The sequence below is a fragment of the Natrix helvetica genome (genome assembly GCF_964273705.1).
Source record: "Natrix helvetica genome assembly, chromosome: 4".
Lineage (NCBI taxonomy): Eukaryota > Metazoa > Chordata > Lepidosauria > Squamata > Natricidae > Natrix > Natrix helvetica.
The window spans coordinates 18,415,055-18,476,002 of NC_138550.1; the positions used below are offsets into that span (position 1 = coordinate 18,415,055).

At 40.7% G+C, this 60,948-nt stretch overlaps 5 protein-coding genes across 5 annotated transcripts; all 5 read right to left on the reverse strand.

Moving 5' to 3' along the window:
• Positions 1-11,546: 11,546 nt before the first annotated feature.
• LOC309391712 (vitelline membrane outer layer protein 1-like) lies at positions 11,547-21,885 on the reverse strand (the record flags this gene model as incomplete). The annotated part of the gene is made up of 5 exons (XM_081952376.1): positions 11,547-11,757; positions 13,786-14,178; positions 15,244-15,338; positions 15,630-15,851; positions 21,859-21,885. The coding sequence occupies 4 exons, from the start codon at positions 21,883-21,885 to the stop codon at positions 13,884-13,886; spliced, it is 639 nt and encodes a 212-aa protein (XP_081808502.1). The 3' UTR covers positions 11,547-11,757; positions 13,786-13,883.
• A 604-nt stretch (positions 21,886-22,489) lies between these two features.
• On the reverse strand, positions 22,490-27,017 carry LOC309391500 (vitelline membrane outer layer protein 1-like). Its single transcript, XM_081952018.1, has 4 exons — positions 26,982-27,017; positions 24,697-24,918; positions 24,311-24,405; positions 22,490-22,868 (listed from the first exon to the last, which is right to left on the reverse strand). The coding sequence occupies exons 1-4, from the start codon at positions 26,997-26,999 to the stop codon at positions 22,574-22,576; spliced, it is 630 nt and encodes a 209-aa protein (XP_081808144.1). The 5' UTR covers positions 27,000-27,017; the 3' UTR covers positions 22,490-22,573.
• A 3,319-nt stretch (positions 27,018-30,336) lies between these two features.
• LOC309391713 (vitelline membrane outer layer protein 1-like) lies at positions 30,337-33,827 on the reverse strand (the record flags this gene model as incomplete). Its single annotated transcript, XM_081952377.1, has 3 exons — positions 33,613-33,827; positions 33,245-33,339; positions 30,337-30,637 (listed from the first exon to the last, which is right to left on the reverse strand). The coding sequence occupies exons 1-3, from the start codon at positions 33,790-33,792 to the stop codon at positions 30,337-30,339; spliced, it is 576 nt and encodes a 191-aa protein (XP_081808503.1). The 5' UTR covers positions 33,793-33,827.
• A 5,826-nt stretch (positions 33,828-39,653) lies between these two features.
• LOC309391506 (vitelline membrane outer layer protein 1-like) lies at positions 39,654-48,082 on the reverse strand. Its single transcript, XM_081952025.1, has 4 exons — positions 47,967-48,082; positions 42,108-42,341; positions 41,734-41,828; positions 39,654-40,052 (listed from the first exon to the last, which is right to left on the reverse strand). Exons 2-4 carry the CDS (start codon positions 42,288-42,290, stop codon positions 39,758-39,760), a joined length of 573 nt encoding a protein of 190 aa, XP_081808151.1. The 5' UTR covers positions 42,291-42,341; positions 47,967-48,082; the 3' UTR covers positions 39,654-39,757.
• A 767-nt stretch (positions 48,083-48,849) lies between these two features.
• Positions 48,850-56,275, reverse strand: LOC309391503 (vitelline membrane outer layer protein 1-like). Its single transcript, XM_081952022.1, has 4 exons — positions 56,220-56,275; positions 51,407-51,634; positions 51,002-51,096; positions 48,850-49,458 (listed from the first exon to the last, which is right to left on the reverse strand). Exons 2-4 carry the CDS (start codon positions 51,575-51,577, stop codon positions 49,167-49,169), a joined length of 558 nt encoding a protein of 185 aa, XP_081808148.1. The 5' UTR covers positions 51,578-51,634; positions 56,220-56,275; the 3' UTR covers positions 48,850-49,166.
• Between the last annotated feature and the right edge of the window lie 4,673 nt (positions 56,276-60,948).

Here is a 60,948-nt window from a genome sequence, read left to right on the forward strand (position 1 = left end):
ACTTGACAAAAAAGTAAGGGCCACAATCTTCCAGCACCCAAGATAACCAGATCATTTGTGTTTCAGGACCATGACCCTTGTCAGTGAATAATATTACCTTTTTAAAAAAGATTTAGAATATTTCAGTATTTCAAGTTCATCCTATAGCCCAGTGATGGCTAAACTTTTTCGGCTCAGGTGATGAAAGAGCGAACATGTGTGCGATAGGGTGCACATGCGTGCCCACACCCATAATTCAATCCCCTCCTCGCGCCCCTGTGCATGCACACATGACCCCCCCCTGCCCCATTTTGGGCCTAGCAGGCCTCACTGAAGCTTCCAGAGACTGGAAATGGGCCGTAGATAGGTCCAGTAGTCCTGTTTTTTGCCCTCCCCTCCTGAAGCCTGGGGAGGGCAAAAGCAATCTCCCCCGGCCCTCTGAAGGCCCTTCAAAGGCCAAAAATCAGTTGGCCAGTGCACACATGTGCACTGCAGCTGAACTGGGGCAACAGCTCCCATGCCCTCAGTGATGGCTCCATGTGCCACCTGTGGCATGCATGCCATAGGTTTGCCATCACCGCTATAACCCATTTTCAGGACTCTTGACCCCAGTGGCAAAATCTGTTCTTATTGTCAAGTCATTTGTGTAGCAACGTCAATCAAAATGTCATCATTATCCCCATCTTGCTCAAAAAGACCATTAACTTAACTGGTGGGTAGACAATAGAATTTTTACTCCAGTCATCAATTTCCTATTACTTGATATAACCCGAGAAGAGCATTTCCTATGATGAAACCAAAGCATGATGCTTCCGGTTCTTTTTGAGACAGAATATCTTATCCATGAGGACTTTACATTGAAAAAGAAAGGTTTTTGAATAAGCTATAAACATATATGAGAGAAAGAGGAATCAAGTGGATGTTTCAGTTGAGGGGGAAAAATAACATTAATAAGATAGACGAGATTGCACTAGATTGAATCTCTTTAAAATCTCTTCAAAATGTTTGTTTGACATTCCACAGACATAAATATACAGTATTTCTGATCATTTTCTAAACCAATCAAAATTATTTTCTCCCTTGTGTTTTGCCATTGGAGTCAATGGCCCAATTAGGTATTTGAGGGGAAATATTTGGGTTTATATTTCAATGGTTGATTTTAATACCTTGAACGAAAATACCAATCCACTTGAACTTTATCCTAGATCAGGGGCATCAAACAGAGGTGGTGTTCAGCAGGTTCTCACCAGTTCTGGAAAACCAGTAGCAGAAATTTTGAGTAGTTCAGAGAAACGGTAAATACCACCTCTGACTGGCCCCGCCCCCATCTATTCTCTGCCTCCAGAGTCCCAGCTGATTGGGAGGAAATGGGGATTTTGCAGTTACCTTCCCCTGGAGTGAGATGGGAATGGAGATTTTATAGTATCCTTCCCCTGCCACGCCCACCAAGCCACATCCACCAAGCCATGCCATGCCCACTAGAACCGCTAGTAAAAAAAATTGAATTCCACCAGAGGCCTCAAACTCAAGGGCCAGAGGCCAGATCCAGCCCACAAAGTGCTTAGTTCTGGCCCACAAGACCACCCTGGAAATAGTGAAGGACCGGCCCACAGTGCCTCTGCCAGTGAAAACAGGGAGGTCTGGGTGTGGCTTTCCTGAAGTCTGTTTTCACTGGCAGAGGTTGCAGGAGGCCGTTGCAGCCAAAAACGGAGCTCAGGAACACCACAGATGTCCCCAACTTGAGTGACCTTGAACTGGCCATGCCCACCCCAGGCCCCCAAGATCAAACACAACCCTGATGTGGCCCTCAATGAAATTGAGTTTGACACCCCTGCCCTAGATGTTAGGGAAAAAGCTATCAAAATAATTATTTACCAGATTCTAGATTCTGCCTATCAGAGTCTCTTTGCAGATTAGTCATGAGGTGTCAATCTTTCAAAGGATGCTAGATCATGATACAGGCCTCACCAGAATTCAATATAGTTTGCAGATATTCATTATAGATAGAAGTTTCTTTCTCATGCTTTCTTGTTTTCCCTGACTGTACTCACATTTTGCTAAAGGACATCATGTGTTTACTCTAAGATCATCTTGGAGGAGGGTTTGGGTCAGGGCTGACCTTCAAAAATTGCAGCACCAGGTTCACTGCCTCATTGCTGGGTGGGTGTGGCCATGGTGGGTATGGCCTAATCAGCTTCCTGAACCACAGAGGGGGCATTTTTCCTCCTCCCCAGGCTCCGGAGGCTTTCCTCAAGCCTCTAGAAGAGCAAAAGCTGCTTCCCCCAGACTCCGGAGGCTGGAAACGGGTCCATTTCCACCCTCCCCAAGCCTGCTTGTGAACCCTCCACTTACCTGGCATGATGAATGGGCCACATGGAGACTCCTGGGAGGGAAGGGGCCATGTGGGCATTGCCAGGCAGGGGTTGCATTTGGGGGTTCGCCGAACTGGACAAAATCCTAGCTAGAGGATCACCCAAACCTGTGCGAACCCCTAGCAGCCCACCCTAGGGTTAGGGTTAATGTCTCTCCGTTGGACAATTCCCCTGGGGCTGTGGTCTCCACCTGACATAACTTTATAGCCATGGTAAGAAAATAATCTGAATAGGGATTTAATACTGCTTGTATATACTGCTTGTATGAGAGAATTTTAATGGGAGGGTCTACAGTCTGTTAGTCACAAAGCTCACTTTGGACCAGCATTGGGAGTATTCACAGATGCTATTTAGCCATGGCTTCATTCAGTTTGTCAATTAAAGAAAGTTGGCTAAGTTAATTTTCATTAAGTCTTAAAACATTTTAAAATACAGTGGCTGCTTCACATATTACTCCAGGGCTTAAGACAGAATGCATAATGGGAGAAAAAGGCAGAATGCCTAATGGGAGAAATTAAATCTATGCAATGCACAAAAGCAGACCAAACTCTCCAGGGTCTTGTCCTTGGAGGTTCAAGATTATCGAATCCAATTACATCAGGAAAAGTAATGACAACATTGGAATATCTTGCTTTCCAATCTGATATATTTTAAATGAGCCGTTGCTCTGTCTGTTCCCTTTGTTTTCCTGAGTCTGGAATTGGAAATAGGAAGTAGCTATACAAAATTATTATGAACTAAGTTGTACAAACAATTAGTGTTGCTGTCCTGTTGAATACTGACATTTCAGGATGCCAATTTAATCTCATCCTTCACCTTGACAAAATCAAAACCAAAATGGAAGAGAAGTCAAGATCCTATCGGTACTTTAAATGAAGATACGGATAGACTATGATTGCTAGGTAAGAATCAATGCTAGTTCGAAATGTGCTCTATCATAGAACAAAACCATGGTTTTAATATCTCCAATGAAGAATTGAGAACCAGTTTGGTCTAAAGCCTTGATGGCGAACCTATGGCATGGGTGCCAGAGGTGGCACGCAGAGCCCTCTCTGTGGGCATGCACACCAGCTGCTCTTCTAATTTCCAGTGCGCGCATGCATGCATGCTAGCCAGCTGGTCTTCGCAGGCGCTGGAGCACCAGAAAACAGCCTGAAAATGCCCCAAAAATGGCCAAAAGTCAGGTTTGGGCTGTTTCCAGGCTGTTTTTCAGACCTTTTCAGGCTGTTTTCCTAACCCAAAAAACAGCCTGAAAACAGCCAAAAAATGGACTGAAAACGGCCCCAAAAACGACCTGAAAATGGGCCTGAAAACGGCCACAAAACCAAGCATGCACACACTGACCAGCTGGTCTTCAGGTTTCTGGTGTTCCAGCATGCACACATGCATGCAGATTCCAGTTTGGGCACTCGGTGCTGAAAAGGTTCATTATCACTCGTCTAAAGTCTACAAAACAAAAGTAAACAATCCAGCACAGGACGTGATACTCCTAATTAAAATGCATGCTTTTGGTACAAATGATCAAGGCTAAATTATTGAGGGAACGAACATCTACAGTCATGTTACTGGGAACCCAAGTGACCTCCACTGTAAGAGGAGTACATATTGCTAATTTTAGTTGGGTCAATGATGCCCTCTCATGGACAGGAAAGCTAATTATAATTATTCATACAAATTTAGATTAGTGTAATACCGTATAGTCTGTGTGAGGGTATCAATGTCAGGTTTCCAAAAGATGTCCTATTTAATTCATGAGCCTCGAGCCAAGTTTCAAAAGACATCCAGTCATTTATTAGGAGCACCATTTTGGCAATACCCCATTGCAGTCAGATCTGACCTCATTTAAATTATGGCTGAACTTTGCCCCTGTTTCTTCCCTCCCCTCCGTCTGTGTCATAAATCACATTTTCCAATGAACCGCATGCCTCACAAGCCTGCTGTAGTACCCTGAGATCCGACTCTAGCCGAATGTATACGTGGAATGCACTCCCCTGCCTTTCCTCACCATGGCAACTTGATAACAGATATGCAAATGCTTTATCAGTTGACAATCAACATGCTTCTTCTGAAATTTGCTCCAATATAAGATGCGGTGTATAAAAAAGGTAATGGTTTCCTCTATCCAGTCATGTCTGACTCTAGGAGTGGTGTTCATTTCCATTTCTTAGCCGAGGGAGCCAACGTGACCATATTTATGTGGTCATGTGACCAGCATGGCTATATGCCAAGGCACACAGAATACTGTTACCTCCCCATGAAGTGGTGCCTATTTATTTGCAAAGTTAAAACTTCAAAGCCCCCTTTTAATAATCTGTTATTGTATTTAACGTAAAACATCTGCAAAGACTTCTTATCAGCCACAAATCATTACAACAATTACCACTGATTCATCCAGGCTCAAATATATCTCATTTGGTTCTTAGTAATAAACCTTAAAATTTTATTGGGAATTTTCCCCAGCAATTTTATCTTATCTTCCAATATCCTAAACCTCTGCTGTAAATATCTCCACTCTATCCATTGTTAAGACCTTGTCTTTGTAAACCAAAACACAAATCTCTTATCTTACCAGAAATATCTGATTAGATATAATAAATCCATTTTTGAAAATCGATCCATCTTTCTTCCAAATTGTTTTCCCATTGGGCATAATTGTCCATTCTCCCATCTCTATCAATCTTCTTAAGAGAATCCAGTTCATCACTCATCCAGTCTTTCAATTCTAAGTCTGCAAAATCCACATCTCCTTCAGCCTTCTGTTACAGGTACAACAATCAAACAGGACAGATACAAATTCCAATGGATAATTAAGACTGTAAGAGATGACCAAGCAAGAGTCCAAGGGAGGTGTCAAACATCAGCCTCGAGTCCCTTTGTGCCCACAAGAAATCTAAGTCCAGCCCACCTTGAATTCCACTGACTCTTATCTACTGCTCTCTAAATTTGAGCATTAGTAGTTTAGATCCTTGTAGTTTTATTAAAGTTTTACTCTTGCAATAAAACTTTATATTCATTTAACCTGCCTGGATTTCCAAGCACTTGACATTAATTGAAGTTAATCTGAACTATTCCTCTTCATCAAAATTCTCATGGACTCTAGAGCACCCAAGCCATGGCTTCAGAACCAAGAGCTGCTGCAACAGCAGATGAGCCAAATTAGATGCTCAGGACATGCCAAGACAGCATAGAAAATGAAATGAAGAATGTTGCAGTCAGTCTTCAACAAATGATACAGCAAGTACCGATCCTGACTTAACTACTGCAACCTCAACCACCTGCTCCACCTGCCAAGCCACAGCTGCCAGTTCCCGCTGCACTCATTCCCAAGATTCCCAGCTGCCTTTCACAGAGATGTAAAACAGAGACGTAAAAAGTAAAACTATTCAACACCACTGACAATACTGCTGCCCTACAAAGCAATCTTGACTATGTGTCTGAATGGTCGAACAATTGGCAACTCCAAATCTCAACCAACAAATGTTCTGCCTTACACATTGCCAACAAAAATCAGAACACCAAATACAAGTTGGGTAGATACAACCTCGTAGACGACCCTCACTCTGTCAAGGACATAAGAGTATTCATCTCAAATGATCTAAGCCCCAGAGTTCACTGTAATAGCATTGCCAAAAAGACATTAAGAGCTGTTAACCTATTTTGCGAAGCTTTTTCTCCGATAACATTGTACTGCAAACTAGGGCATATAAAACCTTTGCCAAACCAATTCTCGCATACAGCTTGTCTATCTGGAATCCACACTGTATATTGGACATTAACACAATTGAACAAGTCCAGAGGTGTTTCACGAGACGAGTACGCCGTTCCTCTGCTCACAATAGAATACCTTATGCCACTAGGCTTTAAATTTTGGACTTGGACAACCTAGAACTACGCCACCTAGGGTATGATCAGTGGTGGGTTCCGGATGCCGTTGCAACCGATACGGTTGCAACGGGGCCCGGCGTCCTCCACATGAACACGCGCGGAGAGGTTTCCCTGCAAAGTCTGCAGGGAAAGAAAAAGGGAGAGTGGATTTCCCCACCCCACTTGCAGTGACTTGCCCACTTGCCTGCTTTGCTCTCTCCCTCTCTTTGTAACCACTGTGCAACCACTATGGTGTGGTTGGCTGGTAAGCCATTCTTCTCCTGCCTCCTCTCTTTTCCTTTGTTATGCTGTCTCCCATTCCTTCCTGGCTCCATTCCCCCCCTCTCCCTCTCCCTCCCTCTCTCTCTCCCTCCCCCCCTCTCTCTCCCTCCCTCATGTGAATGCTTTATTTGATGGTGTAATTTCCGTAAAGTGTGTTCATACACCCTGGATTAATTTCTAACAATATCATCTAAACTTTGTTAAACATTTCAAAGATCATGGATTAGATTCAGAGTTCATCATGCTTAGAGGAATGGTATTGAAAGCCATGACTGTAATGAACTTACCGCCTTTCATAAAATATTATCCATCACATTGATTACAGTATCTTCTTAAAAGCCTCCAGTGATGAAGCTCCCACAACTTCCGAAGGCAACTTCTGTTCCATTGGTTGATTATTCTCACTATCAGAAAATTTCTCCCTTATTTCTAGGTTGAATCTCTCCTTGATCAGTTTCCATCCATTATGTTATCCCCCCTCCTGCTATGAGAGTCATTGTGATGATTTAATTCAAAATTGTTTATATGCAGCTTATTGAAGAAGTTTCAGACTGGATTGTGATAAGGTTTTCTTTAGAGAAGTGCAACCTCTACCTGTGTTTGTACATCCACATGCAGGTATCAATTGTGAATCATATGAGGGGATACACAAGCTTGATTTTGCTATCACTGGTTCCTCATTCTTGATTATTTGCCTCTTTCAAGTAATTGGGAGAAATTGTCCACTTGGGGGTTGAAAAAACAATGGTCAGTGTGTATTAAAATAAACTGTTGATTTAACCAGTCAATATTTAAGAATTTTAAATAAAGATAAGGATTATAGCAGAAATTGTTGGATTTCTCTGTTCTCACTGAGAATGTCACATGCTGGTGCAGTGTTTGTCAACCTTTAAACTATGTTGAGTTCAACTCCCAGAATTGTTCAGATGGTGGAATTCTGCAAGTTGAAGTTTACCAGTTTGAAATTGCCAAATTCTCCTTCCATTCCTTACTTTTCTTTAATTCCCTTCTTAAACTTGCTTTTTTCAGTACATTATCTTTGATCCCTATCCCTTTATCAGAGTTTTGTTCTCAGACACTGGCTCATTGTTTCCCTTCTGTACCTATAATCCAGGGCTAAATGACATGATACCCTTAGATAAAAATAAATATGGAGACCATACTCTGAATGTTACCTTCTGATTTTTTTCAAAAGATCACCTGCAAACCCCAAGCTTAAGCTGCCTTTGGATCCTATGGAAAAGCCTAGGAATTCCAGAAGGACAGTTTGCCATCTGAAACATGAGTTGTTTTGAGATTAGTCTTGCCCACATGGCCATTACTTTATACATTGGGAGGTGTTGTGGCCTGCCAGCGGTCAGCGGAGCTGGCAGCAGATTCAGATAGTGAGGAGGTTGGAGAAAAACATGGGGCAGTCCCGGAGTCTGGGGAAGGCTCTGATGAGGGCTCTGTGTTGGAGGCAGAGAGGGGGCCAGGGCCATTTGCCAGCTATCAGCTGCCTTCAGAGTGAGACATTAATGAGGCAGACGAACAACTGGAGCCTGTTCCTGGTGTATGCATGCAGAGAGTTGCCAGATGAAGGGAACAGCTTAATCTGGCAACTCATCAATTTGGGAATAAGGCCACAAGTGGACGATGAATGGCCCCTCCCAGAGGAAATAAAAGAGGAGCAAAAGGGGAGCGGAGTTTGCAGGAGACAATCATTTCGCTTAATTGGTTTGTGACTCTCCAAGACTCCTTGCCAAGTTTTGCAGATATTGGCCTGTCAGCTCTCCAAGCCAGATAAGGTCTGTGACTGTAAATCCTCCCTTGAAAGACTTTGCTGGATATGAATGAAGAATTCACAGTAAATTAATAAAAGGTTTTGTTTTTTTTGTCAGGACAAGGAGTTTGCTTCATGCTCTTGGGAAGCCTCAGTCAGAACTCAATCACCACCCCTGGTCTCCTTTCTCTGCTCTCTGCAACCTCCTACAGCTCAACTTACTGTTTTACTGCAGTTAATTGTCTTACAGCCAGAATAGGAAATGGAGACCTATGTGTAGGCAGGACAAGAAAAAGGGGCAGGGTCGTGGACCTGAGCACCTTCTGTTCAGTGGTGGGTTGCTAACTGGTTTACTACTGCTTTGTTTGTGCTCGTGCGTGCTTGCACACTCAAGCAACGCTTCTGCGCATCCGCAGAAGCATCCAGGCGGGTGGGCAAAGCCTCCTGCCACCACCACTACCACACTGGCAGCAAACCACATCTGCTTCTGTTGCCTTCACTGGATGGAGCCAGGAAATAAAAAATAATAATTGTGGTTGATAACTGAAAACAAGATCTAGTTTATTTATATTTTGCTTTAGTGCACTGAATGCTTGGATGATGCTTGGTTTAATTATACTTTAAATTAATTACATTTCTTAAAGATGCTGAACTATACAAATAACAGGGGTGATATTTTAGTAGCTGTGAACCACATTTAACATCTGGCAGGGGAGGAGAGAGCCCCATATTAAGTGTGGTTGTGGTGGCTGTGGCAGTGGTGATGATGATGATGCAAAGTGAGTAGGATTGAGGCCTTTATTTATTTCTTTTAATTCTTAAGTGTTGTCTATTGTAGATGTTTTTTGTTTGGTGTATTGTGAAAACCTGAGTATTAGTTTTACTCACTAAATCATGGGTGTCAAACTCAAGGCCCGGAGGGTGCTTAGATCTGGCCCACGGAGCCACTCTGGAAATAGTGAAGGACTGGTGCCTCTGCCAGCAAAAACTGAGCTTGGGAGGACCAGATAGCGAATACGGAGCTCTGAGCCCATTTTTGTTGGCAGAGTGCTTCAGCAACCACAGCCACCTCCAACACAAGTGATGTCAAACTGGCCATGCCCACCCTGGTCCCAAGGTCAAACATAATCCTGATGCGGTCCTCAATGAAATCGAGTTTGACACTCCTGCACTAAATTGTGCATAAGAAGATCTTATATATTTCCACCCTTGAAATGACAGGAAATCAAAGTGCTAATTTTTATTAATTAGAGTCAAAAGAGACTTGGGAATGGCACAGATGATGGGGAAGCATGAGTTGCTTATTACTGCAATAAGCCATAGGTTGCACAATACAGCAGAAGTTGACATAGCACTAACTCAAATAAACCCTATTATGGGTTGCCTCCATGTATGAATGCAGTCATTCGGAAGAATATATTTCTTTCTTTTTACTAAATGCAGTAAAATGCACAGTGATCTGTGTGTGGTATTGAGGGAAGACAAAATTACTAATCAAATGTCCATTCTAATCACATTATTGCATAATCATTCCAAGAACCACTTTTTTATTAGTTTATAATATAAAGTGGTATCATCACTCATCCTGGGCATGTTTTTTTTTTTTGAACTATTACCACCTGGCAGGCAGTACAGGATAATAAAATCAAGGACAAATAGGCTGAAAAACAGCTTCTATCCCAGAGTAGTAGTAACTATATTGAATTCTACTGTATAGGGCAATATTAATGCAATATCGGGTTTTCAATTCAATTGTATAGAATGTGAAGGATGCGTGTTTGTGTTTCATTTTAATAGTTATAATGTACACTGAAGATGGCATTTAATTTCATTGTATGAGGTGTAATGACAATAAGTCAAGTCAAGTAAAAGTGCTATTACTATTGTTATGTTGGCACTGTAGCTATTTAGTTCAACAATTTGCTCAAGAAGTATGGGGTCTATGCAGGACTTTTCCTCTGAAAGAGTTAGCCAAGAAATTCTATTAACTCTACATTTACTGTCTTTCGGTTTTAAATAGATTATCTAGGCAAATGTAAAGGAAATATGAAGCTAACCGCTCAAACTATGTTTTTTAAACAAATTGCTGAAACTAATTGCTAAAATGATTTCTAAAAATTAACTGTCAGAACAAATTGCTCAACTATCTCATAGTGAAAGTAATAATCTCATGAAAACTTATTTTTATCATGGTAAATCAATCTGCCATATTTAGTGTAGCTTAAGATCTGAAAAGAACATGTCTCGATGTCCTGTTCCAAGAATCATTGAATTGTTTGGATTGTATCAATTTCTGCAAAAAAAAAAAAACCAATCTAGAAATTGTATTAGCCATGAAGAGTAGACAATCATCAAACATTTTGATGGCTAGTGGGGAGGGTGCAGAAGAAGGTGGGGTCAGGAGTGTGTGTTTTTGTTGTTTTATTAACAAGGGATAGGAAGGGAAAGAATTGAAAAGTATTTTTTTATGATGCAGAAAAGCAAAGGAAATTCTGCTTCTTAAACAAGAGTCATTAAAGTGCAAATCAATCCTCTTGGATTTTCCTCAAGCACTTTCTCTTTCTGCACTCTTTTACTGTACACCAAACTTCAGTCATTGGAGTACATACCTTAGCTCCTAAACCCAATATGGACATCACCTCAACCATTCTCTCTGCATTCTCTCCTTGTTCTCCAGACTCAAAAGTCAAGTTTGATCAAATTATGTTTTTAAAAATACACACCCAATATTAAAAAGGTACTGTGTGTTGGTCAAGGTTGGTTTCAAAAATATTGGAGTGACCAGTTGTCTTCCATCCTTTTTATATCTTTAGAGTAATGCTATTCATGAGCTGGAATAGGACATAGCAACAGGTCAGCCATTGGGGACTGGCTGAAATAGGATATGGTAACAAGGTCAGCCAATGGATAGGCATGGGACCTGGGTCAGCCAATGGAAACTATTTGGTGACTGAGAGCCATGCCAGATGGCTTGGAGCCTGGGCGTGGCTTACCTGTGTAGCTCTGAGTCTGTGCAAGAGAACTAATCTTGTCTGCTATCTGAATTGAATTGAAACTGGAAACCAATCTCTCCCCTCTACCATGTTGGAAGAATCTGGATGTGATTTCTGCAGCAAACTCTGACATGCTTTGTGTTTTATATTTTCCTGTTGAACTCAGACATTTGAGGATGGCACCCCTTTCTCGCTACCTTGATAATTTCAAAACCAAAATGGAAGATAAGATGCTGTCAACACTTTAAATGATAAAGATTCAGCTGCACTATCATTGCCACCCAAGAACTGATCCTAGCTAGAAATGCATCCTATCATAGAACAAAAACATGGATTTAATTTATCTAATGAAGAATTGAGTCAGTTTGGTATAAAAGTAACAAAATGCAGCAAAGGTCCTGATACTAAAATACTACTGGATGTTTATGGAGATTCTCTGTCATCCAGGTCACAACTGTCCCAAAGGTGTTTTCAAAAAGCAACTGGACATTCAGTTGCTCCATGCCTTTGAATGAATGGATGGACACACTAAAGAAAGGATGGGAGAATACGAAGAAGGCTCTAGCAATTGCGGCAGAAGCCTACACGAAGCAAGCTGATCAACATCGCTCGCACCAAAACCCCTTCCTTTTGGGGGACAAAGTTTTTGTGTCTAACAAATACATAAAATTAGGAATGCCTAGTAAGGAATTGGGTCCAAAATTTCTAGGTCCATTCCCAATAGTGAAGATAGTTAACCCAGTTACAGTTCAACTAAGTCTACCCAGAAGTCTAGGGAAAATTGACCCAGAATTTCATTGTAGCTTGTTGAAACCAGTAATTGGGTCTAACATAAGAGCATCCACCCAAGCTCACTCTCCTCCTGTAGTGATAGAAGGGGAAACACAATCTGAGGTGGAAGGGTTACCCTTGGTCTGAATCTACTTGGGTGAACAGTGGGAACCTAAAAGTGGAGAAGTTAGTAAAGCAATTTCATGAGAAGTTTCCCAATAAGTCAAATGGTCCCCTTGGGGGGAGGAGAGGTGGTTAATTTTGTTATGTTAACTTTTATGTTATTCTCTTTTCAGGAAACGTTTTTCTTCTGAGGAGAGGCCGCCTGTCAGGCCTGTAGTTATGTTTCTTTTAGGATCTTTGGCCTGCCACACTTTCTTATAATTTCCTATGTGTTTCATTAGTGTAGAAGTTGGGAGGGGGGAATAGAAAGGAGTAGAATTGTGGAATGTATTGTTGTCATTTTTTTTATAAAAGCTCAAGGTCATCTTTTGTCTCCGCACCTTGACACCTGACCGGAAGCAGAGGGGTGTAGATGCCAGTGTGGAAGATGATGATTGGAACATGTGATGGATTATGGGGTGTGGGGATAGATCATGAACTTTCAAGTGGGTGGAATTCTAGGAAGAACATTAGAGTTGGAATTCCATAGATGTGCTAACTTGCCTGTATGAATAAATTGGAACTTTAAGGATGATTCTACCTTGGTCTCTGATTGATTTCATGCATGGTATTTAGAACACTGACAAACTAATCTTGTCTGCTATCTGAATTGAATTAAAACTGGAAACCAATCACTCCCCTCTACCATATTGGGAGAATCTGGATGTGATTTCTGCAACAAACTCTGACATGCTTTGTGTTATATTTTCCTGTTGAACTCAGACATTTGAGGATGGCACCCCTTTCTCGCTACCTTGATAATTTCAAAACCAAAATGGAAGATAAGATGCTGTCAACACTTTAAAAGATGAAGATTCAGATGCACTGTCCCAAATGTATTTTCAAAAAGCAACTGGACATTAAGAGGACTAATAACCAGATGACTACAAAAAATATAAATCCTTCTCTCTTTCTTTCAAGTTTATTGAAAGAAAGAAATTTGAAGATGCAACGCAATTTTATTTGCATGCAAGCAAGCAAGCAGTAATATTATATTATTATAGTTTGTTGCTGTGACTTGGATCAAAATGACAAGAGGGAAAACAGTCACACACTTGCAGTGCTTGAGGTTTCTGCTACTTCCTTTGTTACGCCTTCCCAATCTGGATTGTTTGAAGAGGTAACACCTGGGGGAACGGTTACCTTGTATTACCACATTATGCACAAACACACCAGTGGTGGGTTCCGGACCCCGTCGCAACTGGTACGCTGAGCATGGGGCCGGACATCCTAGTCTGGAACACACACTGTGCACGCATGCACACACCACCACCCTACAACACTCAGCTGCTCAGCAGAGGTCACGCAGGCACCGCATGCTGCATCAGCCAACATGCCAGATGGCTTGGAGCCTGGACGTGGCTTACCTATGTAGCTCTGAGTCTGTGCAAGAGAACTAATCTAGTCTGCGATCTGAATTGAATTGAAACTGGAAACCAATCTGTGTGCACTTGGCCCAGTTGCTTCAAAAACTGTTAGGGAATGCAGGCGGGTTGGTGGGCCAAATAAGCCACTGTACCAGTACGGTGGCTGCTACTTCCGGCTACTACTGGTACAGCCGTACTGGGTTGTACGCCTGGAACCCACCACTGAAACACACCCTTTATTCTCAAGTTAACAGTCTTAATTCTTAAATTAACAGTCTTTGAAAATGCATAGCAAAAGTATATTTATAGGTGAGGAAACATGGATCAACCATTAACAGCAGTAAAAAGCCACATCATTGAGTGCTGTGTCATCACGTGTGATTCCCTGTGCATCCTCCACCCTTGTTCTCATTCCACATATACCATTTGATCGGCACTCCTGGCTCCATGGGCCGTATTCACCCAATTTAGTGCCAAGGCCTACAAGTTGCATAGTACCACTGCACTTGAACTCGATGTTGTTAACTGTTGTATCATCAAGAATTCCTTGACGCGGTTCCACTCTCAGAGAAAAAGAAACCAGGTAGCCTCTATGGCAAAATTGTTTTCCAGTCCACTTTCCCCACCTGCCAGAAAAGATAGATCACCATCTTTTAGTGTCTAAATTAAACACTTGTCATCAATCCAAGAGATTTAGGCACAATGGCTAAAATCTTGGGCTAGGAATCAAGTTAAAGTCTAGTTTTTGCTATCATTACACAATTCTGGGTCAAAATTTGATAGTCAACCTAATTCTGTGGTGCTATTGTAGAAAACAATGGAGGAAAGGGGTCTTTTGGCAGCTGGCATAAAAATGGGATAATTATTAATCCCATTTTTGTTTATTTGTTCATTTGTTCATTTGTTTGTTTGTTCTTTTGTTCTTTTGTTCTTTTGTTCTTTTGTTCGTTTGTTCGTTTGTTCATTTGTTCGTTTGTTCATTTTTGTCAAACAAAAAGGAGAATATGTATAAGAGAGTAAAAATACAATGACAGAGACGATAGGTAAGTTAGTTCACTTATGCACGCCCCCTCTACTGACCACTTTAGTCATGGTCACTTAAGTACACCATTACAGCAGAGGCTTCTCATACTGCAAATTGTCTTACGCTGTTCGAAGCAGCATTTCCCCTTTTCCTTCTATTACCCTTGTTCAAGTCGTCCTGAGACAGTTTTAAGTCCTGAGACAGCATAAAATGTCCAGTGTCCTTAGGAAACCACCCAAAAGTACCAGAAGTCTCAAGAAAATATGTAGCTAATTTTGTTCTATTTAAATGCAAACCAATGCAGGGGCTTTTTAAGTTTATTAAAGTTTTAAGTATTGAATATAGAATAACAGAGTTGGAAGGAATCTTGGAGGTCTTCTAGTTATAAGGAAGATTCATGAACTGCACAATCGGAGAAGTATGTGGGAAACTCAAGTCCACAAGGGGTCTTGTTGGAATAAATGCATGCTAGGGAAGAAGAGCCAAAGGGACGAAATGAGATACACTTACTATGGCCCACAAATGATTAGTTATAACATTGCACAACTCAAGAATACAAAAATCTCTCATCCACATCTCATTATCAGCAGCTCATTCAGAAAGGTCATCTCCTCTCCCAATCTTCATGACAAGGAAATGAAATATGGTAAGAAAATCAGTTACTCACGGTCCAACTCTAGACTCAATTACTACACCATCGTCACAGTACAAGCGGATGCCATTCAGAGCTGTCTTGTCAAGTGTCCACTTGTCTTCTTCCACCTAAGAATATATGACCTTGGTAAAGTTCTAGATCAGCCTTTCTCCCCCTTACTGTCCTTCAGATTTCAATTCTCAGAAATTCCAACATTTACCCATAAATAATGGAAAATGAATTGGATCAAGATTGGATCTGCCACACAATATTCCATCCAAACTCAATGCATTTCTTTAGTTGTAGAATCAAAAGTGTAAAGCCTCAACACAATTACTTCTTGATTGCCTTACTTGAAAGATGAGCAGTTTCAAGAGAATATTTAGAAGTGAGGTAGCATCAGAAAAGTAAACCTCTACCTTCAGGGCAAAGGCGTCAGCATAGCCAGAAGTACAAAATGAAATCGGTCCCCATTCACCCCTGGAACTCCCATTTGGCACACTGAGCACGGAAGAAAACCTTCGAGATTCGCTATTCCACAGGCAGCAGGAGATAGTCAAGAGAAGAGCGGTGCTGACAGAGAGATCCATGGAAACCTGTCTCCTTCTTGAAACAGAAAAGACTTCAGAAATTGTAGCATCCTAGAAATCAGTCATAAACAATCTGCAATTTCATCCTCATGAAATCACGCTTTTTCATTCTTTTATTTTGTCCTCTTTGCATCAGCCTTGATTCCAGGGAACTGCCTGGATTTGATCTTGCAGTTTTCTTGGTAATATTTTACAAATGGTTTGTCACTTCCTCCTTCTGCCTAGAGCTGAGATAGTGGGACAAACCTAGTTGGCTTTGTACCTAAGACCTGACTAGAAGCACCAGTCAGTCCCAAAACGGCTGTCTTAACAAAACCTCCACAGTTAGAAGCTTAAGAGGATTTCTGGGTTATAACAAGACAACTTTCATTGAGAAAATCCTTCTTTTGGACTCTATGAAAATGCCCAGAAATCCTGGAAGGCCAGTTTTGCCATCTGACGCATGGGTTGTATTGGTATTAGTCTTGCCCACAAGGCCATTACTTTGTACATAGGGGAGATTGTCAAACCAGCCACTTTGCAAGTGTGCCCATTAAATGTTTTCAACATTCCAAATTGGCACATGCACCAAGAGATTGTCTCTTCCTCCCTTAATGGTTTTTTTTTCTCCTTTCTTACTCTCTAGCTTTTCTATTTCACACTCTATACATTCGTCAGCCTTATCTTTTTCTTTGCTTTAATATCTCAGACTCTCCCTCCTTCTCAAATGCAAAAGGCATCCCTCACTTTTATGCTCACACTAATACTTAGAGCAGGAACAAGTTATCCATATTCCACTAAAACCACCCGTATTTTCCACTCTTCCAAACAACTAGATGTATGAAATGCTGACTTAATCTCCCTGGTCGCCTTTGACTGCTCTCTGCAGCTATACTTACTGTGTTCCTGCAGTTAATTATCTTACAGCCCAAATGGAAAAGATTTCAATGGAACAAGTGTTTGTAGGCGGGACAGAGGTAGGGGCAGGGACATGAAACCTGAAGCACCTTCTGTATCCTTCACTGGATGGAGCCAGGATATAAAAATCTGCTTGTCGCTGTTCTCTGAAAATAAGTTCTAGTTTATTTGCATTTTACTCTACTCCATTGAATTCTTAGCTGATGCTTAATTTAATTATGTTTATTAAATTAGGTAACTCTGTAGGATGTGTTTTTGCTGAAAAGATTTTTTAAATGTGTGTAGAATGCCCAGGAAAATGTTTACATTTTCAAAACTACAAACCCTCTTAGCCCATTAAGTTCTTCATTTTCAAAATGTACCCATTTTTACTTAATACTTTCTTTATTTTTATCCCATATAGTCTTTCCACCTTTCCATTCAACAATTTGCATAACAATGTGTCTATGTGAGCCTTTTTCTCCAGAAGAGTTAACCAAGAAATTCTTCTGACTCTACGTTTACTGTCTTTAAGTTTTGAAATGGATTATTTAGGTCAGGGGGTCGGCAACTTTAAGCACTCAAGGAGCCACAAAGGTCCTAAACGGAAGCCCTCTGTCAAAACTGAAGCCGACAGGAAGTCCAGTTCCCCCATCATAGAGTCTCCTCCTAGTGTGGCATCCTTCTTCCTCTACCTGCCCTAACTGAAAGCCCTATCAATGGTGGAGCCGACAGGCAAAAGGGAGACGCAGCAGAGGGATGGAAGAGCCACATGTGGCTCCAGAGCCGCGGGTTGCTCACCCATGATTTAGGTGGATCTAGAACAAATGCTGAAGCTAACTGCTCAAAATATGCTTTTTAAACTGATTGCTGAAACTAATTGTTGAAAATTAATTGTCAGAACAAATTGCTGAACTATATCACAGAGAAATAATAATGTCACGGAAACTTTTTCTAATCAGTTCTAGTCATTCTGCCATATACACTGTAACTTATGACCTGAAGAGAACATGTCCTAATGTCTTGTTCCAAGAATCATTGTGTTTGGATTGCATCGACTTCGACAGAAAACAGCCCAGCAAGAAGAGTAGACAATCAGCAAAACATTTTGATGGCATGTGAGAAGGGTGCAAAGTAGACAGGACCAGGAGTGTGTGTTGTTATTTTCTTAACAAGGGAAGGGAAGGGGAAGAATTGAAAAGCATTTTCTTTGAGGTGTAGAAAAACAAAAGCATTCTGCTTTGATAGCTTCATAATTTTTTTAGTATTTGTTTGGAAACTAGTTGAGTCGACAAGAATAGTTAATAGCAATGGCAATACCACAGAGTTGTATACCACTTCACAGTGCTTTCCAGCCCTCTCAAAGCAGGGATTAATTAGGAATAGCAACAACAGTGTTACATAGGGTGTAAATATACCCCATGTTAACTGAGCCGCCAAATCAGAATCCTTACTTTTCACAACTGCAACAGCAGAGCAGAGAAAATATTTAAGTAATTGCTACATCAATGTTGAGTCTTTGTGCCAGTCATAAAGACATCAATCTTCCAATATCTCAGGGGCTGCCACAAAGAAGAGGGCATCAAGCTATTCTCCAAAGCACCTGAAGGCAGGACAAGAAGTAATGGGTGGAACTTAATCAAGGAGAGAAGCTACTTAGAACTAATGAAAAATTTCCTGAGAGTTAGAACAATTAATCAGTGGAACAACTTGCCTCCAGAAATTATGAATGCTCCAACACTGCAAGTTTTTAAGAAGAGGTTGGATAACCATTTGTCTCAAATGGTGTAGGGTTTCCTGCCTAAGCAAGGGGTTGGACTAAAAGACCGCCAAAGTCCCTTCTAACTCTGTTACTTTTTATTCAATATCCAGAGATAAAACATAAAATCAAATAAAACCCCTGTATTGGTTTGCTTTTATATCTTCCTTGTATACCTTATGGATGCTTGAGCTGCTAATAACAAGCAACAAAAAGTTGATTAACAGCAGGGGTGGGCTGCTGGGGGTTTGTAGGGGTTCGGGAGAATCTCTAGCTAAGATTCTGTGCAGTTCAGAAAACCCCCAAATCCTGGCTGCAGGGTTTTACATGAAGTCCAGCTGCTTTCACACTGTGTGAGACAAGTTGTGCAGCTTTGTGTGATTTTGTGTGTAAAGTGTGATGTTTAGTTTTTGAGCCTCTGCCATTGTGTGAGGTTCCTGTTTGCTGCAGGGGATGACAGAGAATGAGGTGGCTGGATGGAGTCACTGAAGCAGTTGGCATGAGATTAAATGGACTCTGGGGGATGGTAGAGGACAGGAAGGCCTTGAGGAACATTGTCCATTGGGTAACAACAAGGGCAAAAAAGTGACATAGATGTTGTCATGCCCAACCACCCAATCACATGACCACCAAGCCATGATCACCAAGCCTTGACCACAGAGCTGATAGGGGAAAAATGAATTTCACCCCAAAGTTTCTACTGATGCCCTAATTAAATCGTAAGCCTCATGCCAAGCTTCAAAAGAAATCCAGTTATTTATTAGGAATGTGCCAATTTCATGTTGGCACAGACCAAGTGAAGGCAACTCTGACCTCACTTAATTCGCCCCTTGGCTCTGATCCTGTTTCCCCCTCCCCCCCCCAAGGTGTGTCATCATCAATCACATTCCCCAACAAAGCAATTTTGCAGCTTGTAGAAATCCCTTCCTCTGGCCACTGTGGGTGTGCATGGAAATTACATTGACATTGCCAGCTGGAATATGCTTTGTTTTGACTGAAATACAAGTTCCACAAGGCAGCTGCGAGACCCGATTCCCCATCCCCTAGCCTATGGCAACTCTAAAGCAGGTCAGGAATGCTTCGCAAGTTGACAGATTGATTATAAGGAAGCCTTTGATCCTGTTCCACACAGCTGGATTCAGAAATGCTTAGACACTTTGGAATGCTGAACATCCTAAAAGCCACTTGCAATAGATACTATAAATACCACACACAGACACTCTGCTAGAGAGAAGTTCCCTGAAGATAGGATTCAGCACAAGTCTGAAAGCTTGGAAGACAAAACCTCTGGTTGCTAACTGAAAACAAGATCTAGTTTATTTATATTTTGCTTTAGTGCACTGAATCCTTGGATGATGCTTGGTTTCAATTATACTTTAAATTAATTACATTTATTAAAGATGCTGAACTATACAAACAACATATGGGTGATCTTTTAATAGCTGTGAATCACATTTAACATCTGGCAGGGGAGGAGAGAGCCCCATATTAAGTGTGGTTGTGGTGGTGGTGGCAGTGGTGATGATGATGATGATGATGATGATGATGATGATGATGATGATGATGATGATGCAAAGTGAGTAGGATTAAGGCCTTTATTTATTTCTTTTAATTCTTAAGTGTTGTCTATTATAGATGTTTATTGTTTGGTTTATTGTGAAAACCTGAGTATTAGTTTTACCCACTAAATCATGGGTGTCAAACTCAAGACCCATGGGGTGCTTAGATCTTAGATCCCACGGGGCCAATCTGGAAATAGTGAAGGACTGGTGCCTCTGCCAGCAAAAATTGAGCTTGAGAGAACCGGATACCGAAAACGGAGCTCTGAGCCCATTTTTGTTGGCAGAGTGCTTCAGCAACCACAGCCACCTCCAACACAAGTGATGTTAAGCTGGCCATGCCCACCCTGGTCCCAGGGTCAAACACAACCCTGATGTGGTCCTCAATGAAATCGAGTTTGACACTCCTGCACTAAATTGTGCATAAGAAGATCTTATATATTTACACCCTTGAAATGACAGGAAATCAAAGTGCTAATTTTTATTAATTAGAGTCAGAAGAGACTTGGGAATGGCACAAATGATGGGGGAGCATGAGTTGCTTATTACTGCAATAAGCCATAGGTTGCACAACACAGCAGAAGTTGACATAGCACTAACTCAAATAAACCCTATTATGGGTTGCCTCCATGTATGAATCCAGTCATTAGGAAGAATATATTTCTTTCTTTTTACTAAATGCAGTAAAATGCACAGTGATCTGTGTGTAGTATTGAGGGAAGACAAAATTACTAATCATACGTCCATTCTAATCACATTATTGCATAATCATTCCAAGAACCACTTTTTTATTAGTTTATAATATAAAGTGGTATCATCACTCATCCTGGGCATGTTTTTTTTTGAACTATTACCACCTGGCAGGCAGTACAGGATAATAAAATCAAGGCCAAATAGGCTGAAAAACAGCTTCTATCCCAGAGTAGTAGTAACTATATTGAATTCTACTGTATAGGGCAATATTAATGCAATATCGGGTTTTCAATTCAATTGTATAGAATGTGAAGGATGTGTGTTTGTGTTTCATTTTAATAGTTATAATGTACACTGAGGATGGCATTTAATTTCATTGTATGAGGTGTAATGACAATAAAGTCAAATCAAGTCAAGTCAAGTCAAGTCAAGTCAAAGTGCTATTACAATTGTTATGTTGGCACCGTAGCTATTTAGTTCAACAATTTGCTCAAGAAGTATGGGGTCTATGTAGGTCTTTTCCTCTGAAAGAGTTAACCAAGAAATTCTATTAACTCTACATTTACTGTCTTTCGGTTTTAAATAGATTATCTAGGCAAATGTAAAGGAAATATGAAGCTAACCGCTCAAACTATGTTTTTTAAACAAATTGCTGAAACTAATTGCTAAAATGATTTCTAAAAATTAACTGTCAGAACAAATTGCTCAACTATCTCATAGTGAAAGTAATAATCTCATGAACACTTATTTTTATCATGGTAAGTCAATCTGCCATATTTAGTGTAGCTTAAGATCTGAAAAGAACATTTCCCGATGTCCTGTTCCAAGAATCATTGAATTGTTTGGATTGTATCAATTTCTGCAAGAAAAAAAACCAATCTAGAAATTGTATTAGCCATGAAGAGTAGACAATCATCAAACATTTTGATGGCTAGTGGGGAGGGTGCAGAAGAAGGTGGGGTCAGGAGTGTGTGTTGTTGTTTTATTAACAAGGAATAGGAAGGGAAAGAATTGAAAAGTATTTTTTTTATGATGCAGAAAAGCAAAGGAAATTCTGCTTCTTAAACAAGAGTCATTAAAATGCAAATCAATCCTCTTGGATTTTCCTCAAGCACTTTCTCTTTCTGCACTCTTTTACTGTACACCAAACTTCAGTCATTGGAGTACATACCTTAGCTCCTAAACCCAATATGGACATCACCTCAACCATTCTCTCTGCATTCTCTCCTTGTTCTCCAGACTCAAATGTCAAGTTTGATCAAATTATGTTTTTAAAAATACACACCCAATATTAAAAAGGTACTGTGTGTTGGTCAAGGTTGGTTTCAAAAATATTGGAGTGACCAGTTGTCTAACATCCTTTTTATATCTTTAGGGTAATGCTATTCATGAGCTGGAATAGGACATAGCAACAGGTCAGCCATTGGGGACTGGCTGAAATAGGATATGGTAACAAGGTCAGCCAATGGATAGGCATGAGACCTGGGTCAGCCAATGGAAACTATTTGGTGACTGAGAGCCATGCCAGATGGCTTGGAGCCTGGGCGTGGCTTACCTGTGTAGCTCTGAGTCTGTGCAAGAGAACTAATCTAGTCTGCGATCTGAATTCAATTGAAACTGGAAACCAATCTGTGTGCACTTGGACCAGTTGCTTCAAAAACAGTTATGGAACGCGGGAGGGTTGGTGGGCCAAATAAGCCACTGTACCAGTACGGTGGCTGCTGCTTCCGGCTACTACTGGTACAGCCGTACTGGGTTGTATGCCTTGAACCCACCACTGAAACACACCCTTTATTCTCAAGTTAACAGTCTTAATTCTTAAATTAACAGTCTTTGAAAATGCATAGCAAAAGTATATTTATAGGTGAGGAAACATGGATCAACCATTAACAGCAGTAAAAAATCACATCATTGAGTGCTGTGTCATCATGTGTGAATCCCTGTGGATCCTCCACCCTTGTTCTCATCCCACATATACCATTTGATTGGCACTGCTGGCTCCATGGGCCGTATTCACCCAATTTAGTGCCAAAACCTATAAGGCCACTACCAACACTGCACTTGAACTGGATGTTGTTAGCTGCTGTATCATCAAGAGTTCCTCGACGCGATTCCACTCTTAGAGAAAAAGAGACCAGGAAGCCTCCGTGGCAAAATTGTTTTGCGGTCCACTTTCCCCACCTGCCAGAAAAGATAGATAACCATCTTTTAGTGTCTAAATTAAACACTTGTCATCAATCCAAGAGATTCAGGCACAATGGCTAAAATCTTGGGCTAGGAATCAAGTTAAAGTCTAGTTTTTGCTATCATTACACAATTCTGGGTCAAAATTTGATAGTCAACCTAATTCTGTGGTGCTATTGTAGAAAACAATGGAGGAATGGGGTCTTTTGGCAGCTGGCATAAAAATGGGATAATTATTAATCTCATTTTTGTTTATTTGTTCATTTGTTCCTTTATTTATTTGTTTGTTTGTTTGTTTTTGTCAAACAAAAAGGAGAATATGTATAAGAGAGTAAAAATACAATGACAGAGACAATAGGTAAGTTAGTTCACTTATGCACACCCTCTCTACTGACCACTTTAGTCGTGGTCACTTAAGTAGACCATTACAGCAGAGGCTTCTCATACTGCAAATTGTCTTACGCTATTCGAAGCAGCATTTCCCCTTTTCCTTCTATTACCCTTAAATGAATGAATTACCCACTAGTGAAGTAGTGAGTCAGCTAGCAAGTCCCCTGTCAATGCCTCATTTTCTTATTGGAAGTCTGAGTTCTAGCTCAGCTTCCCTTGTTACTTTACACATGGTGTTCCACAGGAAAACAGAGTTCTTGCTCTGGCTGCCATGTGGCCCTTCCCCATGTTTTATTTGGGGAGAGAGGATTGTGCAATAAAGAAAGTTGAATCGACATCTCAAATGTCCAATGCTGCCCTAACCCTTTGACACATTTTGACTGCTGAGACCTTCATTTGCAATGAACCTATCATAATTAAATAATCCGATAAAGAGGTAAAAGGTATTGCAAATGATGCACAGTTACTGTCAACCAGGAATCTGCAGAAAGCACAGAAGGTGTGTACATGCAGAGGTGTCCATTATCCCTACAAACTTCTTAAGCTGTGGAAAGTCACCAGGCGAACATACAATGTCCTGAGACAGCCAAGAACCTCCAGTGTCCTTAGGAAACCACCCAAAAGTACCAGGAGTCTCAAGAAAATCTCTAGCTAATTTTGTTCTATTTAAATGCAAACCAATGCAGGGGCTTTTTAAGTTTATTAAAGTTTTAAGTATTGAATATAGAATAACAGAGTTTGGAGGAACCTTGGAGGTCTTCTAGTTATAAGGAAGATTCATGAACTGCACAATCGGAGAAGTATGTGGGAAACTCATGTCCACAAGGGGTCTTGTTGGAATAAATGCATGCTAGGGAAGAAGAGCCAAAGGGACGAAATGAGATACACTTACTATGGCCCACAAATGATTAGTTATACCATTGCACAACTCAGGAATACAAAAATCTCTCATCCACATTTCAGCATCAGCAGCTCATTCAGAAAGGTCATCTCCTCTCCCAATCTTCATGACAAGGAAATGAAATATGGTAAGAAAATCAGTTACTCACGGTCCAACTTTAGACTCAATTACTACGCCATCGTCGCAGTACAAGCGGATGCCATTCAGAGCTGTCTTGTCAAGTGTCCAGTTGTCTTCTTCCACCTAAGAAAATATGACCTTGGTAAAGTTCTAGATCAGCCTTTCTCCCCCTTGCTGTCCTTCAGATTTCAATTCTCAGAAATTCCAACATTTACCCATAAATAATGGAAAATGAATTGGATCAAGATTGTATCTGCCACACAATATTCCATCCAAACTCAATGCATTTCTTTAGTTGTAGAATCAAAAGTGTAAAGCCTCAACACAATTACTTCTTGAATGCCTTCCTTGAAAGATAAGCAGTTTCAAGAGAATATTTAGAAGTGAGGGAGCATCAGAAAAGTAAACTTTTACCTTCAGGGCAAAGGCGTCAGCATAGCCACAAGAACAAAACGAAATTGGTCCCCATTCACCCCTGGAACTCCCATTTGGCACACTGAGCACGGAAGAATACCTTTGAGATTCGGTATTCCACAGGCAGCAAGAGATAGTCAAGAGAAGAGCGGTGCTGACAGAGAGATCCATGGAAACCTGTCTCCTTCTCGAAACAGAAAAGACTTCAGAAATTGTAGCATCCTAGAAATCAGTCATAAACAATCTGCAATTTCATCCTCATGAAATCACGCTTTTTCATTCTTTTATTTTGTCCTCTTTGCATCAGCCTTGATTCCAGGGAACTGCCTGGATTTGATCTTGCAGTTTTCTTGGTAATATTTTACAAACGGTTTGTCACTTCCTCCTTCTGCCTAGAGCTGAGATAGTGGGACAAACCCAGTTGGCTTTGTACCTAAGACCTGACTAGAAGCACCAGTCAGTCCCCAGCCTGCTGTCTTAACAAAACTTCCACAGTTAGAAGCTTAAGGGGATTTCTGGGTTATAACAAGACAACTTTCATTGAGAAAATCCTTCTTTTGGCCTCTATGAAAATGCCCAGAAATCCTTAGTCTTGCCCACAAGGTCATTACTTTGTACATAGGGGAGATTGTCAAGCCAGCCACTTTGCAAGTTTTCCCTTTAAATGTTTTCAACTTTCCAAATTGGCACATGCACCAAAAGATTGTCTCTTCCCCCCTTAATAGCTTTTCTATTTCACACTCTATATCTTCGTCAGCCTTGTCTTTTTCTTTGCTTTAATTTCTCATTCTCTCCCTCCTTATCAAATGTGAAAGGCATCTCTCACTTTTATGGTCACACTAATACTTAGAGCAGGAGCAAGTTATCCATTTTCCACTAAATTCCACTAAACTAAAGTAAAGTGGCTGGCTTGATAATCTCCCCTATGTACAAAGTTAATGGCCTTGTGGGAAGACTAATCCCAATACAACCCATGCGTCAGATGACAAACTGGCCTTCCAGGATTTTGGGGCATTTTCATAGAGCCAAAAAGCTGGATTTACTCAGGGAAAGGGTAAGACAGATTATTTATTTAGCACACACATGGAAAACAGCCCAAAAATGGCCCCTAACCGTTTGAAAACAGCCCAAAAAACAGCTGGAAAACACCCCAGAAAATGGATGAAAACAGCCTGAAAAATGGCCAAAAGCAGGCTTTTGTGTGCTGGCCAGCTGGTCTTCAGGTTTCCAACAGTCCGGTGCACACACATGTACATGCATGTACGGACAGTCCGTTATCGCACTCAGTGCCGAAAAGGTTTTCCATCACTGAGCTATAGACTCCTTAGCCTTAAGGGAGATTGTCAATCCAGCCACTTTGCAAGTGTGCCCATTAAATGTTTTCAACATTCCAAATTGGCACATGCACCAAGAGATTGTCTCTTCCTCCCTTAATGTTTTTTTTCTCCTTTCTTACTACTCTGTATCTTTTCTCTTCCACAATCTATACCAGTGATGGCGAACCTATGGCACGCGTGCCACAAGTGGCACGCGGAGACATTTGTCAGGGCACGCGAGGTGCTGCCCTGTCAGCTGGCCAGCGCACATGCGTGCGCTGGCCAGCTGAGTTCCCCTTTTTAAAAGCTGGGGAGGGTGAAAAGAGCCTTCCCCACCCCCGGAGGCTTCAGGGACCGTACGGAGGCTTTCCTGAAGCCTTCGGAGCGCTTAAAACGACCCTCCAAGCAACCCTGAAGTCACTTCCGGTTTGCTCGGAGGGTGGTTTTAAGCATTCCAAAGGCTTCAGGGAAGCCTCCGGATGATCCCTGAAGCCTCCGGAGGGCCTCCGGGGGGGGTAGGGGAGGCTCTATTCGCCCTCCCCAGGCTCCTATTAAGCCTCTGGAGCCTGGGGAGGGTGAAAAAAGCATGTAAAAATGGGGGGGTCGCGCGTTGTGCGTGCATGCGCACTGGGGGGTCACGCATTGCATTATGGGTGCGGCACGCCCACACACTACCCCCCTGCACTCCCCCCACCTGTGGCACGCGAGCCAAAAAAGGTTCGCCATTGCTGCTCTATACATTCGTCAGCCTTGTCTTTTTCTTTGCTTTAATTTCTCAGACTCTCCCTCCTTCTCAAATGCAAAAGGCATCCCTCACTTTTATGCTCGCACTAATACTTAGAGCAGGAACAAGTTATCCATATTCCACTATAACCACCCGTATTTTCCACTCTTCCAAACAACTAGATGTATGTAATTCTGACTTAATCTCCCTGGTCTCCTTTGACTGCTTTCTGCAGCTATACTTACTGTGTTCCTGCAGTTCATTTTCTTACAGCCTGAATGGGAAAGATTTTAAATGGAACAAGTGTTTGTAGGCGGGACAGAGGTAGGGGCAGGGACATGAAACCTGAAGCACCTTCTGTATCCTTCACTGGATGGAGCCAGGAAATAAAAATCTGCTTGTCGCTGTTCTCTGAAAATAAGTTCTAGTTTATTTGCATTTTACTCTGGTCCATTGAATTCTTAGCTGATGCTTAATTTAATTATGTTTATTAAATTAGGTAACTCTGTAGGATGTTTTTGCTGAAAATATTTTTTAAATGTGTGTAGAATGCCCCGGAAAATGTTTACATTTTCAAAACTACAAACCCTCTTAGCCCATTAAGTTCTTCATTTTCAAAATGTACCCATTTTTACTTAATACTTTCTTTATTTTTATCCCATATAGTCTTTCCACCTTTCCATTCAACAATTTGCACAACAATGAGTCTATGTGAGCCTTTTTCTCCAGTAGAGTTAACCAAGAAATTCTTCTGACTCTACGTTTACTGTCTTTAAGTTTTGAAATGGATTATTTAGGTCAGGGGGTCGGCAACTTTAAACACTCAAGGAGCCACAAAGGTCCTAAACGGAAGCCCCCTGTCAATACTGAAGCCGACAGGAAGTCCAGTTCCCCCATCATAGAGTCTCCTCCTAGTGTGGCATTCTTTTTCCTCTACCTGCCCTAACCGAAAGCCCTATCAATGGTGGAGCCAACTGGTGACAGGGAGCCGCAGGAGAGGGATAAAAGAGCCACATACGGCTCCAGAGCCGCGGGTTGCTCACCCATGATTTGGGTGGATCTAGAACAAATGCTGAAGCTAACTGCTCAAAATATGCTTTTTAAACTGATTGCTGAAACTAATTGTTGAAAATTAATTGTCAGAACAAATTGCTGAACTATATCACAGAGAAATAATAATGTCACGGAAACTTTTTCTAATCAGTTCTAGTCATTCTGCCATATACACTGTAACTTATGACCTGAAGAGAACACGTCCTAATGTCTTGTTCCAAGAATCATTGTGTTTGGATTGCATTGACTTCGACAGAAAACAGCCCAGCAAGAAGAGTAGACAATCAGCAAAACATTTTGAGGGAAAGGGAGAAGGGTGCAAAGTAGACAGGACCAGGAGTGTGTGCTGTTATTTTGTTAACAAGGGATGGGAAGGGGAAGAATTGAAAAGCATTTTCTTTACGATGTAGAAAAACAAAAGCATTCTGCTTTGATAGCTTCATAATTTTTTTAGTATTTGTTTGGAAACTAGTTGAGTCGACAAGAATAGTTAATAGCAATGGCAATACCACAGAGTTGTATACCACTTCACAGTGCTTTCCAGCCCTCTCAAAGCAGGGATTAATTAGGAATAGCAACAACAGTGTTACATAGGGTGTAAATATACCCCATGTTAACTGAGCCGCCAAATCAGAATCCTTACTTTTCACAACTGCAACAGCAGAGCAGAGAAAATATTTAAGTAATTGCTACATCAATGTTGAGTCTTTGTGCCAGTCATAAAGACATCAATCTTCCAATATCTCAGGGGCTGCCACAAAGAAGAGGACATCAAACTATTCTCCAAGGCACCTGAGGACAGAACAAGAAGTAATGGGTGGAACCTAATCAAGGAGAGAAGCTACTTAGAACTAATGAAAAATTTCCTGAGAGTTAGAACAATTAATCAGTGGAACAACTTGCCTCCAGAAATTATGAATGCTCCAACACTGCAAGTTTTTAAGAAGAGGTGGGATAACCATTTGTCTCAAATGGTGTAGGGTTTCCTGCCTAAGCAAGGGGTTGGACTAAAAGACCTCCAAAGTCCCTTCCAACTCTGTTATTCAATATCCAGAGATAAAACATAAAATCAAATAAAACCCCTGTATTGGTTTGCTTTTATATCTTCCTTGTGTACCTTATGGATGCTTGAGCTGCTAATAGCAAGCAACTAAAAGTTGATTAAGAGCAGGGGTGGGCTGCTGGGGGTTTGTAGGGGTTCGGGAGAATCTCTAGCTAAGATTCTGTGCAGTTCAGAAAACCCCCAAATCCTGGCTGCAGGGTTTTAAATGAAGTCCAGCTGCTTTCACATTGTGTGAGACAAGTTGTGCAGCTTTGTGTGATTTTATGTGTAAAGTGTGATGCTTAGTTTTTGAGCCTCTGCCATTGTGTGAGGTTCCTGTTTGCTGCAGGGGATGACAGAGAATGAGGTGGCTGGATGGAGTCACTGAAGCAGTTGGCATGAGATTAAATGGACTCTGGGGGATGGTAGAGGAAAGGAAGGCCTGGAGGAACGTTGTCCATTGGGTAACAACAAGGGCAAAAAAGTGACATTGACGTGGTCATGCCCAACCACCCAATCACATGACCACCAAGCCATGATCATCAAGCCATGACCACAGAGCTGGTAGGGGAAAGATGAATTTCACCCCAAAGTTCTGACTGATGCCCTTATTAAATCACAAGCCTCAAGCCAAGCTTCAAAATAAATTTATTTATTTTGTTATTTATTAGGAGCTTCATGTTGGCACAGACCAAGTGAAGACAACTCTGACCTCACTTAATTCGCACCTTGGCTCTGATCCTGTTTCCCCCTCCCCCCAAGGTGTGTCATCATCAGTCACATTCCCCAACAAAGCAATTTTGCAGGTTGTAGAAGTCCTTTCCTCTGGCCACTATGGGTGTGCATGGAGATTACCTTGATGTTGCCAGCTGGAATATGCTTTGTTTTGACTGAAATACAAGTTCCACAAGGCAGCTATGAGACTCGATTCCCCATCCCCTAGCCTATGGCAACTCTAGAGCAGGTCAGGAATGCTTTGCAAGTTGACAGATTGATTATAAGGAAGCCTTTGATCCTGTTCCACACAGAAATGCTTAGAGATTTTGGAATGCTGAACATCTAAAAAGCCACTTGCAATAGATACTATAAATACCACACAGAGACTTACGCACACTCTGCTAGAGAGAACTGAAGATGGGATTCAGCACAAGTCTGAAAGCTTAGAAGACAAAACCTCTGGTCCTAGTGACCAACCCAGATTGGATCTTTCAACTTCATCCTGGGACATGTATATTCAGCAGCAAAAATAGCTGGGAACATCAAGTTGACAAAGTTCTTGAAAAGGAACAGGTATCATGCAGAAGAAATTCTACTCATACTCCCACCAAATACAGAAGATGCAACATAATTTTATTTGCATGCAAGCAAGCATGGTGTGATATTATAGTTTGGTGCTGTGACTTGGATTAAAATGATGAAAGGGAAGACCGCCAATCAGTTGCCGGTCTTTTAACAGACTTTGAAAATGCATAGCGAAAGTATATTTATAGGTGAGGAAACATGTATCAATCATTACAGCAGTAAAACATCACATCATTGAGTGCTGTGTCATCACGTGTGAATCCCTGTGCATCCTCCACCCTTGTTCTCATCCCACATATGCCATTTGAGGTACAGCTCTTGCTCCATAGGCCAAATTTACCCAATTTATTGCCAAGGCCTATCAGGCGCATACTACCACTGCACTTGAACCGGATATTGTTAACTGCTGTATCATCAAGAATTCCTTGATATGGTTCCACTCTCAGAGAAAAAGAAATCAGGAACCCTCCATGGCAGAATTGTTTTGCAGTCCACTTTCCCCAACTGCCAAAAAAGACAAAGATAGATAAGCACCTTTTAGTGTCTAAATTAAATACTTGTCACCAATCCAAGAGATTCAGGCATAATGGCTGAAATCTTGGGGTAGGAATTTATTTTATTTTATTTATTTGTCAGACATGTACAAGACAACAGGTATAAAGGGGGACAGTAGGACAGGGATGGTAGGCACCAGTGACGTGCGGTGAGGTTTATGGCTGGTGAGGCTGGTGACGTCATCAGCGCGGGGACTGCCTCAGCCTCCTGCACACGTGGTCCCATTCCCCTCCTTCCTGACTCCTGAGTGAACATGAAGGGGACCACGGAGTGCGCTCCACGGGATCACGGCTCACGCTCCACGGTCCCCCTTCATATTGACTCAGGAAGGCAGGGAATGGGACCACATGTTCAGGAGGGAGGCTGAGGCTAGAGGAGCCTCCTGCACACATGATCCCATTCCTGGACCACGTGTGCAGAAGGCTCCTCAGCGCCTTTTCCCTTTTCCTTTTTCCCTATTTTTTATTTTCATGATGAGAGCGGTGAGGCTCTGCCTCCCTTGCCTCCCCTGACCGCACGTCCCTGGTAGGCATGCTGGTGCGCTTATGCCCGTCACCTTTACGGACCTCTTAGGAATGGCATGATGTCCATGGTAGACAGTTTGAGGTTGAAACTATGGGGGTTTGAGGATGTAACAATGGAGTCAGGTAGAGCATTCCAGGCATTTACCACTCTGTTGCTGAAATCGTATTTTCTGCAATCAAGTTTGGAGCGGTTAACCTTGAGTTTGTATCTATTGTTTGCCCATGTATTATTGAGGTTAAAGCTGAAGTAGTCATTGACAGGTAGGATGTTGTAGTAGACAATTTTGTGTACTATGCTTAGGTCAGACCATAGGAAGGATAGTTCCAGGTTGTCCAAGCCCAAAATTTCGAGCCCGGTGGCATAAGGGATTCTTTTGTGAGCAGAGGAGTGGAGTAGTTTTCTCCTGAAATACCTCTGGACATGCTCAATTGTATTAATGTCCAATATACAATGTGGATTCCAGGCAGATGAGCTGTATTCGAGAATTGGTCTGGCAAAGGTTTTGTATGCCCTAGTTTGCAGTACAATGTAACCGGAGAAGAAGCTTTGCAAAATTAGGTTAACACAGAGTGAGCGTCATCTACAAGGTCGTAACCAGCCAGCCTGTATTTGGTGTTCTGATTTTTGATGCCAATGGTAAGACAGAGTGTTTGTTAGTTGAGATTTGGAGTTGTCAATTGTGATACCATTCTGACACATTATCAAGGTCAGTTTGTAGGACATCAGCATTGTCAGTGGTGTTTAATAGTTTTACATCATCAGCAAAGAGGATGCAGCTGCTTATAATACAACCGCAAGGTCATTTATGTAAAGCAGAATGAGTTTGGGTCCTAAAACTTTGCCTTGGGGGACACCACAGTTAACTGGTACCAGGTTTGATAGGATTCTCCCTATTTTGACTACTTATTGCCTGTTTGACAGGAATGTGGCTATCCAATTGTACAGGGTCATATAATGGGCCACTTTGCTTGAGAGATTGTATAGTCTTTCACTGAAGGGTTTTAAACAAATATTCTCTTGAATAAGGCTTAGTTTCCAAGGTCCGTTTTTCAATGCTAGGAGAGAACTACCTCTTGAGTTGTTCCTAACCTATGAAAACACTCTTCAGCACTGTCAGAATATTCATGAACTGAAATGGAGACGTGGTAACAAGGTCAGCCAATGAATAGGCATAGTAACTGGGTCAGTCAATGAGGGCTGTTTTGGAAACTGAAACAGTATTTGCAGGAGGCAGCAGGGAGTCTGGGCATAGCTCATGTCTGAGTCTGTGCTGAGAAACTAAACTAATCTAGTCTGTCTGCTGAATTGAAACTGAAACTCATCCAAACTGTTCTCTACTTTCTACCACGTTGGAAAAACCTGCTTCTTGGTATTGCACATTTACTTATGTGTTATTATGTATATAAAGAAGTTAATGAATCCTGCTAAATCAGTTATCTGTGTGTGCTTTCTGGATGTGATTTCTGCAACAAAATCTGACAAGAACCTTTGTTGCTTTCCGGAATGGCCTGTATTTCCATTCAATCAAGACTCTTCAGTGGGAATTAATCCATTTATAAGTAGTATGAAGGCTCTAAACCAACCTATAGTTGCTTGTTATTAGCAGCTCAAGGATCCATAATGTATTCAAGGAAGATACAAAAGCAAAAAATGCAGGGGCTTTATTTGATTTTAAGTTTTACCTCTGGACATTTAATACAGAATATCAGAGTTGGAAGGAACCTTGGAGGTCTTCTAGTTACAAGGAAGGCAAATAGATTCATGAACTGCACAATGGGAGACATATATGGGAAACTAAAATCCACAAGGAGTCTTGTTGGAATAAATGCATGCTAGGGAAGAACAGCCAAAAGGAGCAAATGAGATACATTTACTATGGCCCACAAACCATTAGTTACACCACTGCACAACTCAGGAATACAAAAATCTCTCACCCACGTCTCAGCATCGGCAGCTCATTCAGAAAGGTCATCTCCTCTCCCAATCTTCATGACAAGGAAATGAAATATGATAAGAAAATCAGTTACTCACGGTCCAACTCTAGACTCAATTATTACACCATCGTCGCAGTACAAGCGGATGCCATTCACACCTGTCTTGTCAAGTGTCCATTTGTCTTTTTCCACCTAAGAAAATATGACCTTGGTGAAGTTCTAGATCACCCTTTCTCCCCTTGCTGTCCTTCAGATTTCCATTCTCTTACCCATAAATATTGGAAAATGAATTGGATCAAGATTAGATCTGCCACACAACATTCCATCCAAACTCAATGCAATTCTTTAGTTGTAGAATCAAAAGTGTAAAGCCTCAACACAATTACTTCTTGGTTGCCTTTCTTGAAAGATAAGCAATTTCAGAATATTTAGAAGTGAAGGAGCATCAGAAAAGTAAATGTTTACCTTCAGGGCAAAGGAGTTAGCATAGCCAGAAGTGCAAAACGAAATTGGTCCCCAATCACCCCTGGAACTCCCATATGACACCCTGAGCACAGAAGAATAATTTCGGGCTTCAGTATTCCACAGGCCGCAGGAGATAGTCAAGAGAAGAGCGGAGCAGGCTGAGAGATCCATGGAAACCATTCTGCTTCTTGAAACAGAAAAGTTTTCAGAAATTGTAGCATTCAGAAACTGGAAATCAGTCAGAAACTATCCACAATACCACTCTCAGGAAATCATGCTTTTCAATTCTTTTGTTTTGTGTCTTTTCATCACCACCCCAAGGAGTAAAAATAAATCAGTAATTTGCCCGGCTCCTTTTCATTGAGGAAATTCTGCTTTTGGATTCTAGGAAAATGCCTTGAAATTCTAGAAAGCCAGTTTGCTTTCTGATACATGGGTTGTATTGGGTCGTCTTGTCCACAAGGCCATCCCTTTGTACATAGGGGAGATTGTCAATCCAGCCACTTAGCAAGCGTGTCTATTAAACATTTTCAACATTCCAAATTGGCACACACATCAAAAGACGCACGCGCATTAAGGCACACCTTAATGGTTTTTTTCCCTTCCTTACTCTGTAGCTTTTCTATTTTTCACAGTATGCATTCGCCAGACTTGTCTTATTCTTTGCTTTAACTTCTCAGTCTCTCCCTCCTTCTCAAATGCTAAAGGCATCCCTCACTTTTATGTTCACACTAATACTTAGAGCAGGAAAAAGGTATCCATATTCCACTAAACCACCCATATTTCTACTCTTCCAAACAACTAGATGTATGTAATGCTGACTTAATCTCCCCTGGTCTCCTTTGACTGCTCTCTGCAGCTATACTTACTGTGTTCCTGCAGTTAATTTTCCTACAGCGAGAATGGAAAAGGTTTTAAATGGAACAACTGTTTGTAGGTGGGACGGAAATAGGGGCAGGGAACAATGCTTGTCATTGTTCTCTGAAAATAAGTTCTAGTTTATTTGCATTTTGCTCTAGTCCACTGAATTCTTAGCTGATGCTTAATTTAATTATGTTTATTAAAGATGCTGAACTACAAAAACTATAGAAACAAGACTTTCATTAGCCATGGGCCACACTTAACATCAGGACAGGAGTTGGCAAGCCCCATATTGAGCATGGTAGTCATGATGATGATGATGATGATGATGATGATGATGAAGAGGAGGAGGAGGAGGAGGAGGAGGAGGAAGAGGAAGAGGAAGAGGAAGAGGAAGAAGAAGAAGAAGAAGAAGAAGAAGAAGAAGAAGAAGAAGAAGAAGAAGAAGAAGAAGAAGAGCCATTATTTGTGAAAGAGAACCTAGAGGTATTTTTTAAGAAGTGTTGTCTATTCTAGATGTTTATTGTTTGGTATATTGTTAGAATTCAGACTATTAATTTCACTCCTTAAATTGTGCATAATGTGATCACACAGAGAGATTTTATATATTTCCATCCTTGAAATGACAGGAAGTCAAGATGCTAATTTTTAATAATTACAGTCAGAAGAAACTTGGGAATGATGCGGGGAAGGGGGGGGGCATGAATTACTTATTTCTGCAATAAGCCATAGTCTGTGCAGCACAACAGAGATTTACATAGCGCTAACTCAAACAAACCATGTTATGGGTTACCACTATGTAGCTTTCCAGCCATTAGAAAGAATAGATCGCTTTCGTTTGATTACATTGAGTAAAACAGACAATATTGTCTATGTGGTATCGAGGGAAGATAACATTATTAATCCTGTGTCCATGTTGATCCCATCATTGCATGGCCATTCCAAAAACAGCTGCAGGGATGCAGCAGACTCAACAACTGTGACTGTGTGAATTTTCTTTTTTCTTTTTTGCTAGAAAATATTTTTTTAAAAGATTTTTTTAAAGTGTGTAAAATGCCCTGGAAAACTTTCACATTTTCAAAACTACAAACTCTTTAGCCCATTAAGTTCTTCAAAATGTACCCATTTTTATTTAATACTTTCTTTATATTTATCTCATGTAGTCTTACCACCTTTCCGTTCAACAATTTGCATAACAATGTGTCTATGTGAGTCTTTTTCTCCAGAAGAGTTAACCAAGAAATTTTACTGACTCTATGTTTACTGTCTTTAAGTTTTGAAATGGATTATTTAGGTCAGGGGTCGGCAACTTTAAACACTCAAGGAGCGACAAAGATCCTAAAATGAAGACCCCCCATTCAATTCTGGAGCCTACCGGAAGTCCGGTTCCACCATCATAGAGTCTCCTCCTAGTGTGGCATCCTTTTTCCTCTACCTGTCCTAACCGAAAGCCCTATCAATGGTGGAGCCAACTGGTGACAGGGAGCCACAGGAGGGGGATGAACAAGTCACATGGCTCTAGAGCTGTGGGTTGTTGACCTATGATATAGGTGGGTATAGAACAAATGTTGAAGCTAACTGCTCAAAATATGGTTTTTAAACTGATTGCTGAAACTAATTGTTGAAATGATTTCTGAAAATTAACTGTCAGAACAAATTGCTGAACTATATCACGGTGAAATAATAATGTCACGGAACCTTTTTCTAATCAGTTCTAGTCAATCTGCCCTATACGGTGTAGCTTATGACCTGAAGAGAACATGTCCTAACATCTTGTTCCATTAATTATTGTGTTTGGATTGCATCAACTGGCTGGCCCCGCCCAGCCCTCCCATCCCAGGAGTCCCCCCACAGTCTGTTTTGGATGCAGGTAAGAGCAGGGCACATGAGGAGCCTTGGGGAGGGCAAAAACTGGGCCAACTGGAAGTTCAGGAAGACCAGAAATGGGCCCATTTTCTGCTTCCAGAGGGCCTCTGGAGTCTGAGGAGGCCGTTTTCGCCCACCCAGAGGCTCAAGGAAATCCTAACCTTAACCCTAAACACACTGTGGTACAAGAGGTCAACTAGGCCATGCCCACCATGGCCACGCCCACCCAGCAACCCAGCAGAGAACCCCTTGCTAAATATTTTGAAGCCCACCCCTAATTAAGAGCCTTTATACTACTTATACATGGATTAACTCCCAGTGAAGAGTCTTGATTGAATGGAAATACAGACCTTTCCTGAAAGCAGCAAAGGTGCTGAAGAGTCTTTTCATAGCTTTGGAACAACTCAAGAGATAGTTCTCTCCCAGCGTTGACAAATGGACCTTGGAACCTAAGCCTTATTCAAGAATAGCATGACTATCTAAAAACTGAGAAGGCTCTTCCAGGGCATCTAATTCAATTCCCTGGCCATCCAATATCTGTTTAAAATCCTTCATTGAAAAAGTCTACGAACTTTCAAGCAAAGTGGCCCATTACTGTTTCCTTCCAATTAGGAAAATCTTCATAATTTAAACTCATTGTTCCTTGTATCCTCTTGAAGAACGAACCCCAAAAACCTTCCCTCTTTTCTGCATTTCAGCCTTTCAAATACTTGAGGGCAGCTATTGCCCCATAATTTTCTGTTTTGTAGACGGAACATACGTCCTCATATGCTTAGTCCTTTCCAACCCTTCCTCATATCTCTTTCCCTGACAGTGACGTGCAGTCAGGTGAGGCAAGTGAGGCACAGCCTCACCATTCTCATCATGAAAAAAAAAATAAAAGGAAAAAGCTGAGCTAGTTGCTGCCTCACCGTGGATGACTCTGCTTAACCTCACTGGTGCTCTCCCTCCCCAAGTGTAGTGACTTCCTCCCCAGGCCCCCATTCATTTCTCTCTCTCACACACACAGCTGGATAAAACTATATAAAAATCTAGCCCAGCTTCACTGATTACAAGTTTGAAAAGGCAACGTGGCTCCATCTGCAATCAAACTACACTTGGGGAGGGAGAGCACAAGCGAGCACTGAGGAGACCACAGGAGGAGGCAGGAAGCCAGGCAAAGAGCCATGCTGTAGTACACACACTTCCCCCCAGCCTCTTTCTTTTGGAAGGCTCGGCTCCCCTCCAGCTTCTCTGCCTCTCCTCTCACCCCAGCCTGCCAGCAGGAGGTGGTGGGTGGGCTTTATTGTGTTCCAGGCATTTCCCACCCAGACAGCAGGCTGCATTTGCAATGGTGGAGGTGTTTGGGAAAGGCAGCAGGGGAATGGGGGGGGGATGGCAGAGGAGCTGTTTCAAGCCACTGGAAAAGATATCCAATCCAACTTTTGTGTGTGGGGGGGTTTGTTTGAGAGTGAGTGAGAGAGGGAAGGAGTAGGAGAGATAGTCCAATCCAACTTCTGTGTGTGTGTGTGTGTGTGTGTGTGTGTGTGTGTGTGTGTTTGAGAGAGTGGGAGGAAGGGAGAGAGGGAGGAAGGAGGGGAAGGAGAAGAAAAAGAAAAAGAAAGAAGGAGCAAAGAAGAAAAACAAATGCTGTCGCTTTAATTTGGAACTGAGCATGCCTGGCTGTGGAATTCTGGGAGTTGAAGTCCACAAGTCAAAAAATATTTGAAACTCAGCACTGTGTCAGTGCCTCACCAGTCATAAACCTCACCGCACGTCACTGTTCCCTGAAGTCACTTATCATATGAATTGCTTTTTTCTGTACATTCAGTTCATCAATGTTCTTCCAAAGGGCCCAGAGTGTAATGTTCTTGGAGTGGCCGGACCACTCCAAAGCAGGGGTGGGTTGCAGTGATGTGCGGTGAGGTTTATGGCTGGTGAGGCACTGACGTCATCACATCTTGACCGCATGAGTCGCGCTCTGTGGTTGTCACTTACTCTGCTGCCTCTGAGTCACAGGAAGAACGAGCGCCCTCTACTATGAGACAGGAGAACTGCGTGCCTCACCTAGTCTGACTTTTTAGGCTTTTAAGCCTCTGCTTAACACTGCTCGGACTGAGCGATCATAAAATGCCTAAAAAGTCAGACTAGGTGAGGCATGCAGTTCTCCTGCCTCATAGTAGAGGGTGCTTTTTTAGAGGCTTTTTTAAACAGTTAAGCAGAGTCATCCATTAGGCAGTTGTATTAGCCACTAAGCCACAGGCTCTCCTCCTTACCAGCTGAGCCAGGGAAATAGGTATGTATTTTTGCTAATACAACTGCCTAATATGTAATACAGCCCTGGTTCGAATCCCAGTAAGGGTATGGCTAGCTGATGAGAGCTAAATAGCTTGAAATAGATCTATACTAGTCTCCCTTTATTTATTTATCAGCACAAATCCAACAAACACACACACACACACACACACACAACTTTTAAATCAATCTTGACCCAGTTATAGTATATTTCTCTAACATTTATTTGCTCTCTGTAGTAAAATGCAAAGTACAAAATCAAATAAACCCTAATAAATACATACATATTATTGTGGCCTAAACCTGGCTTATTGAAAGAAGGAAATGACTTTGAAGACGCAACATAATTTCATTTGCATGCAAGCAAGCATGGTATGGTATTACAGTTTGATGCTGTGACTTGAATCAAAATGATGGGAGGGAAGACAGTGCTTGAGGTTTCTGCTACTTATGCCTCTCCAATATGGACTGTTTGAAGAGGTCACACTTGGGGGAACAGTCTCCGTGTACTACCACATTACATACAAACACACCCTTTATTGTCAAGTTAATGTTTAACTATACGGTATTTTTCAGAGTATAAGATGCACCTTTTGCCCTCAAAAGAGAGGCTGAAAATCTGGGTGTGTCTTATACACTGAATACAGCATTTTTTGCCTCCCGAAACCTCGTCCCCTTCACCAAAATGGCCATGCATAGCTTTTAGGAGGCTTTCAGAGAGCTCCTGGGGGCTGGGAAGGGCAGGAATGAGCAAAAAACGGGCCATTTTTGGCTCAATTTTCCCTCCCCCAGCCCCCAGGAGCACTCTATAAGCCTCCTAAAGGCTAACCATGTCCACATTTTGACATAAAATGGACTCGTTTTTGTGAAAAATTGAAAAATCATTTTTGCTCATTCCGCCCCCCCCCCCCCCCCCCCGAGCACTCTACAAGCCTCCTAAGGGCTTAGCTATTTTGGGGGGGAAAAACAGGCCATTTTTGAGAGGTCTGCAGAGTGCAAAAACTTTTTATTTAATTTGCCTCTTCAAAACCTTGGTGAGTCTTATATTCCGGTGCATCTTATACCCCCAAAAATATGGTAATTAACAGCCTTTGAGACTGCATAGCAGAAGTATATTTATAGGTGAAGAAACGTGTATCAACCATTAACAGCAGAAAAACATCACATCATTGAGTCCTGTGTCGTCACCTATCAATCCCCGTTTATCCTCCACCCGTGTTCTCATCCCACATATACCAGTTAACGGGCACCTCTCACTCCATGGGCCAAATTTACCCCGTGTATGGCCACTGCCTGCTATGGTCATATTGCTACTGCACTTGAACCAGATGTTGTTAGCTGCTGAATTATCAAGATGTTTTCGAAGTCCTTCCACTCTCAGAGAAAAAGAAACCAGATAGCCTCCAATGCAGATTTTTTTTTCAGTCCAGGTTCCCCACCTGTCAAAAAGGACAAAGATAGATAAGCATCTTTTAGTGTCTAAAACACTTGCCATCAATCCAAGAGATTCAGGCACAGTGGCTAAAATTTTGGGCTAGGAATCAAGTTAAAGAATGAACACTTAAGCTTAAAGGCAACCTATGGACTCTATATTTTCAAAACCATACCTCAGAACTAGCATAATATTTTCATCATTCTTTAATACACCAACAAAAACATTCCCTAGTATGGTGACTGAATAGCCTGAACTATGCCCAGGTTTCAAGTCAGTCGTGGGTTCCAGATCCCGTCATAACCGGTAGGCTGTGACAGGGCTGGGCGCCTTCGGCGGGCATGCATCCTGCGCACGCATGCACGTGCCACCACCCAGTGACACTCAGCTGCTCGGCGGAGGTTGCGCAGGTGCTGCACGCCATGCGTGCATGTGCAATTGGCCCGTTTGCCTCAAAAAGCAGTAAGGAACATGGGTGGGCGGGTGGGCCAAATGGCCCACTGTTCCGGTATGGTGGCCACTGCTCCGAGCTACCACCGCTACGCCCATACCAAGCCATACCATCCAGAACCCACCACTGATTCAAGTATATGACATTAATAGCAACCACACTCCTGTTCTTCATTAACAGCACTTGCACATGTAAGCACAGCACTGCAGTCTTGGTCTCCTGAAAGTACAGAAGAAAGGAATTGCAATGTTAACGGGCTTCAGGGAAACAGATATGAAGAATGGTGGGAGTTATTGAGTATGTTTAGTTTACAAAAGAGAAAATTATGGGGCAATGTGACAGCTGCTCTCAAGTATTTGAAAGGCTGAAATGCAGAAAAGGGGGAAGGTTTGTGGGGTTCGTTCTTCAAGAGGATGCAAGGAACAATGAGTTTAAATTATGAGGATTTTCCGAATTGCAAAAGAAAGAGTAATGGGCCACTTTGCATGAGAGATAGTAGGTAGACTCTTTCACTGAAGGGTTTTTAACAGATATTGGATTGCCATGGAATTGAATTAGATGCCCTGTAAGGGCCTTCTCAGTTTTTAGATAGTTAGGCTACTCTTAAATAAGACTTAGGTTCCAAGGTCCATTTGTCAACGCTGGGAGAGAACTATCTCTTGAGTTGTTCCTAAACTATGAAAAGAGCTTAGGAACATCTTTGCTGCTTTGAGGAAAGGTCTGCATTTGCATTCAGTCAAGGCTCTTCAGTGGGAGTTAATCCATTTATAAGTAGCATAAAGGCTCTTAATCAAGAGCTTGTTATTAGCAGCTCAGGCATCCATAAGGTATGCAAGAAAGACACAAAAGCAAACCAATGCAGAGGCTTTATTTGATTTTACGTTTTACCTCTGGACATTGAAAATAGAATATCAGAGTTGGAAGGGACCTTGGAGGCCTTCTAGTTACAAGGAAGGCAAATAGATCCATGAACTGCACAATGGGAGAAGTATGTGGGGAACTCAAGTCCACAAGGGGTCATGTTGAAGTAAATGCTTGCTAGGGAAGAACAGCCTAAATGAGATATGCTTACTATGGCCCACAAACTATTAGTTACACCACTGCACAACTCAGGAATACAAAAATCTCTCATCCACGTCTTAGCATGAGCAACTCATTCAGAAACTCATCAGCAACTCATCCTCTCCCAGTCTTCATGACAAGGAAATAAAATATGATACGGTAATCAGTTACTCACGGTCCAACTTTAGACTCGAGTACTGTGCCATCGTTGCAGTACAAGCGGATTCCATTCAAAGCTGTATTGTCACCTACCCATTGCTCACGTTCCACCTAAGAAAATATGACCATGGTAAAGTTCTAGATCAGCCTTTCTCCCCTGGCAGTCCTTCAGATTTCAATTCTCAGAAATATTGGACAATGCATTGGATCAAGGTTAGATCTGCCACACAATATTCCACTCCAAACTCAATACGTTTCTTTAATTGTAGAATCAGAAGTGTAAAGCATCAACACAATTACTTCTTGATTGCCTTTCTTGAAAGATAAGCTGAAGAACTAATTCAAGAGAATATTTAGTAGTGTAGGAGCATCAGAAAAGTAAACTTTTACCTTCAGGGCGAAGCCCTTAGCAAAGCCATAATCGCAAAACTCGCTCGGTCCCCATTCACCCCATCCACCCCCATTTGGCACACTGATCAGGGAAGTATACTGTAGACGTTGAGGTCGGGATTCTGTATTCCACAGGCAGCAGGAGATGGTCAAGAGAAGAGCGGTGCTGGCAGAGAGATCCATGGAAACCTGTCTCCTTCTTGAAACAGAAAAGTCTTCGGAAATTGTAGCATCCTAGAAACCGGAAATCACTCATAAACTATCTGCAATACCACCCTCATGAAATCATGCTTTTCCATTCTTTTGTTTTATGCTTTCCATCTCCCTTAATTCCAGGGATTTGATCTTGCAGTTTTCTTGGTAAGATTTTACAAACGGTTTGTCCCTGCCTCTGTCGGCCTAGAGCTGAGATAGTGGGACCAACCCAGTTGGCTTTGTACCTAAGACATGACTAGAGCACCAGTCAGTCCCCAGCCTGCTGTCTTAACCAAACCTCCGCAATTAGCAGCTTAAGAAGATTTCTGGGTTATAGTAAGACACTAGAAAGTGAGGTTAACAATAAACTCAAATGCATATTTTTCTTAATCTCGCAGAAACTTTCATTCCTATAAAATCAGTCTGAGTTGCTGAGCTGATACTGAGAAAGCTATGCTGGGAAACAATTTGTATTATTTCCATCATTTGTACAATTGGTTGCGAGCCGAAATGCATTCCATCCTTTCTGTTTATCACCTCTAAAAGTAACAAAAAGGTATAATTAGACAGATGATCCAACATTTAAATATGACAGGGATTTTGCAGTAACCTTCCCCTGGCGTGGGAAGGGAATGAAGATTTTGTAGTAACCTTCCCCTGCCATGCCAATCAAGCCATGCCCACCAAGTCATGCCACGCCCACCAAGCCATGGCCACAGAACCGCTAGTAAAAAAAATTGAATCCCACCACTGAGGTGTCAAAATGGTTTGCCAACACTGCGCTATAGACTTGTTAGCCTTACCTTTTTCTTTGCTTTAATTTCTCAGTCTCTCCCTCCTTCTCAAACGTGAAAGGCATCTCCTCCTTTTATGTTCACCCCAATACTTAGAGCAAGAACAAGTTATCCATATTCCACTAAAACCACCCATATTTTCTACTCTTCCAAACAACTAGATGTATATAATTCTGACTTAATCTCCCCTGGTCTCCTTTGACTGCTCTCTGCAGCTATACTTACTGTCTTCCCACATTTAATTTTCCTACAGCCCGAATGGGAAAGGTTTTAAATGGAACAAGTGTTTGTAGGCGGGACAGAAGTAGGGGCAGGGACATGAAACCTGAGCACCTTCTGTATCCTTCACTTAGATGGAGCCAGGAAATTAAAAAAAACTGCTTGTTGTTGTTCTCGGAAAATAAGTTCTAGTTTATTTGCATTTTGCTCTAGTCCACTGAATTCTTAGCTGATGCTTAATTTAATTATGTTTATTAAAGATGCTGAACTACAAAAACTATAGAAACAAGACTTTTATTAGCCATGGGCCACACTTAACATCAGGACAGGAGTTGACAAGCCCCGTATTGAGCATGGTAGTGATGATGATGATGATGATGATGATGATGATGATGATGATGAAGAAGAAGAAGAAGAAGAAGAAGAAGAAGAAGAAGAAGAAGAAGAAGAAGAAGAAGAAGAAGAAGAAGAGCCATTATTTGTGAAAGAGAACCTAGAGATATTTTTTTAAGTGTTGTCTATTCTAGATGTTTATTGTTTGGTATATTGTTAGAATTCCGATCATGAAATTAATAGTCTGAATTCTAACAATATACCAAACAATATATCAACAATCATTAAATTATGCATAATGTGATCACACAAAGAGATTTTATATATTTCCACCCTTGAGAATGACAGGAAGTTAAGATGTTATTTTTTAATAATTACAGTCAGAAGAGACTTGGCAATGATGGGGAGGGGGATGAATTACTTACTTCTGCAATAAGCCATAGTTTGTGCAGCACAACAGAGGTTTACATAGCACTAACTCAAACAAACCATGTTATGGGTTACCACTATGTAGCTTTCCAGCCATTAGAAAGAATAGATCACTTTCTTTTTACTACATTGAGTAAAACACACAATATTGTCTATGTGGTATCGAAGGAAGATAACATTATTAATACTGTGTCCATGTTGATCCCATCATTGCATGGCCATTCCAAAAACAGCTGCAGGGATGCAGCAGACTCAACAACTGTGACTGTGTGGAATGTTGTTGTTTTTTTGCTAGAAAAGATTTTTTTTAAAAAAAAGTTTTTTTAAAAATGTGTAAATGCCCTGGAAAAGTTTCACATTTTCAAGACTACAAACTCTCTTAGCCCACTAGGTTCTTCAAAATGTACCCATTTTTATTTAAAACTTTCTTTATATTTATCTCATACAGTCTTGCCACCATTCCATTCAACAATTTGCATAACAATATGTCTATGTGGGTCTTTTTCTCCAGAACAGTTAACCAAGAAATTCTACTGACTCTACGTTTACTGTCTTTAAGTTTTGAAATGGATTATTTAGGTCAGGGGGTTGGCAACTTTAAACACTCAAGGAGCCACAAAGGTCCTAAACTGAAGACCCCCCATTCAATTCTGGAGCCTACCGGAAGTCCGGTTCCACCATCATAGAGTCTCCTCCTAGTGTGGCATCCTTTTTCCTCTACCTGCCCTAACCGAAAGCCCTATCCATGATGGAGCCGATAGGAAACAGGGAGCCACAGGAGAGGGATGAACAAGCCACGTGGCTCTAGAGCTGTGGGTTGTTGACCTATGATATAGGTGGGTATAGAACAAATGTTGAAGCTAACTGCTCAAAATATGGGTTTTAAACTGATTGCTGAAACTAATTGCTGAAGTGATTTCTGAAAATTAACTGTCAGAACAAATTGCTGAACTATATCACGGCGAAATAATAATGTCACAGAAACTTTTTCTAATCCTTTCTAGTCAATCTGCCCTATACGGTGTAGCTTATGACCTGAAGAGAACATGTCCTAACATCTTGTTCCATGAATCATTGTGTTTGGATTGCATCGACTGGCTGTTTTGGATGCAGGTAAGTGCAGGGTGCATAGAGAGGCTTAGGGAAGGCAAAAAACAGGCCAACTGGAAGTTCGGGAAGGTCAGAAAATTAATCCACCCTTGAATTGACAAGCCCCATATTAAGCATGGTGATGATGATGATGATGATGATGATGATGATGATGATGATGGAGAAGGAGGAGGAGGAAGAGCAGGAGGAGGAGGAGGGAGGAGGAAAAGAAGGAGGAGGAGGAGGAGGAGGAGGAGGAGGAGGAGGAGGAGGAGGAGAGCCATTATTTGTGAAAGAGAACCTAGATATTTTTTTTAAGAAGTGTCTATTCTAGATGTTTATTGTTTGGTATATTGTTAGAATTCAGACTATTAATGTCACTCATTAAATTGTGCATAATTGATCAGCACAAAGAGATTTCATATATTTCCACCCTTGAAAATTACAGGAAGTTAAGATGTTATTTTTTAATAATTACAGTCAGAAGAGACTTGGGAATGATGGGGAGGTGGGCATGAATTACTTACTTCTGCAATAAGCCATAGTTTGTGCAGCACAACAGAGGTTTACATAGCACTAACTCAAACAAACCATATTATGGGTTCCCTCTGTTAAACTACTGAAGTTTTAAAAATAGTTTTTAAACCACAGTGGCCTGCTTTACAGATCACTCTTGGGATTAAGCCTGAAAGCAAAATGGGAGAAAAAAAACTGAAATAATGGGATAAATTAAATACATTAAATCTATGTAATGTACAAAAACAGACTTCACTCTTTTAGGTCTTCTCTTTAAAAGTTCAGAAATGATGGTTCTAATCAGCTTGTCAGATTATCAAATCCAAATATATCAATCTGAGAGGAAAAGGAGTGATAACGTTGGAATACCTTGATTTCCAGTCGGATCAATTTAAATGACAACATCTGAGCCATTGTGCTGTCTAATCCCAGATTCCTCCTTGTTTTTCTTAGTCTGGCATTGGAAATAGAAATTAGCCCCTTAATAGGGTTTTAAAAACCATGAAAAACCATATATTTATGGTTTGTCATGGTTTTTATAACCCTATATGGTTTATATATATATAAACCATAGGGCTGTTTGTATTGCTGTTAAGTATTGTTTTGTGTGTGAGAGAGAGAGCATGTGTGTTAAGCCTATTGGGGGACATATTTTGAAGCGATTAAACTACTTCATTGTGTGTCCATATTTTGGAATGGAATTATTTCTTCATTAAAAAAGAATTTTAAAAAGTAAAATAGAAAAAAAGAAAAAGAAATTAGCCCCATGAATTTGCCATGAACCAAGTTGCATATACATTTAGGGTTGCCCTGTTGAACTCTGACATTTGAGGATGCCAGTTTAATTTAATTTCTTTCTCACTACCTTGATAATTTCAAAATCAAAATGGAAAAGAAGCTGCTATCAATACTTTAAATGAAGATTCGGCTAGACTATCATTGCCATCCAAGAATCGATGCTAGTTAGTAATGTGTCTTACAACAGAACACAGACTTGGTTTTAATCAGGGGTGGGTTCCAGATTTTTTACTGCTGTTTTTTTTAGGGACATGCTTCGGGCACAAGCGCATGTGCTTGATGCGCATTAGGTGCGCAAGCACAATAGTGAAAAAATTGCTCCTGCGCATGCACAAGCTTCCTAACAGACAGAAAGCAGCAGCTGAAGCTAGACAAAACCACATACCTGTACAATTCACACAGGAGCCCCCCAAGGCTGTGTGCTCTCTCTACTTTCTATACACCAATGATCCCTCTGTTAAACTACTGAAGTTTTCAGATGATACAACAGTGATTGGTCTCATTCGAGACAGTGATGAATCCTAGTATAATTTGATTGCTTATTAGAAACATGTGACTATTATTAAGTGTTGTATCTTATGATTGTTGATGAATGTATTCTATATTATTTTTCTTTATGTACACTGAGAGCATATGCACCAAAGACAAATTCCTTGTGTGTCCAATCACACTTGACCAATAAAGAATTCTATTCTATTTTATTCTGTTCTGTTCTGTTCTATTCTTATGGAAACAATTCTCTGATCTCTTGATTTTGAGGTAAGAAGCTGCAATTCTACTTGGTTGATTTATTGCAGATGTTTCATTACCAACAAGGAGACATCTTGAGTGCTAGACAGGGGTGGGTTCCTGCCAGTTTTAACCTCATCTATAGAAGAGGTTCCACAAATCTACAGTGCCATTTAGAACCCATTACAGCTCCCTCCCCCACCCGTCCGCACATCATCAAGTTGAAGAGCGAGAGGAGGAATTCTGGGAGTTGAAGTCCACAAGTCTTAAAGCTGTCAAGTTTGAACACCCCTGGGTTTTTTTTCTAAAGGATTAGGGGCGCAAGGTTCTTGCAACTTGACAGCTTTAAGACTTGCACACTTCAATGCCAGAGTTCCTAAGCCAACATGACTGGAGGAGGAATTCTGGGAGTTGAACTCCACAAGTCCTAAAGCTGTCAAGTTTGCACACCCCTGGAATTTTTTTCCCTAAAGGGTTAGGGGTGCAAGGTTCTTGTAACTTGACAGCTTTAAAACTTGCGTGCTTCAAATGCCAGAGTTTCTGAGCCAACATTTTGGTTGCTAAGCAAGAGCGTTGTTAAGTGATTTTCCTCACATTTTACAAGTTGGCCATGCCCACCCAGTCACATGACTGCCAAGCCACTCCCACTTGGTCACATGGCTGACAAGCCACTCCCACCCAGTCAAATGGCCATCAAGCCATTCCCACAAAGCAGGCCACACCTACAGAAGAGGTTCTAAAAAAATTTGAAACCCACCACTGGTGCTAGTAGTGAACAGGGTTTGATTTCTGTTTACATATACAGCTTTGATGGTGGAAGTGTAGTTTTCTTCTTAGTGGTTCATTGACCAGGCTTTTGCTTACTGCTTGATTGTTTGTCTAAGTTGGTAGTTCCTTGATTGGGACATTGTTTATGGCTTCATTATTGGTCTGGTATTAATATCAATTAACAAAAGGACACATTTTCCTAGTGGAATCAGGCTTGTGGTCATGTTGGGATAAGCAGCTGAGAGTTCCTCATTTTCAGAAGGTCAAGGGATGGCTTTTCAGTTCCAGACCACAGGAAAAGGCATCTTGCTTGATCTAAGATTAACTTCCAGGTACCTTCAAGAAGAAGCTAAAAATAGACCATTTCCGAAGAGTTTCAGGGCAATATGTTTTTTAGTTCTTTACGTTTAGGGGTTTTAGTTATATTTCAATTTATCCCAAACTAGATTTGTGTGAACTTGCTAGCAACCAAGAGCCTGATTAAGTTGCAATGATGTACAAACCAAATCAATAAATACATAAACATAAAAATTCAGAGCCAATGAAAGGCATAGGATTGGAGGAGAGATCTTTTTATGTAAGTGTTTGAAGAACAGAAAAGTAGTGATTTGGATAAGTGATGATTTTGTAGGCTTTGTCTAAAATTTCTGAGGAAAACTTTTGTAGCTCATTATCCACATCTGGATAATGATAAAAACACATACATCATCCATTTTTGTTGGTTTTTAACTGGTGCTGGCCCATCTATAGTTTATTTTCTTTAACATAAAATTTAGTATTCTCTGAAGTGAAATGCAAGAATAAATAAACCCAAAGAAATACATACGTATTATCGTGGCCCAAAACATGGCTCAATGAAAAAAAGGAATGACTTTGAAGATGCAACATAATTTTATTTGCAAGCAAGAAAGCAGTAATACAGAATTACAGTTTGCTTCTGTGACTTGATTCAAAATGATAGAGAAGAGATCATCAATCTTTGCAATGCTTGAGGTTTCTACCACCACACTTTTTTCTCTCCAATCTGAGCCCATTTCAAGACACACAGAGGGGTGGGGGGATTACCTTGTACTACCACATTTTACACAAGCAGATACTCTCTCCTCAAATTAATATTGGACTATAATTAACAGTCTTTGGAAATGTATAGCAAAAGCGTATTTCTAGGTGACAAAACATGTATCAGCCATTAACAGCAGTAAAAACGCACATCATTGAGTGCTGTGTTATCACGGTTGGCCTGTACATCCTCTACCTTTGTTTGCAGCCCACATATACCAGTCGAGGGGCAGCGAAGGCTCCATGGGCCAAAATCACCCCAACTCTCGCCATAGCCCATCATGCCTTGACCATCACTGCAGGTGAACTGGATGTTGTTGGCTGCCGTATCATCACCCGCTCCTTGAAAGAGTTCCACTCTCAGAGAAAAAGAAACCAGGTAGCCCGAGTTGCAGAACTGGGTGAGGGTCCAGTCTCCCCACCTGCCAGTAAAAGATGGATACACATCGCTTTGGTTTGTTGATTAAGCTCTTGTCATGAGGCCTCAAGACTCAAGCATAATGGCTAAAATCTGGGACTAGGAACCAGTTGACCTCTATGTCTGAGTATCAAGATTCATTATCTCTTGGCCTATGATTGACTTTCAACTTAACTCATGGGGCTGTTGTAGGAGGAAAGAAAACAAGGGAAGAGGATCTTGTGGCTGCTGCCATAAGCTCCTGGGGGGCAGGAATAAAGAATACATCTTTTTTAATTTCAAATCTTCCCTTGACCTTATTTCCAAGACTACTCCCAATCCATGTCACAGTCAGAATCTATTAGAGCAGACTCCTTATTCCGGAAATTGCAGTATAAGTAAGCCCCATTTCCCCTTACCCACCAGTGAACAGGTGAGTCATTAGTCAGCTACTAAGGCCCCTGTGGAAATTCAGTGCTTCATTTTCTTACTGGAGGTCTGAGCTTCTGTCTCAGTTTCCCTGGTTACCTTGAATATGGTATACCACAAGACAATAGAGTGTCCCCTGTGGCTGCCATATGGCCTTTCCCCCTGGTTTTCGTTGGGGAGAGACTCTTTTGCAATAAATAAAATTGGAACAATCTCTCAGGACTGCTGCTCTAATCCTGATTGGAAGCATTTTGATTGCTGAGATCTTCATTGGCAATGAACATGTGTAAGTAATCTCATAAATAAACAAAAGGTTCTATAAATCATAGACATTGCCATCAGTCTTTAATACAGTAACAAAAATACTCTTTAGCATGTTACTGAATTGACTAGGATTTGATATTTAAAGAGCTATCCCCAGAATTCAAGTATAGGACATTAATAGCAGCCACACTTCTGACTTTCATAAACAGCAATTGCACATGTAGTTCAAGACTGCAGTTTGTGTCTTCCCACAAACAGAGTTATAAGAACAGAAGATAGAAGCATGGATTGTGTAATAAAAGAAGTGTGGGGGAGACTAGCAATAGCAATAGCACTTAGACTTATATACCTCTTCACAGTGCTTTACAGTCCTCTCTAAGCGGTTTACAGAGTCAGTAGATTACCCCCAACAATCTGGGTCCTCATTTTACCCACCTTGGAAGGATGGAAGGCTGAGTCAACCTTAAGCCTGGTCGGATTTGAACTGCCAAATTGCAGGCAGAAATAGCTTGCAATACTACACTCGAACCACTGTACCACCAAGGCTCAATAAAGGGGTGTTTGGGGCATGAATGAATGTCAGGAAAGAGCAATGAGCCCATCAAGAAAGACCAAAGGTTGGAGATACATTTGCTGTGGCCCACAAAATATTAGTAGCTATTTTGGAACTTCTCAGGAATAAACAAGTCTCCATCCATGTCTCAGCTGCTAATTCAGAGACACCATTGCTCTACAGTGCATGAAAATTAGCTTTACTAATTCCAGTGCTTCCCATTCTGAAATCAATAGATTTCAATAAACTAAGTCATCAGTTATCTCCTCCCCAATTCCAGATGACAAGAAAATAAAATAGGCTAAGAAAGTCAGTTACTCACGGTCCAACTCTAGACTCGATTGTTTTGCCTGTGGTACAGTACAAACGAATTCCATTCAGAGCTGTATTGTCACCATGCCTTTGGTCTGGTTCTACCTAGGAATATAAGACTCTGATAAAGTTCCAGATCAGCCCTTCCGCCCTTGGTGTCCTTCAGCCGTCATTTCTTGGGATTGCCAACATTTACCCATCAATATGGAACAATGAATCGGATCAAAACTAGTTCTTCCACACAGTATTGCACACCAAACTTGATGTCTTTTTTTGATAATAGAATCAAAAAGTGTTGAGCATCAACACACATCTTGTGTCCTTTCTTTAAAGACAAAGGAGAAAACTGAAGAATTAATTTCAAGGTCAGAAGTAATAGTGAGAAATAAAGGAACATCTGAAATATAAATTTTACCTTCAGGGCGAAGCCATTTGCATAGCCTTCAGGGCAAAACTCACTTGAGCCCCAACTACCCCAACCACCCCCATATGGTACAGTGAGTACATATTGGTAACTTCGGGCTGTGGAAGTCCCCAGGCAGCAGGAGATGGTCAGGAGAAGAGCAGTGGTGACAGAGAGATCCATGGAAGAGTAAACCAGTCGGCCTCTTGAAACAGAAATATCTTCAGAAATTGCAGCATCCTAGAAACCAGGAATCTTTTATAAAGTATCTGCAGTACCACCCTCATGAAATCATGCTTTACCATTTATTTGTTCTGTTCATTTGAATCGGTCTTAATTCTTAGAACTTCCTGGATCGCATTCTGCACTTTAATTGGCAAGATTGAATTGCATCCTGCCTTTTCATTGGCAAAATTTCAGACGTTTACATAGAATAAGAGAGTTGGAAGGGATCTTGGAGATCTTCTAGTCCAACCCTCTGCCTAGACAGGAAATCACTTCAGTCAAATGGTTATCCAATATCTTCTTAAAAACTTCCAGTGTTGGAGCATTCACAACTGGAGGCAAGTTGTTCCACTGATTAATTGTTGTAACTGCCAGGAAATTTCTCCTCAGTTCTAAGTTGCTTCTCTTCTTAATTAGTCTCCACCCATTGCTTCTTGTTCTAATCATCTTTGTTGCTCTTCTCTGCACTCTGTTACAACTGCTTATCACTCCATTAAATATAATTGATGTCCAATTATATGGTCACATAGTAACTGCTTGGATTTTCTTTAGGGATTTGGAATAGTCTTCCTCTCAATTAAATAAGCAGGCAATAGAATTCTTTCTTAATTGTAAGGAGACAACACCACCCATAGTTGTCAGGGAATGAGGGAAAGATCCTTTTTCCCTGAAAAAGTCAAAGTCCCCAATCATTGAAAGATGCTAGTCTCTAGTTCTCTTTGAAACTAAGAGATAAGTCAAAAGAGACCGTGTGTGACCAGCTGTGCTCTCAGCTCTCAGTAAGTTTTCCTAGCAATAACTGATGATGAGGCCTTGTTTGAAATACTCAGGAAACTCAACAAATGGTCCAAACCAGAGATGCTTTCAGCAGGTTCTGACCAGGATTTGGAGAACCAGTAAATACCATCTCTGACTGGCCCCGTCCCCATCTATTCTCTGCCTCCCAAGTCCCAGTTGATTGGAAGGAAATAGGGATTTTGCAGTAACCTTCCCCTGGAGTGAGGAGGGAATGAAGATTTTGTAGTAACCTTCCCTTGCCATGCCAATCAAGCCATGCCCACCAAGCCATGGCCACAGAACTGGTAGTAAAAAAATTTGAATCCCACCACTAAGGTGCATGCAGGCATGTTCCGTTTTAGACATTCGGTGCTGAAATAGTTTGCCAACACTGCGTTATAGATTTGTTAGCAATACTTAGAGCAAGAACAAGTTATCCATATGCCACTAAAACCATCCACGTTTTCTACTCTTCCAAACAACTAGATGTATATAATTCTAACATAATCTCCACTGGTCTCCTTTGACTGCTCTCTGCAGCTATACTTACTGTCTTCCTGCATTTAATTTTCCTACAGCCCGAATGGGAAAGACTCTAAATGGAACAAGTGTTTGTAGGCGGGACAGAGGTAGGGGCAGGGACATGAAACCTGAGCACCTTCTGTATCCTTCACTCGATGGAGCCAGGAAATAAAAAACTGCTTGTCATTGTTCTCTGAAAATAAGTTCTAGTTTATTTGCATTTTGCTCTAGTCCACTGAATTCCTAGCTGATGCTTAATTTAATTATGTTTATTAAAGATGCTGAACTACAAAAACCATAGAAACAAGACTTTCATTAGCCATGGGCCACACTTAACATCAGGACAGGAGTTGACAAGCCCCATATTGAGTGTTGTACTGATGATGATGAGGATGAGGATGAGGATGAGGATGAGGATGAGGATGAGGAAGAGGAAGAGGAAGAAGAAGAAGAAGAAGAAGAAGAAGAAGAAGAAGAAGAAGAAGAAGAAGAAGAAGAAGAAGAAGAAGAGCCATTATTTGTGAAAGAGAACCTAGAGGTATTTTTTAAGAAGTGTTGTCTATTCTAGATGTTTATTGTTTGGTATATTGCTAGAATTCAGACTATTAATTTCACTCATTAAATTGTGCATAAGTTGATCACAAAAAGAGAATTTGTATATTTCCACCCTTGAAATGACAGGAAGTCAAGATGCTAATTTTTAATATTTACAGTCAGAAGAAACTTGGGAATGATGCAGAGGGGGGGGGCATGAATTACTTACTTCTGCAATAAGCCATAGTTTGTGCAGCACAACAGAGGCTTACATAGCGCTAACTCAAACAAACCATATTATGGGTTACCACTATGTAGCTTTCCAGCCATTAGAAAGAATAGATTTCTTTCTTTTTACTAAACTGAGTAAAACACACAATATTGTCTATGTGGTATTGAGGGAACACAAAATTATTACTCCTGTGTACATGCTGACCCCATTATTGCATAGTGATTCCAGGAACAGCTGCAGAGATGCAGCAAACTCAAAACCTGTGGCTGTTTGGAATGTGTTTTTGTATCCTTTTTCCTCTACCTGTCCTAACCAAAAGCCCTATCAATGGTGGAGCCGACCAGCAACAGGGAGCGCAGCAGAGGGATGAAAGAGCCACGTGCGGCTCCAGAACCGCGGGTTGCTGACTGATGATTTAGGTGCATCTAGTACAAATGCTGACGCTAACTGCTCAAAATATGCTTTTTAAACTGATTGCTTTAACTAATTTTTGAAATTATTTCTGAAAATTAACTGTCAGAACGAATTGCTGAACTATATCACAGTGAAATAATAATGTCACGGAAACTTTTTCTAATCAGTTGTAACTTATGATCTGAAGAGAACATATCCTAACGTCTTGTTCCAAGAATCATTGTGTTTGGATTTAGCTACACTGTCATTGCCCTCCAAGAATCGATGCTAGTTAGTAATGTGTCTTACGACAGTAGGGAAACATGGTTTTAATTTGTCTAATGAAGAATTGAGAGCCAGTTTGGTATAAAGGCAACAAAGCAAAAGTATAGAATGCAGCAAAGGTCCTGATATTCCCTAATTAAAATACTACTGGATAGATACCTTCAGTACAAACTATAAGACTAAAATGTTGAGGGAACATCTACAGTCACCCTTACTACAGACCTAAGTGACCTCTATTGTAATAGGAATAACCTAATTTTGGTTGGATCAATGGTGCCCTCTCTTGGACAGCATACCTAATTATAATTGTTCATACGCATTTAAATTAATGTAATGTGTGACAGCCTCAATATGCTTCCTCTGATAGTGGATATGCTATCCTACATAAATTCATATGGGATTAAGCTAACAAGCTTCTAGTGATACAGTTTTTGGTCTTAAAACTCCCGATTGATTAAAAAAAACTATGCTAATGAGTTTTCTTGAGAGTAGAGAAGGAATTAGCTATTAGAGGGACAGCAGAGATCAGTAGTATGTATATGGAGTCAAGGTTTTCCTGCCCATAGTTTTTGAAATAAGCCACAATTTGTTGGATTCATACAATACACTAAGATAATAGTCAAGGCAAACATTACAGTTTAGCAGAATGTAATAGAAATTTGTAAAGTGGATCAGCACTCCAAAGAAAAACAAAAGCATTATATTGTCTAATAAAGAAATAACAAAGAATAACAACCCAACAAAAAAAAGTTTAAGTGATTTATTGTATTTGATTAGAAACCACCCACAGTTGTTTGAAAAATTCATGGCTATATAAATACCTGTATTTTTCGGACTATACGACGCAGTTTTTTGTCTCCCAAATGGGGGTGAAAAGTGTCTGTGCATCTTATAGACTGAATATTGCTGAAGCCCTGCCCACCCGTCTGCCATTTTTTGGCCTCTGCACGCCCCTTTTTCAGACCCTTTTTCAGCCCGTTTTGGAGGCTTTTTTCAGCCCGTTTTTGAAGCTTTTTTCAGCCCATTTTTGAGACTTTTCTTGGCTCATTTTTGAGGCTTTTTTCAGGCCATTTTTTTCACCCTTTGGCCCATTTTTTCAGCTTTTTTGGCCCATTTTTTGGCTTGTCTTGGCCCGTTTTCAAGGATTTTTTGGCCCATTTTTCCAAAATAAATGGGCCAAAAAAAGCCTCAAAAATGGAACCCTTAGAGAAACAGGAGTTATAGACTGGTAATATTAATTTCAGGTTAGTTAGATTAGTCCAGGTACTGACAGGAAAACATTAATACTTATCTACCATGTAGAAAGTCTAATTTTTTTATAGTTTGCTAAAGATCAGCATTGACTTTGCAAATTAAATATGATCCAGATTAAAAATTTTAGCAAGAGGAAGAAGTAACAGGGTGAATGCTCTACTTAAAGTACATCCCTCAATTTTAATATGTTAGATATTTTTCTTCCCTAAGCATCTCAGAAATTAATATCATGTTTCATAAGAAGCTACTGCTTTTATTTTATATTCTTGACTTTCTAGATCCAGACTTTATTTGCGCTGACTTCATTTAGAATATTCTGCGGCACACTTGGATTGAGCTGGCCACTCAATCAATGTTGCTAGCCTCTGAGTCATAATTATAGTGGTAAGAATATGTTAAGGGGTATCTCAGTTGGGAGACAGAGAGTAGTGCAGCAGAATGTGCAGCCGGAGAGGAAAACGTTGCTAGTAGAAACACACAAATAGAGTCACAGACCCTGCTCGTAAAATTAAGTAGCTTTACTACTAAATTTGCTTCACAAGCAGTGATAGTAGATAGTAGATATTAGTCCAAATACAATTCAAAGAACAAACAATTGCTTACAGTCGCAGTTCACGTTCCAGTCATCAAGTCATCAAGCATAGGACAAGCAGAGAGAGAATCAGAGAGAGAATGAGCTCTCCTGACTTCCTCTTACAGCAAAGCTAATTACGTCTGTTAGGTAAATCCACTCATTTAAAGTAACAGCGACCATTTGTCATGTGTGTGTGTATATATGTGTGTGTGTGTGTGTGTGTGTGTGTGTGTATTTGTGTTACAACCCCTGGTATGACTATATCTCGAAATAGATCTATACTAGTCTCCCTTTATTTATTTATCAGTACAAATACAATACATACATACATATATATATATGAAGATGATGAATGAGACTTCATCAAAACGTCGTGAAGATACTTCCAATTCTACACGGGAGAAAACCCGAACAACCAAAGACGTACATACAAACACCTACGAAACACTAGGAGTATACTCCCAACAGAATAGACAATAAGAAATATGAACACACTTCTCTGTGATAGAATGGATCCAAACCTTACTATGTTTTTATTGATTTTCTCTTAAGTACATTTCTTAGTGCTTAATAAACATCGGATTGTCTGGGTATTTAATTTGTTTAGCAATGCAAATTTACATTCTTAAGCTCCACCCCTTTTTTCCCACCATTGGTGAAATTAATTCCATGTTTGATAATATTCTACATCTTCTTTCTGTCAATCTATCCATTTCTGCACAATCTAGCATCTTCCTGACTATCTCTTCACCTCACGGTATATCTTCATTTTTACAGTATTGTGCAAATATAATCCTCGCTGCTGTTAAGATATGTAATATTAAATGCATACCTTTCTTATCAATTTTTTTTCTAATATTATACCTAATAAAAACAATTCAGGTTTAAAATATACATGATTCCCTATCATCGATTCTATCCACCTGTGCCCCATATTTTTTTGCTCTGACAAAGTCCACCACATATGATAAAATGTGCCCATTTTTTTCATTACATTTCCAACAATTGCTAGACATATTTTTAAATATTTTAGCTAAACTAGCAGGTGGTAAATGCCATCTATAAAACATTTTATACAAATTTTATTTATAAGAGCTTGCCATTATTAATTTATATTTTCTTTCCCGTAGGTTTTTCCATTTCTACAGTTCTATGTTATAGCTAATAATAATAATAATAATAATAATAATAATAATAATAACAACAACAACAACAACAACAACAAGGTGGCAAACCAAAGCTTTGCATGGACAGCACTTGAAAAACATTGAAGGAAAATGTGCTGACAACTTGACATGGACATGGCTTAAGATGGGAACAATCAGGAAAGAAACGGAAGGTTTAATACTGGCTGCTCAAGCACTACAAACTAATGCCATGAAAGCGAAGATACAAAAATCTACTGACAACCCAAACTGCCAACTTTGCAATAACAAAGTTGAAACTGTTTCACATTTAATATGTGAATGCAGCAAAATCGCACAAACTGATTACAAAGCTAGACATGAACGAGTTGCTAAATTAATCCACTGGTCATTATGTAAAAAAATATGATTTACCTGTATCCAGAAAGTCATGGGAACATAAAGTGGAAAAAGTTATCGAAAATTAGAAGGTGAAGATCTTGTGGGACTTTCGAACACAAACGGATCATCATTTGGAGCACAACACGCCAGATATCACGGTTGTAGAGGGCCGAAATGTACAGTTTATTGATATAGCTGTTCCTGGAGATGCCACAGTCGAAGAAAAAGAACTATAAAAAATAATGAAATATCGTGACCTGGCCATCGAAACTACACGTCTATGGATGAAGCATGTAACAGTGATAACCATTGTCATTGAGGCACTTGGCACCATGTCCAAGAATTTTACAAGATACATCAACAAATTGCAGCTTCCTGCAATAACACCAGCGGAACTGCAAAAAACTGCGCTACTCGGAACATCTTATATTTTAAGAAGGTACTTGGTTGATACCTAGGACGCTGGCAGCAAACCATATCAACCATTAGCACCAGTCAATGGTATTTGTAATGCATTTTTGAATGTTCAATTGGCTGAGTTTCATGTTTAAATAATAATAATAATAATAATAATAATAATAATAATAATAATAATAATAATAATAATAATATTAATAATAATAATAATAATACCACCATTGTACCATTGTATCTTTTATTCCAAACCCTACTATTGAAGGTTGTGTTATATTAGTATTAGGCTCCTGAACAATCTGACAAACACTCTCTCTCTCTGGGAGCATGTGGGCATTAGTGTTAAGCTAAATTGCAAAGGAAGTCAAACAAATGCAGTTTTAATGCACTCCTCACCAACATATCAACCCCCAAAGAAGGTGTGGCTCCAAGAAGACTCGGTGAACATAATTGGACATAGTTTCCATCGTAAAATTTTGCTGCCTAAAATGCTATTCAATTTTATCAATTGCATTACAGTGTGGACCAAAGACCACACTGAAAACTTATTGTGGAATATTACTCCTCAAAAGATGATCCATGACTATAATCAGAGGTGGATTCCTACCGGTTTGGACCAGTTGAGCTAAATTGGTAGTAACTCGGCTGCCCACTCACCCAAACTGGTTCTGTTGTTGGCGGCACCATCTTGATTTTTGGTTCTGCGCATGGGCAGAACAATCTCCATTGAAGAAAACTAATTTTTCCCCTTTTTTAATGTTCTGTGCATGCACAGACCATTTTAGGTGTAAAAAAAAATTTGTGCACCGAACCGGCAGTAATGACGATACTAACCCACCCCTGACTATAATGAATTTTCACTTACAGAAAGCTGAGACTATTACTTTTCAAGTACCGTAAGATTTCCAGCGAAACCTCAGTAACTGCTTATTTTAACATTTGCAGCTTACAAACAAATTGCTATCTATGTAAAATACATTTTTCTGAAATATAATTGCTGGAATAATTTTTTTTAAATTAAATGCTTCTATTGTGTCAAACAATATTTTTTGGAATGAACTTCCGGTGGCGCCGCTGTCCTTGGAAGACGTTCCCTCAGGAATGCCAACACGTGTTTGAGTAACAAGCGGCTAGGATAGCATAAATCAGCTATCCAGCAGTTTGAAAACCTCCCCCTTGGGAAAAGGGGGGGAGGTGAGCAGTCTGGCAGAGGGTAGAGGCGCCCAGTGGCTCCAGAAGCAATTCTGTGGCGTGAAAGGTGTGAGCTCCCCAGGAAGCCTGACAATCTCCTCATCACGGGACGCTTCTGCATTTGCAGAAAAAAACGCAGCGTCCACACCTGCAATTTCAAATTTATTTTACATCTGAATAAGAAGCAAGCAGAGCAAACCAGGAGGTCAACAAATTGCAAGTACAAGCCCTAACTCCGTAGATTATATCTCTTTCTGTAAACTTAAAAGGAACTTCTTTTTAAAAATGGCGCTGGAGTAACAAAGGGTGTGTTGAAAACGAAAGTGAAGTGGAGAATTGATTAGCACTTGTTAAGTGCCTGTTAGTGTGAAAGACTTCAAAGAATAGCTCGACTTTTTGGACTGAATAAATTGGCTGTTTGAAAGCTTGATCTGAATATTTTGAAATGGCCTCTAAGCAGACAAAATTCAATGCTTCAAAAAGTGCGGGCAGTTCACCAGCGCAAACTTCAAAGTTGCAACCTTTATTACCTCCAGTGGAAACACAATCACAAACCCTGACACTGGAAGCTCTACAAAATAACACAAAATGCATTAAAAGAACAGGCAATTGTCTTGGAGGGGGAAATTACAAGTGCCTTTAAAGATGTCTCTGATGAAATATCTGGAATTAAGGATTTAATCCAAATACGTAACCAAGAGATAAGGGAGGATATAGTTGAGGCACTTAAAGGATTATTTGGCTACGTGGCATCTCTTGATGAGAAGGTGGAAGAAATTAATGAGGTTAATACAAAGTTGGATAACAAACTTGTGGAGGCACAAATTAAAATTGATAAGTCGGAGGCGGAGCTTACGATGATGCAATATAGAACAATGGAATTTGCCCTGAAGATAAGAGGGTTGAAGGAACATACTCAAGAAGACTTAAGAGAGATTTTTGCAGACACTCTTGTCCAATTAATTGGGGAGCCAAAGGTCGAATGCCTCTGGCAAATTGACAAAATTTACCGCGTTAATTCATGGATTGCCAGACAAAGACAACTGCCAAGAGATACCGTAATCTATTTTGTCACCAGGAAAATTAGGAATGAAATATTGCAAGCAACTTACAAAAACAAACTGCAAGTGGCAGGTCAAGATGTGATAGTACTGAAGGAAATCGCCCCCAAAATGTTGAGATCAAAATCACCCCCACTTGTCGGCATGGCCCATCATGGCTTGACCATCACTGCAGGGGAACTGGATGTTGTTAGCTGCCGTGTCATCACCATCTCTTTGAGAGCGGTTCACTCTCAGAGAAAAAGAAACCAAGTAGCCTGATATGCAAAACTGGGTGGCAGTCCAGATTCCCCACCTGCCAATAAAAGATGGATGCACATCTCTTTGATGTGTTGATTAAGCTCTTGTCCTCAGGCTACAAGATTCAAGCAAATGGCTAAAATCTGGGACTAGGAACCAGTTGACCTCTATGTCTGAGTATCAAACTTCATTATCTCTGGGACTGTAATTGACTTTCAACTTAACCTATTGGGCTGTTATAGGGGAAAAACAAGGGAAGAGGATCTTTTGGCTGCTGCCATAAGCTCCTAGGGAAAAAAAAGAAAGAATAAATTTTTAAAATCCCA

Coding starts and splice junctions, on each gene's coding strand:
- LOC309391500 (XM_081952018.1), bottom strand. Junction 24,406..24,696: donor CTGACGCCTTTGCCCTGAAG/GTAAAAGTTTAC, acceptor ATATTTTCTTAG/GTGGAAGAAGACAACTGGAC. Junction 22,869..24,310: donor ATTGAGTCTAAAGTTGGACC/GTGAGTAACTGA, acceptor CTTTTCTGGCAG/GTGGGGAAAGTGGACCGCAA.
- LOC309391506 (XM_081952025.1), bottom strand. CDS start 42,290: ATGGATCTCTCTGCCAGCACCGCTCTTCTCTTGACCATCTCCTGCTGC. Junction 41,829..42,107: donor CTAAGGGCTTCGCCCTGAAG/GTAAAAGTTTAC, acceptor ATATTTTCTTAG/GTGGAACGTGAGCAATGGGT. Junction 40,053..41,733: donor CTCGAGTCTAAAGTTGGACC/GTGAGTAACTGA, acceptor CCTTTTTGACAG/GTGGGGAACCTGGACTGAAA.
- LOC309391503 (XM_081952022.1), bottom strand. CDS start 51,577: ATGGATCTCTCTGTCACCACTGCTCTTCTCCTGACCATCTCCTGCTGC. Junction 51,097..51,406: donor CAAATGGCTTCGCCCTGAAG/GTAAAATTTATA, acceptor TTATATTCCTAG/GTAGAACCAGACCAAAGGCA. Junction 49,459..51,001: donor ATCGAGTCTAGAGTTGGACC/GTGAGTAACTGA, acceptor TTTTACTGGCAG/GTGGGGAGACTGGACCCTCA.